General features: G+C 35.1%; 2 protein-coding genes and 2 pseudogenes across 5 annotated transcripts; 2 read left to right on the forward strand and 2 right to left on the reverse strand.

Annotated features, from left to right (window-relative positions):
- Positions 1 to 28,300: 28,300 nt before the first annotated feature.
- Positions 28,301 to 31,150, reverse strand: LOC120170795 (seipin-2-like). 4 transcript variants are annotated; one of them, XM_039178663.1, is made up of 3 exons: positions 30,026 to 31,150; positions 28,810 to 29,301; positions 28,302 to 28,632 (listed from the first exon to the last, which is right to left on the reverse strand). In XM_039178663.1, exons 1-2 carry the CDS (start codon positions 31,073 to 31,075, stop codon positions 28,813 to 28,815), a joined length of 1,539 nt encoding a protein of 512 aa, XP_039034594.1. In that variant the 5' UTR covers positions 31,076 to 31,150; the 3' UTR covers positions 28,302 to 28,632; positions 28,810 to 28,812. The 4 variants fall into 4 exon arrangements, with proteins under 4 accessions (XP_039034591.1, XP_039034594.1, XP_039034593.1 ...); XM_039178662.1 differs by having other exon boundaries at positions 28,302 to 28,656; XM_039178661.1 differs by having other exon boundaries at positions 28,302 to 28,743.
- A 1,235-nt stretch (positions 31,151 to 32,385) lies between these two features.
- LOC120170823 lies at positions 32,386 to 49,337 on the forward strand (annotated as a pseudogene).
- A 1,204-nt stretch (positions 49,338 to 50,541) lies between these two features.
- LOC120170824 lies at positions 50,542 to 52,356 on the reverse strand (annotated as a pseudogene).
- A 5,423-nt stretch (positions 52,357 to 57,779) lies between these two features.
- Positions 57,780 to 58,657, forward strand: LOC120170843. The gene has a single exon (XM_039178695.1). The coding sequence runs from the start codon at positions 57,846 to 57,848 to the stop codon at positions 58,272 to 58,274; it is 429 nt and encodes a 142-aa protein (XP_039034626.1). The 5' UTR covers positions 57,780 to 57,845; the 3' UTR covers positions 58,275 to 58,657.
- The last annotated feature ends 2,291 nt before the right edge of the window (positions 58,658 to 60,948 follow it).

Raw genomic sequence — 60,948 nt, forward strand, 5'->3', positions numbered from 1 at the left:
TTGTCAATTTGAATTGAATCACGAAATGACTCCCTCGTCTTGAGATTGAGTTGAACTAAACAATTCTGAGCACGATATCCTTCGTCGTGAAGTTGAAATCAAACTCAAAGCTTTGACAAGTAGCTCCTGGATCGTCTTCTAGCCTAAGATACTTCATCGTGAAGCTGAAACTTGACTTGAAGACTTCGGTGTTGCTGTATTACAGATGACTCCTTCGTCGTGAAGTTAGGTCAATCTTTAGGGTACAATATCCTTTATTGTGAAGTTGAAATCATAGATGGCTCCTTCGTTGTGAAGTTGAGCTTTGAATTAGATATCATTCGTCGTGAAGTTAAAATTCAATCTTATGTAAGTTGAATTGTTTCGAGTCCAATATCCTTCGCCGTGAAGTTGAAATTGACTCTGAATGAGACTGGGAAGCCCATTCGCTGTGAAGTTGAGCTTTGAATTGGATACCCTTCGTTATGAAGTTGAAATCCAATGTTGTTTGTGAGCACGATATCCATTGTCGTGAAGTTGAAATCATGGATGGCCCCTTCGTTTTGAAGTTGAGCCTTGAATTATATATCCTTCGTCGTGAAGTTGAAATCCAATCTAAAGATGAATGTTGATGGTGGGCACGATATCCTTTGTCATGAAGTTGAAATCGTGGATGACACCTTCGTCGTCAAGTTGAGCCTTGAATTGGATATCCTTCATCGTGAAGTTGAAATCAAATCTTGAGTAAATTTGTTGTGGGCATGATACCATTCATTGTGAAGTTGAAATCGTGGATGGCCCCTTCGTTCGTGAAGTTGAAATCCATGTGTTGTTTGGTTTCGAGTTGGATATCCTTTATCGTGAAGTTGAAATCCAATCTCGAATAAATGGTGTCGCTTCGAGTTCAATATCATTTGCTGTGAAGTTGAAATTGACTCTAGATAGAACCTGCAAAGTTATGCATATATGTGATGCTATGGATGCAATGCTCTTAGGTGTGCCTAAAATGCATATGCAACATATGTTATTTTGGGCTCTGGACAGAAATTTTGATCTCTGGTTGCCTGTCCTGTTGACTCTTGATTTTGGAATCTTGAAGTTCCGATTCCTGATCTTGAATTCTTCAAATGTTTAAAATCTGGTGTGCAGAGTTTACTTTTTCCTTGATTTAGGAAACACTCCTAAACCATCTCAAGTATGTGCATGGGCCTTGATCGACTTCCGGGTACTTGTACTTTTCAACGAATCTTTGTACAATAATATGCAATTATCTTTTACAGAAGTAAATAAATCATTAAGTTTGAGTTCAATCCAAGATGCTAAAAAAGAATTGATGTAGAGAAAAAATTCTTTATTCATAAGGAAAAAAGAACAAACGATTACATGACAATCATTCTGGAAAATGAATACATAAATGAAGAATGAATGAATTTCTTAGATCTCAATAATGCAGACGCTTCTGAGCTGAAAAGCCGTTAGGTGACTTCGAACGTAGCCTTTGTCAAGGAATCTTCAAAAATGCGACAACGTTTAAGAGAGTGCAACCTTTTTTCGACTCGTTAAGTCTGTAGAAGATTCAGATGTCGAGATGTTTCCACTGTCTAGATTTCTTGAATCAATATCCAAATCGCCCTTTTGGGTTTTCAACTTGGACCCATCCTTAGTTGCAAGACGCCCTTTGCGGGTTTTTATCTTGAACCCATCTTATTTTTCTTTTTCTTTTCTCTTTTCTCTTTTCTCTTTTGTTCTTTTTCTTTTTTTTTTTCAATTTAGGGCGCCCTTTCGGGTTTTCACCCTAAATGTTTTTATCTTTTTTCTTTTCTTTTCTTTTTTCTTTTCCTTCTTTGACTTAAAACACCCTCTCGGGTTTTCATCCTAAGCGAAGTATTTCTTAACTACATCCGAATTGACGGGATGTGGTAGTTCCGGTCCTTTCATTTCAGCCAAGACAAGGGCTCCTCCTGAAAAGGCATTTTTCACGACATAAGGTCCTTTCCAATTTATCATCAATTTTCCTCTGAAATCTTTCTGGATTGGCCAAATTCTCTTCAACACCATATCTCTTTCATGGAATATTCTCGGGTGCACCTTCTTGTCATGCGCTCGAATCATTCGTTTCTGATAGATTTGATAATGATAAATGTTTTGAGTCTTTTTTATCTATCAGGTTCAGTTGATCATATCGGGATTGCACTCATTCTGCAGTATCCAATTTGACTTCTGTCAAGATCATACAGAGGTTCGGTAAGCGAACAAAGTAAAGGGCAATTTCTCATGCCAATCTTTGTAAGTCTCAGTCGTTTTTCCACTATCTTCTTGATGTTTTTATTTGCTGCTTCTACTGCTTCGTTCATCTTTGGTCTGTAAGCAATAGAGTTGTGATGCTTTATGTTGAATTGCTCACAAGCATCATTTATTATCTTGTTGTTCAAGTTTGTAGCATTATCGATAATGATCATTTCAGGTAGGCCATACCGATATATGATCTCTTTCTTCAAAACTTGCAAATAGTGGACTGAGTGACACTGGCATATGATGCAGCTTCAACCTATTTCGTGAAATAATCATTGCCACGAGGATGAACCGATGACCATTTGACATCTTTGGATGTATTTTCCTAATAACATTCATGCCTAACATAGAGAAAGGCCATGGTGATACTATCACATAAAGTGGATGAGGTGGAACATTTATTCTATCTCCATAAATTTGACATTTTTGACATCTTCTAGCGTAGTTGATGCAATCACTTTCCAGTGTTGACAAAAAATATACGCATCTCAATATTTGTCTTGACATCATATGTCCATTCGCAAGTGTTCCACATACTCCGTCATGGACCTCTTCCACTATCATTTTTGCCTCTTCTGCATTGACACACCTTAACAGGACTTGATCATGGCTTTTCTTGTACAAGACCTCCCCGTCAAGGATGTATCCAGCTGCCATCCTTCTAATGGTTCTTTTATCAGTTTCGGTGGCTTCCTCTAGATAACTCTGATTCTTGATGTATTGTAGAATGTCATGGTACCAAGTCTTACTATCTTTCGCTTCCTCGATTTGGTAGCAATGAGTCGGGTACTCATACGACTGTATGTCAATTGGCATCATCTTAGACTCCTCGCTAGCCTTGAATGGGCTGCCAAGATAGCTAAAGCATCAGCCATTTGATTTTCTTCTCTTGGCACATAATGGAATGTGACTTCATCGAACTCTTCGAGCAGATCCAATATTAGTTTCCGGTACTCTACTAGCTTTACATCCTTGGTTTCCCATTCTCCATGAAGCTGATAGATTACTAAGGTTGAACCTCCATATACCCGCAAGGTCTTTATATTTTTCCCCAGTGAAGCTCAAATTCGCAAGACATATGATTCATACTCTGTCATATTATTGGTGCAATCGAAGTTCAGTCTGCTAGTAAATGGGTAATGATTCCCTTCCGGGGAGATCAGTATTACCCTGATGCCATGTCATAATACATTTGATGCACCATCGAAATGCATTCTCCAGGAATCGTCGGTAGAAGTACTTGCCTCTTCTAAGATGATAGCTATCAAGTCTTCATCTAGGAAGTCAAAGCTCAGCAGCTCATAGTTCTCATCCGTTCTGCTTGCCAGAAAATCTGATATGACACTTCCTTTTATTGCTTTCTAGCTTACATACTCGATGTCAAATTCTAACAATAGCATATGCCATCGGGCTAACCTTCCAAATAGAGCAGGCACACCCATCATGTACTTTGGTGGATCTAACTTGGATATCAGCCAGGTGGTGTGATACACCATGTATTGTCTGAGTCTTTTTGTAGCCCAGATTAGAGCACAACAAACTTTTTCGATGGGAGGACATCTAACCTCACAATTGGTGAACTTCTTGCTCAAGTAGTATATGACTCTTTCATTCCTTCTGGTCTCGTCATGTTAACCCAGGACACAGCCCATCGAATTCTCGAATATAGATAGATACAAGAATAGAGGCTTGCCCGGGATAGGGGACATCAAGATAGGAGTGTGAGACAAATACTCCTTTACTTTTTCGAATGCAAGTTGACAGTTCTTATCATATGCTCCGTGGTTGTTCTTTCGGAGAATATAGAAGATTGGGTTACATTTTCCTGTTAACTGATATATAAACCATGCTATGTAGTTCAATCTTCCCAGAAAACCTCGGACTTCTTTTTGCGTTCGTGGGGGAGGCAGAGTCTAGATAGCGTTAACCTTATCGGGATCGAACTCGTTGCCTTTCCTGCTGACCATGAAGCCTAACAGCTTCCCGGATGTTACTCCGAATGTGCACTTGCTAGGGTTCAGTCTCAACTGGAACTTTCTCAATCTCTGGAAGAGCTTTCTCAGATTCTCGATATGTTCATTCTTGGTTTGTGCCTTGACAATCATATCGTTGACATAAACCTCGATTTCTTTATGCATCATGTCGTAGAATAGGGCCACCATGGCTCTCTGATATGTTGTCCCAACATTATTCAATCCGAAGGGCATCACTTTATAGCATAAAGTTACCTACATTGTGACGAACGTGGTTTTTTCCATGTCTTCAGGATGCATCTTGATCTGATTTTATTCTGAGAATTCATTCATGAATGAGAAGAAAGCATTCCCGATTGTATTGTTCACTAATGTGTCAATTTATGGTAGAGGAAAGTTGTCTCTAGGACTTGCATTGTTAAGGTCCCGGTAATCAATACACATGTGAACTTTCCCGTCCTTCTTCGAAACTGGCACTATGTTGGCCACCTACTCCGGATACTTAGCCACTTAAAGAAAACCAGCATAGAATTGCTTCTTGACCTCTTCTTTGATCTTAAGGATCATTTTGGGTCGCATTATCCTTAGCTTTTGTTGTACGGGCTTGCATTCTGGTTTAATAGGTAGTTTTTGGACTACCATATCTATGTCTAGTCCCAGCATGTCTTGATACAACCAGTCGAACACATCTCTGTACTTTTAAAGTAAGACTATCAGGTTTCGTCTTGTTTCAGCCGATTTTAACCTATTTTCTATCTGCTTCAGTACCCAGATTCAAGATTTCAATCATCTCTTCATGTGGAAAAATTTGTTTTTTTCTCTTTCTACCATTCTCAACAATTCAGTGAGTAAGTTGCACTCTTCTTCATTGTTGCATTCGTCAAATTCCCTGAGACAAATGGCCGATTTAAAATCCACATCCGGATCAAGATCATTAGTCCCTGCATTATCGTTATCCATGGACCTGAAGGAAAAGAAATGTGTATGTGTGAGAGGAAAATATCCCACACGGAACAATCAAAAATTAAATATGAGATAGAATGAAATGAAGTACTGAAATGAAGAAAGGAAAAAAATGAATTCAAAAGAAATGAAACAATAAAATTTGTTTGTCATTAAGAAAATTCACATCGTTTATTGAATTAAAATCAGAATGTTTATTCACCCTTACAAAAGATCACATATTGCCCCAGGTATAGGAAAATAGGGATAGTTTGAATATTACTCTGAAAGACTCTTGTAAATCACATGTATCTCTTACACTGACCAATTGCTAGGCACAAACCTAGGTGGCAGAGGGCAGATTCCGGATCTATCCGCATCGTCAGTATCTCCTGTGGTTACGAAATTGATACTTAAATCTTCCAGAGCCGCTTTTAAATTTGATGAGGTGGTCTCAAACACATAACCACCTGACTTGAATGTGTGGAAAAGAGGTGGGAATACCATGGGTTCCCATTGAAATTCATTTCTGGTCAATCTGGCTATTTTTCTTTCATGGTTCTTCTGAATTTCTTTCCTCTTCTCATGGTGACTGGGCTGAAAACCAAGCCCAAACTGATCTAGTTTTGAAATAGGAAGGACTGGATTAATCATTCATTGCAGTTGTTTTCCAAACCCTCTTTCTGTCTTGGCACCTCATCCCAGTGTTTGCTTGATCTCTATCTTAGTGTATTTGGAGAGTCGGGGTTTAGAAATCTTCTTTATTTTTACCACGAATGTGATTCACAAATTTCAAGGAGCGGAATGAACATTATACCTCTTCCTCGTCTACCTCAATGTATGGAGCATCCGTGCTCACACTTGCCATGATATATTCTTCAGTATTTATGATCACCAAGGCTCCATCAATAACAAATTTAACTTTTTGATGCAGTGTGGATGTTACTGCACATGCTTGATGAATCCATGGCCTTCTCAAAAGACAGTTTATAAGAAGGCGTGATATCCATCACAAAAAAACTCAACGTTATAGGTGGCTGGTCCGATTGTTAACGGTACCTCGATCTTTCCAATTACCTCTCTCTTGGTCCCATCAAATGCTCGGACCACGTTCTAGAAAGTTCTCATGTGAGAGGTATCCATTGACAACCTCTTTAATGTGACTAAAGATATTACATTCAGGGCTGAGCCATTATTGATTAAAACACTTGGTAAAGCGTGCCCCTTACAGTAGGTAGTAATGTGTAATGCCTTTGTTTGAACTCTCCCTCCAGATGGAATCTCATCATCTGAGAATGAGATGAGATTATCAGCTTGAATATTATTTACCAGCCGGTCCATTTTGCTGACTGGTATATTTTATGGCATGAACGTCTGATTTAGGACTTTCAACAATGCTTCTCGGTGTGTCTCCGAGTTCAATAGTAGTGCCAACATTGAGGTGCACGTCGGTAAGCTGTGGAGTTGTTCTACAATGCTATACTCGCTATGTTTCAAGACTTTGAGGAACTCTTTTGCTTCCTCCTCCTTTATGGGTTCGTTGATAGCTAGCACATCTTCCTTGAAAGGTTCAAGTGGTCTTTGCCCCACTTTGCTTTTATTTTCTTTCAAAATACTCACCTGATATTTTTACTTCCATGGCACTTGTCGATGATCCTTGTATTGAAAAGACCGGGGTATTGTGATCACCACATTGGCTTGTGTTGTTGCTATCATTTTTGCTTTAGGGGTAATTATCAAAGGACTACCCTAACCGTATTTGTTCTCTGATGACTCTCCGGTAGTGCAAACATCTACTTCCAAAAAATCTTAAACTTCTTCATAAAACTCTAGCTCCTTCCTGTCCATCATGAGCTGGACTAACGTTTTGAATTCTAGGCATTCTTGCACATCATGCCCTTCTTCGTTGTGGTAATAACAGTGGTTACCATCTTCTCTCCTTGTTGTCTTTGACTGTGGTGCGATAAGCCATGCTTTCACCATTTGGCTCCATATCCAAGCTAAAGGAGACTTTACTTCCGAAACACTCGATTTGACTCTCTTTCCCTTCTCGATAGTAACTGCGTTAATCCTAGTCTCCTGATGATTAAACAAGGGATTTTATGCGACGTTTGGTGTTCCAGAGTTGAAATTGATCTAATTCTTGTTCCGCATTCGTTGTACCAACCTCTTGAATACGAGACAATCTTCAATCGAATGCCCCTACACACTGCCATGGTATTCACAGTGAGCGTTCTCGTCATACCATCTTGGGTAAGGGGGCTTAATTGGCTCCATAGGGTAAGGTGACACTACATGAGTGTCAAAAAGTTGTTGGTATAATTCTTTGTATGACATAGGAATAGGGTCGAATTGCTCCCTTTCCCATTCTTTCATTGGTTCTCTCTGAGTTTGTTTAGAAGTATCGAATGGTAAAACTGTAGTGGTTTTTGAACTTGAGATCGTAACACCTTTGTTTGCATTATAGGTGTTGACATTGTTGATCTCTCTCTCTTTGCTCTTCATGGGAGGCTTCTTACTGGAGTCCCCTCCCTCAATTTTTCCTTGTTTTATGGCTAACTCGATCATCTCACTAGCCATAACTAGATCTGAGAAATTTCCTGATGTGATTGCCACCTGGTGCCCAAAGTAAGGTGCCTTCAGGGTCTGTAGCAAAACCCGATCTGGTCTCATATCGTTAATATGCTTGTACTATTCCAAGAAAGACTTGGCTAAGTCTTTCCACGTCTTGATATGAGTTCGACTCAGCTGATTGTACCACTAGATAGTTGAACCGGACATGCTCTCCTGGAAACAGTGGATCAGAAGTTGATCATTTCCCACATACCCTGTCATTTTCCGACAGAACATCCTAATGTGAGCTGAGGGGCAACTATTCCCGTCAATTTTTTGAACTCACGAACTTTAAACTTTGGTGGAAGCACCAAATCCGGAACCAGACTCAGGTCCATTGTATTCACTCCATGATAGTCGTGGTCCCCTTTGACCATCTTCATCTGGTCTTCCAACATCCTGATCTTCTCTTCCATCTTCTTTTCCTTATCCTACTCATCAAAATATGAGATAGGGTAGTCTTCCGGATGATTGTGAGGATTGGTTATAGAAGTTTGTATATTTGCAACAGATAAGACTTTCCCTTTGGTAGCAGATGAGTCCCCTTGCAGTCCAAGTAAGATCCCGGGTGAGACAACCACTTGTGGGGTTGGTAGTATAGTTACCCTCTCAGATGAACCTCCCCTGCTGCACTGGCCTGCTGTAAACCCGACAACTTGGCCACGATTTGATCGACCAAGGACTCCTGGCTTTTCGTGATGGAATCTAGGGTACTCTAACTGTTTTGAGCTATCTGTCCTCCAGCTCTTTCTGTAATTTCTCCATATTCTCTTCAATATTTTCGATTATGACATTCATTTGTCTCTTCCTTGTTCGAGTGTTGTGCGGATGATGTGTGTCTAATACTTGCGGCGGTAAACTCAGTGTTTGCTCTTTATTCTCCTATGAATGTAAAAACATGGAAAATATAAAAATAAACCTGAAATATAAAATGCAAATTATGCAATGCATGATGTATGTAACTTAGAGGCATTAATCCAAAAAAGTGTATGTTATTATAAATAATCTTTATTTAAATAAAAATGCTTTATCTTTTAAGAGACATAAAAACAATCTAAAGGTACATCTAGACTAAATTCTCTAGACCCCGAACATCTTCTAACATGTTGACAAGTCTTCTTCCTTCATCTGTCACTGGTTGAATGCCTTGTCGAACCACTCCGGCTTCCCATGCTAAGTCATGCAAATGACGGGATGCCTTCTATACTTGATCCAGGAAATCACGGATGATTGCATCCTTGGCCTTCACCCTTTGCTGAGCTTGCTCCCAACGAAAATGACACTGTAAACCTCCATCAAAGGGCACTATCTGAAGCTCGCTCGCTTACTTCTTGAATCCATCCATAATAGCTTCTAACTCAACTATGGTTTTGCTATCTTGCTCCTGTTGTTTCTGAAGAGATTTCTCCAGATCAGCTACCTGGATTCTTAAGTGTTTGTTCTGATGCTGACTGTCTATTAAGCACAACTGAGCTATCTTCAGTTGTTCATTCAGAGTTCTCTCATCAGGCCCCTCAAACTTCCTTTCCATGCTATGAGATTCATCTTTCCATTACTCAGAAGTCATTTTCAAATTGGAGTTATCCTGGAGTTTCTCTTGGTACCCCTTTCTCAAGTCTTTGAGCTCAAAACAAACTCTCTTCTGTTCTTTCTCCAGTTTGTATACTCAATTTTTTTTAGTGTCAGCATATAACTTCCACTGGTATCGTTCACCTTCAAGTTCATTTACCATCTGCTTAAGCTTATTCTTCATAGCTTTAAACTCTGTCTTTGCTATCTCATGTTCGGAAGGGACATACCTGAGATGTTCCTCTATAGTCTGGGTATCCTCGTGATCTGGCACTGGGATATTGTCATTTTTCTTCACTCTTTGCCACTCCAAATAGTCCGGAGTAAGTATGTCTTTAGCAGCCACAACATCCATTCGGAAGACCTTCTTCTAGAACTCGACTACTTCCTTGATCATCTTCTTGTAGTTGTCACCATGGTATACAAATTCTGATCCCGTTAGCCCGTATGTTGTTGGGATAAACTGATGTGCTCCATACTGTCGAAGTGTCAACAGAGAATACCCAACTCCACCCCATAGTCCAAGTAGGGTCATAGTGTTGGAATCCCCACTACGGAAGAGAATGTAACTGTGGGTCAACCAAGGGGCTTTCCAGATAATATCCCGGTCCTGAAGATGCGTGAAAACCTTCTTCCATTTTTCCTTCAAGGCGCCTTCATGCCATTTCAAAGTGATGAATTCACCTAAAGGTGAATAAGTGGTACTGAATCGGTGATAGGAAACCCCATTAGTTTTCCAGAAATGGCTATAAATCCAGACTTGAAGAAGCTGAGCACACCCAATGAACCTTCCTCCGCCAGTTTTTCTGCAATTGTTGAGAGAGCGGAATGTCTCAGCTAAGATTGCAGGTGTTGGATTTACTCACATCGGGAGTTGTTCAATTAGCTCTACCACAATTGCATCAATGTATCCCAAAGTCATTGGGAATACAATCAAACCATACAGACCTAGTGCGAAAAGATCTATCATCTTCCATTCATTAGGATGGTTCTTCATCAGTTGTTTGATATGAAGCCAGTCAATTCCTTCCCCACTACCTTTTTGTCGAGCCCGGTCAGTTACCCATTTTTTGTCAACCCTGGTCAGTGCATTCTTGAAAGGCTGACTTTTGATGTGTTTAATATAGGCTCGCTCCAGTCTGATACTTTCACAGTGCAACAGTGTAGTGTACTCTTCGATGGTGGGTACAATGTCCTCCTGGTTAAAAGTAAAGCAACTGTATCTCGGGTTTCAGAATTGAACCAAGGCTCTGATTAAGGGCTCATCAGTCTTGACATGAAGTAAAAGTGCAATATCACCGTACCGCTAGCTGAACTTCTATTTTCGGCCACTCTTCCAACTGTCCCAGATGTCCCAAATCTCTTGTACGTCATTCTGCTTTAGGCTGATAGAGGCGTAGCTAACCAGTTCTGACACATAGCTTCCTTGAAGACTATCTCCATTCTCTTTCTGAGTCTTCTCGGACCATAATCGTACCTCGACGTTTTTTTATCTCTTGCATTACAATACCTTTGTTCATTAATTCATATTATTTGTGTGTAACAAATACTATTTTAGGGATCAATAGCCTCTTTTATGATGCAAATGCTAAAAAAGAAAAACACGAAAGCAAAAGGTTAGTAAAAATAATAAAAGAAACATAAATGATGAAATAAAAAAAAAAGAAAAAAGAAAAACAAACAACATGGTTAGGGTAAAAATATCCTAGGTTTTGAAATACGATTTCAGGGTAGGCTCTAATTCTCCAAAGTCTCCCGATTTAGGTTCTAAAAAAAGGTACCCGAGTTCTCCTTACTGGTGTCCCTTGGGCTTGCCAGACCCTTAGTCCTAAGCCATTAGAAGCTTGTGTGGACTAAGTTAAACTCTAGAGGACACATTCCCTTATGTCTGTGCGGTGAATAAATTCACACGAAGAAATAAGGTATATGAATCCCGAAGGCTACTTGCTAGGCTTGTGCGGAGAATAAATTCTCACGAAGGTGTCACTTTTACCCCCACTTAAAAATAAGGTTCAAAGCTCGGGTATAGAGCCTTAGATGAAAAAGCTTCAAGGGCTGAAATCACTGAAAAGATATCGTCAGTACAACTATTTATTTGAAAAGAACTTAATCAAAAGTAAGTAATAAGGATCGAAAAATTATCTTAAAAATTTAAACTTACCCTTTTCATTAAAAAGACAACTGGAAATAACCTTAGCTTGACTCACTTATCGGTCCCCAGCGGAGTCGCCAAACTATCGGAACCGTATTTTGGGTGGGCCCGGAATTGGGCTTCGACTTGGATTAAACGAATTGGAGTCATCACCGATCATTTATTTTAAAGCAAATGGGTTGATCGGATACCTTATTTCTTACCTGGTATGCGTCTTACCAAAGATTTGTCAGATTTGGGAGTCAGTTATAATTAAGAAAGGGTTAGTACCCTTGAACTTCCCTTTTGGTACTACGTAATTTCCAGTTGTCTTTAATTAAGAAAATTGCAACTCTAAATTAAAAGGTAAAAATACAATCCCAAATTACTTACCTTAGATCGATTTGAAAACATCATTAAAAAGTCAAGAAACATGTTAAATAAAAAGAGGTAATAAAAACAAATAAAATAATAAACGAACGAAATAAAGAAGATAACATAAAAAGAGTAAAGAAAGATAAAGAAAAATAACAATAATAAAATAAAGATAAGAAATAAACAAAATAAAAGGAAACATAACTAAAAAAATAAAGATAAAAATGACATAAATAAAATGTAGGAAAATAATAGTAAAAATGATATATATATATAATAAATAAATAAATAAAAGCAAGGAGAAAAAAGAAAATATAAATAAATAAAATAGATATAAAGGAAATAAAATTACTAATAAAATAAATAAAAGGAAGAAAAAATATATATATATAAAATTAATACTAAGGAAAATAGTATACAAAAATGTAAATAAAAAATTAAAAAAATAAATGAATAAATGAAAGTGTGGGGGGATCGAATTGGAAGAAAATTAAAACAAAATGTCAAATTTAGAAGCAAACGAGTGATCAAAATCGAATTTAGGGTTTTATTTGGACATTAAAAAACATAGAGAGACTAAAAATGCAGTTTACCCTTTTTAAAATCAAAACACGCGGATACTCCTTGTGCGTCGGGTTAGCACTCGGATCCTGAACGGGTTGATGGGTCTACTATAAATGTCAAAAAAAATTAATCCTCATTTTTAACACTTCAAACCGAGAGCCCCCCAAAACACATTTTCTCTCAAGTGTTCATCATTTAGGATGAACACGGCTGTGGGTTCTTGATGAACTCAGAATCCGGTCGCCGGTCATCGACGATGATTTTTTTTTAAATTTCGAAAGCCTTTTTACTGTTTAAAAAAAAAGAATAAGCATCGAAGGGTAGATCTGGGTTCAAAAACTTCGAAACCTCCCTTTGTCATCGACGACTTGGGTTTTCTCCTAAACCAAAAGCAAAATGGCAACATACAAATCAAAGGAAAACCCGAAAGAAAGGTAAAATATTTTACCTATTATTTCACTTCGAATCAGAACAAAAGTATTTTGAACCCTTGCAATTTGCTTATATTTTCGTGATGTGTAGTCTCGCATAAATCGTGTGTTTTGTGTTTGATTTTACATGTAATTTATAGTACATGAGAGATCCTATTTTTAGGATTCCTAATTGTACTAAAATTGCTCCTCTAATATTTGTTGGTGGTTGTCTCGCGAGATCCTTGAGTCGGACGGTTAGGTGTTGGGGTGTGTAGTCGTGAAGACCAGAGGCACGGGTGAGGAAGAGTCCTCGAAGGAAACGACGCTGGAGGCTTGCTTGCTAGGTTCGGGAAACCCTAGCCCTGGGTTGGTTCAGGTGTTGGTTCAGGTTGAAGACTTGGACCCGGTTCGGGGCTCCAAGCGGTTTGAGTTCTTGCTGGGTTGCGCCTGTTGGGCTTGTAGTGTTTGTAAACAGCGCCTGGGCCACGATTTTATTTGTTCTTGGGCCTGACAAAATGTAAACAAATATATACATGTAAATATGTGTGCAACACATGTAATAAAATATATTATATAATATAATTTATAATGTAAATATATTATATAATATTAAAGGACAAAATTTGGTATCTTCAGTTTGTATACAAAATTTTAAATAATTTAGTTTTAATAAAAATATATTATTTATTAAGACTACATGTCGTGACGAGAAGGAGAAGTATATTTATATCATGTTGATATATAAAAAAAAATACTAATATCCATAGATTACTAATAAATTATGAGGTTAAACTCTATGTAATGCACATACATTTTATCCTTTGTTATGTAACTTAATGGGTAAGAAATGTTTGAAATGATATATTGTGATTGATTGTATACGATTGGATTGGTTTAATTTTTTAAATATAAAGAGTTAAATATGTCATGATTGCATTGATGAACCCAGCAAGGAGTTTGGGACCGGCGATTGTGTCGACTCACTACAAGGGGGGATATGGATATATCTCACTGCACCGACGCTCGAGGCGGTGTCGGGTTCCCGGGTTTATAAGATGGTGAGGTACACTGACAATGGCGTGCTTCCTTCCTCAAGAGTTCACGTAATTCAGGTTAAATTGAACTGTGCATTATGACTGATAGAATTGGAGTCATTGACCATTGTTAGTATTGCAAATGAAAGATGGCGATTTTACAAGGCATGTACTTATATCATTAACAGAATAATGGGGTTTGACTCATTATTGCTGGTGTTTTGAAATATTAATATAATTCAATTTCATTTTGATCAATGAATTATAAAAAAAAAAATCTAACTTTTAAGTTTGAATGAAATTTAAAAATTTAGAAGATTTTCAAACAAGTTTGGACAGAATAAAAGAAAAATAATAATATAATAATATTTTTGCTCTAAAAGATCATCAAATAACGACAATTTCATATTAAAAAAAACTTAGGGTGTCGTTTAAAAATTAGACTTTAACATATTATATCAATATTTCTTAATGGTAACTGATGATCTGATAATAATGAAAGTAAATTAAAATTTTAATAAATATATTGTCAAGTTTTAAAAATTCAATGATCGAAATACAAATACTATAAAAAAAAATCAATGGCCATTTGTACAGCTTACCCTAGAAAACCTGTTATTCATGGTGGATGGGTGCAAAATCTGTCAAAACTGTTCAAGTTTTGACTAGTATGTGTCACATCACATGTTCAAAAAAATAATTCACCGAATTACTTGACAAAATTAACGATAAAAATTATACTTTGTTTGAAGTACTGGATAATAATTTAAATGGATTTGTCGATCTAAATGAAAAGACGTGTAGTTGTATGAAATGGCAAACATCTGGTTATCCGTGTGGGCATGTTATAAAAGTTGCTCTTCATCTAAACCAAGATGATTCAAGCGCATACGATATGGATTGCTACACTACAGAAGTATATCGACAGACTTATGCCGAGATTATCTACCCTATTCCACATCCTTCTAAGTAAGACATACCAGATGACTTACAAACAGTTTTGCCACCAGCCATGGACAGAAGGCTACCTGGCCGACCAAAAAGTCACGATCGTATACCGTCTAAGGGTGAAGAGAAGAAGAGATCGACATATAGTTGGTGCAAGGAAAGTGGCCATACAAGGTTGACATGTGGATCACCAGTGCCATCACAATCATCTTTTTCTCTACCAAAATATGGATCCTCATCAAAATTCAAAGCTCATATGGTGTCAAGAAAAAGGCAATCAAAATCGCAATCAAAATCAAAATCCCAATCACAACCGGCTTTACCTTTTGGGACTATTAACTTAGGTGATTTTTAAATGCAAACGTTGTATTATGTGTAAACTTTTAACATTTTCAGTTAGGCATGTGTTAGTAACTTGAGTTTAAACATTGCTATGATCTGTTCAGTTGTTATCACTTATTACACATTCATTTGAATATCGCAACGCGAATTTGACTATTATGTGTATTTTATGTGTAAACTTTTAACATTTTCAGTTAGGCATGTATTAGTAACTTGAGTTTGAACATTGCTATGATATGTTCAGTTGTTATCACTTATTACACATTCATTTGAATATCGCAACGCGAATTTGACTATCGTAACGCAAATTTGATTATCGCAACTCAAAAATCGCAATGCGAATTTAACTATCGCAACACGAATATGACTATCGCAACGCAAAAATCTCAACGCGAATTTGTCTATCGCAACGCGAATTTGACTATCGCAACTCGAATTTGACTATCGCAACGCGAATTTGATTATCGCAACGGGTATTTGACTATCGCAACGAGAAAATCGCAAAGCGTATTAGACTATCGCAACGTGAATTGACTTTCGCGTTGCGATTTTATCTTTCGCATTGCGATTTTGAGTTTAGCATTGCGAAAGTGTACCTCCAACAGGTCTTTTGCCTTCAATATGATGCAGATTGAAATCAACAAATCAACTTTTATATTTCAATCAATTAAACAAGCACAAATAAGAATTATTTACACATCGATATTAAACAAATCAACTTTTACAAATCAATTTTTATAAATCAATTAAACAAGCAAAAAATGATAATAATTCTTATTTTCCTCATCAATTAAACAAATCAGAGTTTTAAGAATCAATTAAACAATCAAAAAAAGTGTACCCCAGACAGTTGTTTATGCACCCATACATCAATTTCACGCAGCTCACTTCAGGATTAACCTGCAGAAACCAAACATTTGCTCAAATAACACTTTCTACACATCTAAAACCAACAAACAACAAATTATTATTGAATTCTAGCTACTTAACAACACTTGCATTTGACTTACAAATTGTTCATGGACACTTTCATAATGCGGATGCAGGTAGGCAACGTCTCGAATATATCGCTCTAGCCATAAAAGCCGAAACCACAAGCCTACTGCACCTCTATCTATATCGGTGGGAGGTAGAAACTGTGTACTTCCTGTCGTCAAACGCTCCAAGCACATGCATACGAGAGGACCGCAATCCCCTCTGGCTTCCGGCGTTTGTTGTGGCGCGGTCTCGTCTCTGATAACTGTAACATTGAACTTCTTTGGCTTCTTGTTTCCAGAATAAGTCCAATAATTAATCGCATCCAAGAATTTAGCCAAATGAGAGCTTCATCCCTTAATAATATCTCTCAAATCAGACAATGATATGTAATTTATCATGCTGTCATATACTATTGTCTTCAGGGATGGGAGTTGAAGCTCGACGAGAAGCCAATGAGTACGTTCCAAAACAGGGATAAACACCTGCAATCATAAGTAATAATTCAAATTGCGCACTTATTTATGAACACCTTTAAAATATTTAAAAAAAATAAATACTAACCTTATCGACCTCTCACCATGCAGGATAAAGTTTCGCTTGTCCATTAGCCAACACATATGATTCCTGTCGTTGATTCTTCAAGTGAACTACATGAAAAGACGTCGGCATAATTGTATATCGCGTATTTTTTTATTTTTATTTTTCTTCAATTTCCTTACTATTAGAAGACGTGACACCCATGCATCAATATGCTGTTTTACAAAAAAACACATATATTAGTGAATTACATAAATTTTAAAAAAATTAATCAAAATGAAATATAAGAAGAAATATAAGACTTACCCACCATCGAAATAGCCATTGTCTTCATCCCCTAATAACACACCCCACCAAGACCGTTCAATCAACATATGCATATCATCGTTGAGTTTGTATATGTCAGCGTAACACCCTTGGCTCCGCTCATGTAGATAAAAATCAACTGCGGTCTTAGCCCAAAGGGTATTATCCAGAATTGTTTCCGGTAGTTGTTTCCTATCCACTTCATCTGCCGGAATGGTACTGGCCGGTAACTTATACGAAATCCAACAGTCATCCATCATGTCCGACACGTGAGGGGGTTTCTCAATAATTCGATATATTATGCCGTGTGAATCGGGCTCTAGAATGTTGGGAGGGACCTCTTCAACGATAACAGTGGCCTCTTGAACAGTGGGAAGGGACTCTTGAGGGATGATAGGGGCCTCTTGAACGATAGGGGAGGCCTCTTGAACGATGACAGGTGAGTCAGACTTTTTCTTACGGATTCTTCGCACTATTGGGGTGAACGAAGACTTAATGACACGTGCACGCCGTCTGATGCGTGAACTCCGTCTTGCAAGAAAAACCCGACGTAGAGTATCCACCTTAGTGGGCCGCTAAAAATAAATTAATACATAAATCAGTAAATAAACAGACATGATATTAAACAGTGAAAACAAAGACAAATATATTTCAAACTTGCACGGTATTCACCCAAGTCATTATTCTATCATTGTTCACAAAATACATCAGATAACATTCCAGAAGTAATCACTTATATAAACATTTAAAATGACAACATATAGGTTTAGTGCAGGTTCAATGACAACATAAAGAGTAGTAGTTTATTCTTGAAACTTAAATTTTCAACACTGTGAAGTTAGTATTTGTCTTTGTCTTTTGGTTGAAGTAATGCAATTCATTCAAGTTTCAATTTGCAGAAGAAGAATAGAATCTGAAACTTAAAATCGCAACAAGAATGACTATCGCAACGCGAAAATGACTATCGCAACGCGAATTTGACTATTGCAACGAGAGAATCGCAATGCGATTTTCATTTCGCATTGTGATTCTTTCGTTGCGATAGTCAAATTCGCGTTGCGATAGTCATTTTCGCGTTGCGATAGTCATTTTCGCGTTGCGAAAGTAAACTATTCTTCTTCTGCAAATTGAAACTTGAATGGATTGCATTACTTCAACCAAAAGACAACCAAAAACAAATACTAACTTCACAGGGTTAAAGAATAAACAGTTTAGCAGTATTGGCAGCAACCGAATAAATTTACTAAGCAATCTAAGTGAAATGGTTAATCTAAGTGAAATGGTTAATCTAAGTGAAATTACGAGTAAATTTATCATCAAGTTAAATATGAAAAAATATTAAACTTACCTCGTTGCGTAGAGTATGAACCTCATTCTACAACGATGCTACCATCTCACGTAGAGCGGCTACCTCACCACGTAAAAGTAGACACCTCAACACGCCATGCACCATTGTCATCGCGTAAAGTACCGACCTCCTCAATCAAGGCATTGACCTCATCACGTAACTCCCCTAACTCATCCCGTGGAGGTGGAGATGGAGAACAGGGAGATAAACATCGTGGCATCTTTACCGGTCGCCTATCATGAGGTGATGGTGGAGAAGAGGCTCGATGATGTGACAGAATAAGTGATGGCTCTTGCTGTGGAGGTGTATAGTCGGGTCGATCAGGTGATGGCTCTGGGTGAGTGATACATGCATCACAAGGCTCACATCAAAGGAATAAGTAATAACTCTTCCAAATGATCCACTCGTCCAAGCATTGGAAAAGAAGACAAGAACAATAGCAGACTTGAGACGACTTTTTGAATGGGATTCTGATCTTATTTGGTCAACATGTCTTCTGAACATACAACCTTCTATCTCTTATCTTTTCAACGGTTCTTGAATCGCATCAATCCGATATCGGGAACTCAAGATATGACCATTTTACTGAAGATGGTGCATGCAGGAAATCCTATACGGGATTAATACGTTATTTTGTAAATATTACGAATTTTCAATATTTATATTGATTATTTGTAATATAATTTAATATAGGATGATTAATTATCTTTTAGGATCAGATTTATTATTTTATTAGGAATTAAGGTTGGGTTAAAACAATATTTTTAGTTATTATTATTTTATTAGGAATTAGAGTTAAAACATGTTTAGTTTATTATTATTTTATTCTTTAATTATTTAGGACCTTTAGAATTCAGCCCCTATATAAAGGAGGCTTCATTCAACTTTGTAATTCAAGATTTCTTTGATTAATAATACAACAAGAGTTCGTTTTTGCAAGTGCTGATTGCCTTGTGCCTTCGAAGCTTCTTCTCCTTGAGTTCTTTCAAGTTCTTGTGGGAGATTAATCTTCACACTCCAATTTGCCTTTTCATCGCGACTATGAGGGTTGGTTAGAGCCATATTATCGTGTTTGCCTTTTCATTGCGACTAGGAGGGCTCGATAGGACATTATCCATCGATTTTCCACATATCCATCCACGTCATCAATCATCTTTATCGTTCACCTTCATAAGGGAGATCTTTTGATTTCTTGGTTATCTTATTTTATTTGCAATTCATTTATATTTTCTTTATCTTGTTTTAATCTTATTTTTATCTTGTTTCCAGCACCAAAAAAAAAACCCTATCTATTGCCGCCACCTTCCCGATTCATCCCTTATTGTTCTTCATCGAGTCTAGATCTTTTCTAGGTTTGCTTATTCAACAAGAGAAACGTTCATCAATCCGCCACCGCTTCCCTATCAATTGGTATCAGAGTTGGGCCGATTCTTGGAAAGAAACAAGCAATCTTGCTTGTTCTTGCACACAAAACCGTCAAGGTACCCCAACGGAGCTAGTTCATAAAAGATTCAGCGTTTCAGGTTCTTTTTATTTAATTTTAATTTAGATTTAAATCCTTCTTGTTAGTTTGCTATTTTTTTTCAAAAAAACAAAAAGGGCAAAAAAACAAAAAAAAGGGCCAAAATTTCAAAAAAATTGCAAACTACGGTATTTAGGGCTGATTTTATCCATATATCATATTCATTCTAAGATTATTCCCCAGTCCAAATTTCACCCCAATCGGAGTTCATTGGAGCCTTCAAATACATCATTCAAGTTTCATCGGCAGATTCGGTTTAGAATCTTGTCGAATTTCTTGAAAAATTTACAGGAGTAATTTCGTGGTTAAAATTTCCAGATTGAAAATTCATATATTGAAGATCATTCAAACAAAAAATCAGAATTTTTTGGAGATCAACAACACCTTCAAACAAAGCAATCAAGAAAAATAGATTGTTTGAGGACTCACCGTTCAACAGAGTCTACTGGATACTACTGAAGGTATTTGGTTCTGAAATTTTACAGGTGGTTTATTGACGCATCAAAAGACATTCAAGAATTTTCCAGAATTTTTTGACACCGGTAACCCCCTCAAAAACGTTGCTCAAATTGATCCAGCGTTTTCCAGGTTTCTGGGTTGGTTCTTTTTTTTCTTTGACTCTTAGTGCTTTAGGTTCTTTTGTTTTTCCTTGTTATTGTTCTTTTGCATTATCTAACACATTATCTTCATTGTGTTAGTAGGACTAAAGAGTTTGCATACTTCTTCCTTCTTTGCATTCTCGTTCTCTTGGAGTCTAACCCTTGTTTGGCCTCTTAGAACTTTTAGGTTTTTCTTATTGCCTTTGCTAGTAATCAAACTCCGATACGAACTGTGGAAGACTACTTGGTAAAGTGAGTTTTAAAGAGTACAAGATCGGCTTACTTGCCTCTCGTTGTGTTACTTTTTTTGGAGTGACTTGTGAGGTTTCTTGCTTTGTTGAATTTTCTTTCTTTTATTTTTATTTTACTTTAAAATTTTCTTTTGAGTGTTATGATTTCAAGATGGGCGACAATAACAACAAGACACTTACGGCTATCTTAGCCTCACTTTCCCGACTCACGACTCAAGTTGAAAGATTTGATGAAACTGTGAGAAAAACGACAAGAACCACAACTGGATCTACCAAACCAAAATCCAAGACCAAACAATGTTGAACTTTTGGTACCCAGGCGAGAACAACCTCGTTTACAAGCACCCAAACTCTTTGCAAAACCAAAGTTCACGATCCCGTCTTTCAAAGGAGACAACGATCCAGATAGGTACATCGGGGAAGGAAAAGTTGATCTCATGTTCGCATAACATGATTGCCCCCAAGGTAAACAAGTTCACCTCATCACCATGCAATTCGAAGGATATGCTCGAACTTTGTGGATGCAAACAAGGAAAAAGATCTAGAACTTCCAAATTCCAACAATCACTTCTTGGACCGACCTCAAACAAACCATGAGGAAGCGATTCCTACCGACACATTATACACGAGAAGTTAAACTACGACTACACCAACTTCGACAAAGTAGAAGTTCAGTTGAAGACTACTACAAGGAGATGCAGTCCTTACTCAATAGGGCTAACATAACCGAAAAAAAAGAGGTAACCGTGTCAAGATTCGTCGTCGGCTTAAACTCAAACATCACTGATCTTCTTGATCTCCATGAGTACGAAAACCTCGAAGATACTCTAAAGAAAGCAATGACAATCAAAACACAAATACAAAGGAGATTCCGATTCAGAGAATATTACCAAGGTATTTCATTCTCTTACCAAGGTAATCCTTCAAATCCTTCCTCATCTTCTACTCCACCTTCTCTGAAAAAGCCAAGAGATGACAAACCTGACAAGGAGAAAGAACGACCAGCAAATAATTACACACTTCCAACCCCTAAAGATCAAATGATAATTTGTAAGGAGGTAGAGAAAGTAAAAAAAGAAAAAGCTGAGAAAGAGGCAAAAGAAAAAGAGGTCACTAGTTTCAAAAACCAAAAGAATAATGAACCATGGGAGGTGAGTGAACCTAATTGTGAGAATAAAAGAGTGACTCAAAATCTATGTGTGAGCACAAAAGAATTGAGAGAGAACCTTCTTTACAAACAACCTTCCATCCTTGTTCACTTTAGGGAATCAATTATTACGATTTCTAACATTAACAAGGATTTTCCTAGTGTGTTTTCATCTTTGTTACAGGATTTTCGAGAAGTGTTAGGTGATCCACCTAACGAATTACCACCGAAAAGAGGAAAACAACACCAAACCAATCTAATTCAAGGTTGCATCATACCTCGTCTAACATACAATCTCGAAGAAACCAAAGAGTTAGATTTTTTACAAAAAGGCTACATCCAGGAAAGCCTTAGTCGTGACGCCATCTTAATGACGAAACATGACTTGAACAACTCCACATGTTTAATAGTTCATGCACAGAGAATCCATGTAAATGATGAGAAAGTAAAAGCAACACGAGACTAGACCACACCATCTTCCATCGCCAAGAGTTGTCGAATAGTGCTAGGTGACCCTCCTGACGGGTTACCACCTGAAAGCCCTAATCACTATGCCATATCAATTAAGAGTCACGATTTACGGGAGTCCAAAGACCGAGGTAAGCAAAACACAATAGACGATGCACTACCACGAAGGTATACTCTTACCTATCAAACGCATAGTACTATTCCGAGAATTGAACATATCAAAGATGTATATCACAATAACTCGGATATTTCTGATAATTCTACCCATACTTTTAAAAGTGCTTCTAATGAGCTTTATCTTGTATATGAGTTTCCTTGCCAACTAAACAGGTTTTACAGTCCACAATCTCCTCCCGAGAATTCTTAATTCATGAACCACACTTAGGAGACTTAAGGGATTACTTTAACAAACAAGTTGACATGGTTTTTAAACACTCATTCTCGCCACACAAGAATAAAACCATGGAGAAATTATCTGAAGCAATCATACATAAAGCCAACAGAGGTCGACGCCATGTTGAATTTCAACCAAAACATCATATTACAAGACTTGTATGCAAAAGAGGATTTCAAGACTACAAGAAATCAGTTCCTATAAAGAAGAAACCTCGACTAAAACGCATAAAGACATATCACATTGATCCTGGTAAATGTTTCACAAGTTTTTCGATCAACACATCTAATTCTATTTCTTTTGGATTTTCAGATTCGAGGACGAATCCTTTTGAGGAGTGGGGGAATAATACATGCACCAGAGTCCAGAATACATGCTTCTTTGGACTAATGTTTCTACTCGAACCTATTAGAAGAACAAAGTCTCGAAGATTCAAAGCATATCTATTTGGTAAGAATAATGTGAATGAATCATTAAACGATTCTAATGTTTCTCCCTTTAATGTTTCAGATTCGAGGTCGAATCTTTTTGAAGAAAGGTAGGATGATACATGCATCACAAGGCTCACATCAAAGGAAGAAGTAATAACTCTTCCAAATGATCCACTCGTCCAAGCATTGGAAAAGAAGACAAGAACAATAGCAGACTTGAGACGACTTTTTGAATGGTATCCTGATCTTATTTGGTCAATATGTCTTCTGGACATACAACCGTATGTCTCTTATCTTTTCAACGGTTCTTGAATCGCATCAATCCGATATCGGGAACTCAAGATATGACCATTTTACTGAAGATGGTGCATGCAGGAAATCCTACACGGGATTAATACGTTATTTTGTAAATATTACGAATTTTCAATATTTATATTGATTATTTGTAATATAATTTAATATAGGATGATTAATTATCTTTCAGGATCAGATTTATTATTTTATTAGGAATTAAGGTTGGGTTAAAACAATATTTTTAGTTATTATTATTTTATTAGGAATTAGAGTTAAAACATGTTTAGTTTATTATTATTTTATTCTTTAGTTATTTTGGACCTTTAGAATTCAGCCCCTATATAAAGGAGGCTTCATTCAACTTTTTAATTCAAGATTTCTTTGATTAATAATACAACGAGAGTTCGTTTTTGCAAGTGCTGATTGCCTTTTGCCTTCGAAGCTTCTTCTCCTTGAGTTCTTTCAAGTTCTTGTGAGGGAGATTAATCTTCACACTCTAATTTGCCTTTTCATCGCCACTAGGAGGGTTGGTTAGAGCCATATTATCGTGTTTTCCTTTTCATTGCGACTAGGAGGGCTCGATAGGACATTATCCATCGATTTTCCACATATCCATCCACGTCATCAATCATCTTTATCGTTCACCTTCATAAGGGAGATCTTTTGATTTCTTGGTTATCTTATTTTATTTGCAATTCATTTATCTTTTCTTTATCTTGTTTTAATCTTATTTTTATCTTGTTTCCAGCACCAAAAAGAAACCCTATCTATTGCCGCCACCTTCCCGATTCATCCCTTATTGTTCTTCATCGAGTCTAGATCTTTTCTAGGTTTGATTCTTCAACAAGAGCAACGTTCATCAATCCGCCACCGCTTCCCTATCAGTGAGGTGATGGCTCTCGAAGTGGAGGCTGCTCATCATCCGTGCCATCAAAAAAAAGCTTACTAGCTTGCCACCAATCACTGGCAAGCTCAGCTTCCGTGGGTGTCAGCCTTTGTAATGGAGTGTTGGACTCCTAACAATATAAAACCTCAAACAAAGTTAAACGTGTACTAGTAATAACTTGTTTATAAACATATGGTAGTATTTGTGTTAACTTACATTATTTATTGTCGTATACGGTAGTAAATCTTCCCATTGCTGCAAGGTCCGTTTCCTCTTCCAGGAAATAGCCCTAGGAATATCATTAGAAGTTTTTAATGCATATGTCTGCATGGCGGGAAATGCATCAAATATCCAAATCTACAAACAATATAATAACAAACATTAGTAATTGTTAAATAATAATTATATTTTGGAAACATTATAAAAAAATTCTTACCTTAAAAGCCCAAATAAAGCCTGACAAAGTGTATTTAGAACCATCGCCACGCAAACTTTTTCGATCATCAAAGGCAGACGACAACTTATTCCATGTAGCTTTCCATAGATACGAACCCCACAGAAATATGTTTCATGCATTTAGGTCCTCTACCAATTTAATTAGATCATTAGGAATAGGTTGTCTAGCCTCTCTGCCTAAAAAGTCAGCATGCAAAAGTATTAGAAGGCATACTCGGACAACATCGACGTCATCCATCCGAGTAAAACCATCTTTCTTATTCAATAATCTCGTCAAGTCTTCCACGTGTAAATTCGACTTCTCCATTGACAGCTCAGGAAAAACCCGGGATAACCATGATAGGCGGGTAATATGTCTAGTGTACCGACCTACATCATCGTGTCCGAAGCGTAGACCGGTGATTAAGCAAAGCTCCTCCCACCCAAAACACGTATACGCCGGTGGAAAATCAAACCATATCTCTTCATCACGACGTTGTATAGTCTCTGGTAGATCGCTAGTCATGGTTTGAAGAAACAGATGGGTCAACATAGCATCTCCACCCGGATGTTGTACTTTCAGCCATGGCCTGAAGCAAGTATCCTCAAATATTTTTCTTTGTGCAGGTGAAAGCTTCGACGCAATTGTTTTGGCCAGGCTTAATTTATTTCTTAAGGTCAATTGAGCCGAATAAAAGTTCTACAAAAACAATAAACATACCAAGTTAGATATACCAAAAACTACATTGTGAAGATATACCAAGAACAATAAACATAAAGAGTAGTAGTTTATTCTTCAAACTTAAATTTGCAACACTGTGAATTTAGTATTTGTCTTTGTTTTTTTGTTGAAGTAATGCAATTCATTCAAGTTTCAATTTGCAGGAGAGGAATAGTTTCTGAAACTTAAAATCGCAACACGAAAATGAAAATCGCAACACGAAAATGACTATCGCAACGCGAATTTGACTATCGCAACGCGAAATGAAAATCGCAACGCGAAACTAAAATCGCATTGCGATTCTGTCATTGCGATTTTCATTTCGCGTTGCGATTCTCGGTTTCAAATACTAAAATTGAAACTTGAATGGATTGCATTACTTCAACCAAAAGACAAAACAAAGACAAATATTAAATTCACAGGGTTTAAAGACTAAACAGTTTAGCAGTATTGGCAGCAATCGAATGAATTTAATAAGCAATCTAAATGAAATGGTTAATCAATTATTGAAATTACCAGTAAACTTATCATCAATTTCAATATGAAAAACCTAATAATAATGCAAAAATTTCAAAATAAAAATAATTAAAAAACTAACCCTCTGTGGTTGATTTGATTGATTTTCCATTTCTGATTGTGAATGATTGTGAGGGTGGCTCTGAGAGATGGAGATAGACGGATTTCGCCGGAGATGGGGATGGATGTCGCCTTAGAGAGTGAGAGATGGAGATGGGACTGAGTTGTGATTTAGGGTTTTAGGTTATGAGTTACGATTACGGGATATACTGTGGACGGTTCAGTGTTCCGATATATTAATATTCGTGTTTGGAATTTGAAAAAAAATATGCGTTGCGATAATAATGGCGCTTTGAAAATCGCATTGCGATAGTCAGCATCGTGTTGCGATAGTCAGAATCTTGTTGCGATAGTCATACTCGCATTGCGATTTACATATTCGCATTGCGATAGTCGGAAAATCGCAACGCGAATTTGTAAAATCACAATGCGATAGTCAGAATCGCGTTGCGAATCTGGAAACTGATTTGCGATACCGGAGATCGCGTTGCGAATTATCGATCTCATTGCGATTTAGTTGATCATTTTGGCAAATCCAAAAAAAGTTGGTTAAAATCGTATATTATAAGGCATTTTTGGTCACTGAGGTTATTTTCTCTTTTATATATTTTACTAAACTCATCACACGGGTATGAAGAGTCCGAATAAAAAATATTTTTTTTGAATTTTAAAAACATTATATATATATATACAAAAAAACGGATGTAGCGGGTTGTTTAATTTTGCTCCAATCATAAGCGTTGTATCATCTTCTGTTTTTTTATGCCTATTACATATGCTCTTATAGAGTTTCCTCTCGTTGCAAGATAAATTTTTATATTTAAAGTTTTGATATTTTATAATATTTGTTTAAATATTTTGAAAATGACAATGAATAATGTAGTTGTTATATTTTTTGTTTAAATGACAACACTGAATAATAATATGGTTGAGATTTATGTTGAAACCATGACTATACCAATATTTCGACCTCATCAGTACCAACACCACGAACATAAGAAGTATGACTCTCTAAATCACATGCAAATACTGCTGATGATAGTCTTGTTGGACTGTTCGGTGAAAGCCCTGTTGAATTTAGCGAGAATGATAAAGATATTGTTCTATTGTTGGAAGATGACAACATACCATTAGTTGATGATTCCGATGTTTTTGAGGCTACTTCAATTCTTATAAATGTAAACTACTATTAAATAAGTTTACTTAACTAATAATTACTTAATTCATAAAAACAACTTCCTACATAAATTAAAATCATACAAATTAATATTTGTATATATGTCATTCTCTATTTTTTTAGATCTTCAATTCGTTCACTACGTTGGATTAAGATACATTCGTATTTTTCTTTCATCGTCTTTTTCTTTTCAATTTCTATACTAAATTTTTTAATTTTTTCTTCTCTCTCATCGAGTCATTTACTACGCTGCTTCGGTAAATCTTCATACTTTTTCTTTTTCTTCTCTTCCATTTTCATTTTCTTCTTATGCTCTTCAACTATGTACTTTATTGGCTCTTTTTTTACTCTTCATCTGAAAAAGAGCTTGAACCTGAATAGTCGATCTTCGAGTCGGTGTTGTCAAACTCATAAACACCGTTCGCCAAATCATACCCAAAATTTTTTTCACAACCACATTATTTGATAATCTCAATTTTTTCTCACTTCTCATACATCAAAACCTTCACCCTAAACTCCTATTTATACTAAAATCATCTCCCAAAATAGTCGTTGGAACTTGTCACACCCAAGTGACGAGTTCCCTTAAATTTAAAAAAAATTTGAAATTTTCGACCGTTTTAATTTCAAATTTTTACCCTTTAGAACTCGTTATACCAACGTGACGAGTTCCATAACCATTAATATATATATATATATATATATATTTTAAATTTTCAAAAAAAAATATTTTTTATTCAGACTTATCATGCCCGCGTGACGAGTCCCATGAAATATATTAAATATATTCGACCCTGGGACCCATGTACCATAACCCATTAAAAAATTATATCAAACGAAACTCGTCACGCCGACGTGAAGAATTCTAGCTACACTGTAGCTTTTGACGTATATCCCAAAATAAAAAACAAGTTGCCTTATTAAACTAATTAATCAGCCCGCCTGCATTATCTCACTAATTTTACCAAAAGCAAACGTTTCGAAAAGTAGAAAAAATAATTTAATTATATAATAAAGGGACTAAGTCCATAAAAAAACGCATAGTACAAGGACCTTCTATACAATATGGGCCCTGCACTCCCGTAATGGTCCCTTCGTTTTACCCCTCAACTACCAAGTTCCGAAAGCAGTTGATTTATATTCTCAGCACCTTGGTTGCTTGAATTAATTTCGAAATTCAGCAAAAAAGGCTTTGATTGTAGGCACTTCAAACTTATCTTCTTATCCTAACTAACACACTTGTTCTTGATAAATTAATCAAATGTTATCCCAGGAAAAATTAGTTGAAGATCACATGTTTCATGCTCCATGTTCCATATGCATTTCATAGTCCACGCCGCCTCGGAAAGATTGTTCGGAGTATTCTTGCTCAATAAGCACATGATTCCTTCATGGCATGAAAAATCTACAGCTGATTAATCGAGTAACCTGTTCATATGCGTCGATATCGAAAAATCTAGGGAATAGCATAGTTTGCTTCCCTTCATCTATGCAACCCCTAATCAGACGAAATACAAGTGATTTGTTAAGAAAAAGATTGGTAAATCTTTAATTGCATGATTACCTTTCAACTTTGCAGTTCTTGTTGACTATTCCGTGTTGGCGTGCTCCTAGCAGAACCATCTCTCGTCCGTTTTCGTGGAAGGAGTAAAGGACTACAGCAAACTAATGTAAACAGTACCTCCGTCATAAACAATGTCATACTGACCCATACGAAAATAGTTCTCCTCCAAGACCATATGATTCTTTTGATAAATGGAAGTTCAGAGTCGAGAATGAGGAAAGCATCGTATAGTTCAGGAATACCGGCACCCGGTCTGAACTCCGCTCGTTGCTCAAGTACTACCTTTAAGCAAGCAGTAGGCACGGTTCCTTCGTTTAAACCTCTAATCTTCAGATTCAAATTCTGTGCTTCCCGAGTGTAGCCGGTTACTAGAGGAGCAACCTTAAAGAATGTCAGCAGAAGGCGGATAGGTACACTGATGTATTTCAACATGCATGGATGGCTTGAGGTGGCAAGAGTTTCACCATTAATAGACAGGAAATCTACTCTCACCTACAGAAAGTAAAACGGTGCAGTTCATCAATACCAATTTCTTCACTACTAAAAGCTATGGGTTCAATTACTGATACAGCTAAATGAAATACACTACTCAAGAAGAAGAAGCCACTCCCATCTTTCCTTGTTAACCAATTTCTATAGCCTGTTTCTAGACTCAGGTTTCAGCCGAATTAACATCAACCCCGGTCACTGTATAACCTTATTTAGTTCATATGGGATTGAAATGTTCACAATAAGGTCATGCGGCTTCTGTGCGATTGATTTATCACCGGAAAATCACCCAACTTATTCTAGAACTTTCTTAGGATATTAGGCTGACACTAACCTATCAAACATGCTAGTATAAGAAGCAGAATACTACAATATTCACTGAATCATGAGGTTAGCAATATCATCATTTCCTTCAACATACTGATTACAAATTTTTGCCCTGCTCAAGAGGTAAGAAACCTGTGGAAATAAATTCGCTCGATGATTACGATTAAAAGAAACTCCGAAATCCACAACAAGACAATTTACTAACTTCACATCTCATGTTCATTTAACATGTTATATAATGAATAGAATAAAAGGAACAGAATGTAAGCATATAAAACTTACCAAACTTGAACTACAAGCAGAACCATGAATTCGGTTTCTAGATATAAAATGTAAACCATGAATGAAGTAAAAGGTGGAAATAACAGCAACCTCTGCATTCCATAAATCAAACAAATACCTGGAACATCCCAAGATTTTTATTGTACTCTGACTCTGGCAATGTCAAAGAAACAGTAACCTTCAATTTGTGATCCAGCGGTATAGCTCGAGGACGCACATTCTTTCCGACATCTATCTTCTCCATACATTTCGCACCGCAACCGGCAGCGGCACAAGATACAATCGGAACAAATGCAACCGGACTAGTCTGAGTATAATCAAAGTTCAACATTTCCTTCATCTCCAATGGTTCCTCCACCAAATACCTCATCAGAACCCCAGTAGTAGCAAGTGAAGTAAACATTAACCCAAATAAAACGCAGCCAACATATGAAGCCCAGAACAATCCCCAGCAGAAACGAAACACGAGGTTCCATATTGATTTATGATAGTTTATGCAATCATTCATCATAGGACTAAAATAATCACAAATCGAATCCCGTAAATGTAACAACTTTGCAATTATATAAGCTCTACCATGGCTGAAAGCTTGAAAAGGATCAATAATAAACATGTAGCCGTAACTTAAAACTGATATAGGCAATGTAACGGAGCTAATCAACAAATTTAACTGGAACCCGAATGCCTTGATCACAAAACCAGCTATAAACAGCAGCAACCTGGAATTAGAATTTAGTGACTCACTGGGTTCAGCGATCGAGTCGGCGGAGTTATTACGAGCTTGGTCCACTGGTTCATCATTTTCAGCAACGGTGACCGTTGACTCCACGACGTTGTTCTCTTCAGAGACGCCGATCGAGCTAACTCCATCCCGAGGCGACTCGGTTACCGAAAAAGTGCTTTCGTTTGGCTTCAAATCACGGAAAAGATTGTATCGTGGGTCTCTAGAATTGGTTCTGGAGTGATCTTCGAGATTGGAAGCTTCTGGAAGGCATTCAACGGGTTCCTTGCCGGTAGTTCCCCGGCGAGAGAAGGTTCGCCGGAGGAGAGTTGAAGGTAAGTGAGACGTGGAAGGCTCTGATTGCTCGCAGGTAAAGCAATCGTAAAATTGGAAGTCATCGAATGCGTCGAAGAACTGATCCTCTTCGTCGGAACTTTGGGATTCCATCGGGAAAAAATTGGCGACGAAATGACGGTTTGATTCTTTTCCTCTTTTAGCAAATTACCAATTCTTCTAATAAAAAATTCACATCACGCCTAGAAGAAGCAAATAACTGGAATTTCGTGTATTATATGTTTACTCAAAAAAAAAAATCTTTTCCCCGGTAAAAGTACACAAGTGATCCTCAACTATAGGATATTACTTTATTAAGTACCTTGAATATGAAAAGTTATAAAAAAGTCCTATGACTATAGAATGTTACTTTATTAAATCTTTTGACTATTAAAAGTTATAATATGGTCACTCAGATATTCATTATGTTCCAAACTTGTCCCTTTTCAATTAAAATATTAACTATTGTCTAAGTTGGGCGTTAACATGATGATTGAGATACGATAATCGTTTGAGATTGTAAGATCAAATGTTATCGTTCAGCTCAGAACACCGTTATTTTTTTTAATAGTCGAGTGACCATTTTGTAACTTTTAATAGTCGATGAACTTAACAAAGTAACACTCTATAGTTGAAGGATTATTTTATAACTTTTAATAATCGAGGGACTTAATAAAGTATTAGCCTATAGTCGGGGGACTGTTTGTGTCTTAACCCTTTCTTTATTAACGGTTTAGCATACTTTACTTGTGAATAGTTGATTAGTTTGTTAGGTGGGCCGCTAAGCTTTTATTAAAAAATGGGGCCATACAATTAAAACGGGCTAGGTAACCATCCTTAATCTAATCTGCATCGATGACGTCATTTTCACAGTGCCAACGATTTTCAGCACATGATGATTTATTCATCGTACACACATTGAATTGTTTATTTCTCTAAAGAGGTGGGTAGTGAATTAGCCAAGTGGATTAAAATATTTATCCAAACAATGTGTAGAAAATGTCTCGATCATCCTCGTGCTCGTCTTTCTGTTTATCCATTAAACAGGTCATGGGATCTTATCCGACAAATTTCCATTCTGGTTTTCAACGAAATGCCTAACCTAAAACAAGGTAGGATATTCCTTTGTTTATATAATGACATCCCCACACTCTTTTACCTCCACTTGTTGATTAAGACTTTCAAATGTATGTTCGCTTCATGATTTTTCAAATTGATTGGAACAAGACAACGGTCCCCGTTGTTTACCCTTTCCGCAAAAGTAATCTTTTAGTTGGTCACACAATGGTAAAAATACTCTACAGGTCCTTTCCCTTTAATGGAAATTATAATCTAATTCCTCATTAGAAAATCGTGTAAAATTATCATTCTAAAACTCTTAATTTTGATCAAGACTTTAATCAAAATTCAAAATCTTACTCATCTAAGAAAACAAAGTAGTAAAATCTCTATTGATTTCCTAGTTCTGTTTCTGTTATAATCGATGGAAACCAAAGCGGCGGTGAGGTTTATGTTACGGAAGCAATCGTCTTTGGCGCCGGAGGGAGACAGTTTCGAATCGGATGGAAGAGAGGAAGGAGACGATATAGAAGACGGAGTTAGGCTGATGTACTTGGCCAACGAAGGTGACTTGGACGGCATCCGGCAGCTCTTAGACTCCGGGATCAACGTTAATTTCTGCGACATCGATGATCGGACGGCTCTACATGTCGCCTCCTGCCAAGGACAGACCGATGTCGTTTCTTTGCTCATTCAATATGGCGCCACCGTCGATTCTAAAGATCGCTGGGGAAGCACTGTAAACAAAAGCAAAAAACCAGAGCCATCTTCTCCTGCTTCGCCTCCTTTTCTTTTTCTTTTTATTCTAATACATGTTTATTTTGGTGTAATAGCCATTGGAGGATGCTATATATTATAAGAATCACCAAGTGATTAAGCATTTGGAGAAGCATGGAGCTAATCCTTTGGTGAGTTTTGCATCATTCATCTGAAAAAAATTTCCCCATTCTGCTGATTTTTTATTGACATTGATTGTTGAATTTTGCTATTAGATGGCTCCAATGCATGTAAAACACGCTCGTGAAATACCGGAGTACGAAATAGACCCAAAAGAACTTGATTTTACTAACAGCGTCTACATTACTAAGGTAATCTCTTCTTCTTTTTTTACTTTTTTTTCTTTGGATAAGGTAATCTCTTTTTTTAGAATGTGTAATTGTTCATAATTTTAACAATTTAAATCATAATGATCTTTAGAAATAGTTTTTAAGAAATTGAGGAAGTTTTTCCGACTAACAAATATGTACCACATGACATTGATAAGGAGGAAACTATTACATTATAGTTGTTTCTCTAGCATAATGCCTATCGAAGTTTGATAGAATGTTCGGTATTTTTGAAATAGTTGCTCAATTATTGCATTGTGAGTTTTTTGTTCTTTCTAGTTGTGGTGGTTAGTTTGAGCATTCGATGGGGAATTTCTAGATGGCTCTCAGAAGATCCTCTTTTTTTGGGTTTCTTAGAGCAAAGTTTTGTTATCTATGCAATGCAGGTTTGAAATTTGGTATGGGACACATAGGGGTGAATAGACAAGTTATGTGCAAAGTGCCTACTAAACACTTATGGTGCGTTTGGTTCATGGAATGTAAGATTACCAGTGAGAATAAAAGATTACCAGGGAATAGGATTACTGGGAATGTTGTATTTTGTGTTTGGTTGGTTTAGCAGGAATGTAAGATTATCGTGTTTGGTTAAAGGAATAAAAGATTATTGGAATGTATATTTGACCAATTTGTCCTTATTATATATTTGTATAATATTACAAATTGTAAAATATTTATATATTTTCTTTAAAAAATTAAATTCATAATATTTATGTAATTTTTTTTACAAAATTAAAAATATAAAAAAGGTTTAATAAAATGGTAAAAAAAAAATTTAATCCCTGAACTTCATATAAAATTTTAATTATAGACTTTTTTTTTGTAAATCTAAAATAATTTAAGGATAAATTTATAATTTAACCTTCGTAGAATTTTTATTATTCAATGACAGAAGAATGATATTTTTGAAGAAAAAAAAAATTTAAGGGCATTTTAGTCCAAAACGCCGGTAATATTACAATACCTAAGGGAAGGGAGGTAATGACATTCCCGGTAATATACCCCATAAAATCTACTAAATAAAACATTATCGGGAATGAGATTCCCAAACATGGGAATCCCACAATCCTTGAACCAAACACCCCTTAGGTATTTTCGTCCCTTGGTGTTGCAGTTGCATTCGTAGGAAATATTGAACTCATAATCTGACGAGCATGTGCTTTTACATCTTTAATTTTTTTCTTAGCCCGCTCCTGTCTGTGATTAAATTGCAGGGAACCTTTTGTATAGCCTCATGGCGTGGAACACAAGTAGCTGTGAAAAAGCTTGGGGATGAAGTTATCGCTGACGAGACTAAAGTGTAAGTTGCTCATAAAGTGAACCTTTTTCTTCACTCTTATTGTTTGGGGGTTCTGTGGGTTGTGACATTAGGTGAGAGAACCAATGGACCGTGTTGGGTTCTTTATGTTATTTGTTTTTCTTTTCTTCTTTCAGGGGTGCATTTAGAGACGAACTTGCATTATTTCAGAAAATTCGACATCCAAATGTAGTCCAATTTCTTGGTGCAATAACTCAAAGTAGTCCAATGATGATTGTGACGGAGTATCTACCCAAGGTATTACTCTAGCATCTAATTTACCGTCATAGTATATATATGGTCTATACATGCCTTTACTTATGTCCGGTTTTATAGCTTGCTGAGTTGATTTCAACTTGTGTTCTTTTGTTGTGTATGAGCACCAGATAATTCATTGATACGAAATTTCTTACCAGATCTTAGTTTCCTCTTATTTTTCAGTGATTCTAGATAACTGGATTTTGTAATATAGCTCCAACCTTATCTGCTTCTTTAAGAGTTAGGTTTTCAAACTTCAATTCATTGTTTATTTTGCAGGGAGATTTACGAGCTTATTTGAAAGGAAAATGAGCATTGCAACCAATAATAGCTCTGCGGCTTGCACTAGATATTGCAAGGTTTGTTACGGGATTATTGTAGTTTGGACTTTATAAACTATTGCTTTAATAAGCCCTATTGAACGATGGTTGTTTTCTTTTTCATAAATGGGCAGTTTGATTTCAACTTTGATTTGAGAGTAACAAATTTAAATGAGTAGGTACTCTATTACATGGTCTCTATCTTTTCAGGAATATCTTTAGGCAAATCTAAAATCCGAAATTATGATAGCTTACTGTAGAGAGAAAACTAGTGGTGACACATAAAACTTGAGTCTTCACTTGTTTACTTTAGATGAATGAAGTTGGTAATTTAAGTTTTAATTGTTAGGTAGCTTCCAATGGTAGAACTTGAAAGGTCTTTAACATATTTTCCACTATCTTGCAGGGGAATGAATTATTTGCATGAGAACAAACCACCAATAATTCATCGTGATCTCGAGCCTTCGTAAGCTTTCTTGTAGACATTGGTTTTATTCTCCTAACAAATTTATGTACAAACCATTGAAAGTTAATATTGCACCGAAAGGTGCATTAAATGGTGCTTTCGGTAGATCACCGAAAATGTGGGGAAAAAAGAGGGAAGCAACAATTGTGGAAAAAGGTGGATGGTAAAATACCTAATTTAGTCACTTTATTTTTAGGATATTTACAAGACTAGTCCTTAAGCTTCAACTATAAATACCCTAGCTCATTTAGCTTCAAAATCATCCCAAATAATTCTAGCTTTCTCCCAATACTAGAGAATATAGAGAGTTTCTTGAGAGTTGTTTTCTCCTTTTTTATCAAGAGAAAATTATCATTGTTTTCTCCTTGGTAGATCGAGAGAAGTTGTAAATCATATTTTCTCATAGTGAAATTCTTCTACCGTTACCCGTGGTTTTTACCCTATATTATTTAGGGGTTTTCCACGTACATTTTGTGTATTTTTTATCTTCATTTTTATTTTCTCAAATTATCAATTGCGATTTTTCTCTATCTGATAGCCGTCTTCTGCAACAATTGGTATCCGAGCCAGATTTGAGTGTGTAATATTTGCTTATTGTCTTTGTGGTTGTCATCAAAAGGCAGATCCTCCAACTTAAGAAAGTAAGAAGGTATTACTCATTCTTTGAAGGTTCCAGATAACTATTCACGATAGTGAAATAGTGGGAGCTATCCGTAATAGAATCTATGGCAACGAAATTTGATATTGAAAAATTCAATGGGAGAAATTTCTCATTGTTGAAATTGAAGATGAATGTTATCCTGAGAAAAGACGGTTGTCTAGTAGATATTAGTGAAAGGCCAGTAGATTTCACAGATGACAACAAATGGATCGAGATGGACGGGAATGCTATGACAAACTTTCATTTAGCATTAGCAGATAAAGTATTGTCAAGCATCGAGGAGAAGAAGACAACTAAGGAGATATGGGATCATCTCAACAAATTGTATGAGGCCACATCGTTGCACAATAAAATTTTCCTTAAGAGGAAATTGTACATGCTTCGTATGCCAGAATCTACTTCAGTGACGGAACACTTAAACACACTGAACACTTTATTTTCTCAACTTACATCCTTAAGATGTACAATAGGAGAACAAGAACGGGCTGAACTTCTACTTCAAAGTCTACTTGATTCGTATGATCAACTCATCATCAACTTGACAAACAGTAATGTCACCAGTTTAGTCTTCGATGACGTTCCAGCTGCTGTTGTACAAGAAGAAGATCGGCGCAAGAACAAGGAAGATAGACAAGTAAATCTACAACAAGCAGAAGCATTGACAACAATGAGAGGGAGATCAACAGAACATGGCCAAAATAGCAGTCACAAACATGGTAGATCGAAGTCAAGAAGCAAAAAGAATTTAAAGTGCTACAACTGTGGAAAGAAAGGTCACTTAAAGAAGGATTGTTGGAGTCTAAATAAAAACTCCAATCCACAAGGCAATACCGTAAACACTTCAGATGATGGAGATGCTCTATATTGAATAAGCGTCAACCACCGTGAAAGGCAGAAAAAAATGTGCAGATATATGGCTCATTGATTTGGGAGTGACATATCACATGACCTCAAGAAGAGAATGGTTCCATCATTAAGAACATGTTTCAGGAGGATCTGTGTATAGTTGCAATGATCATGCCTTAGAGATCGTTGGCGTGGGAACTATCAAATTGAAGATGTATGATGGAACAATTAAAGTTGTTCGAGATGTGCGACACGTGAAAGGCCTGAGAAAAATTTATTATCCTATGGATTGTTGGATAATAATGCAAGCAAGATTGAAACACGGAAAAGAATCATGAAGGTGTTCCGTGGAGCGCTTGTGGTGCTGAAAGGCAAAAAGATAGCTGCAAACTTGTACATGGTGAAGGGAGAGACTTTGTTAGAAGCAGAAGACTCTGTTGCCTCATGTAGTTCAGATTCTACAATGTTATGGCGTCAAAAACTTGGACACATGTCAGAACAAGGAATGAAAGTCCTTGTGGAGCAAATGCTACTTCCAGGCTTAACAAATGTATCACTTACTTTGTGTGAGCATTGCATAACAAGTAAGCAGCACCGGTTGAAATTCAACACACCAAATTCTAGAGGAAAAAGTGTTCTAGAATTGGTTCATTCTGACGTATGGCAAACACCAGTTACATCCCTAGGTGGAGCAAAATACTTTGTCTCATTTATTGATGACTACTCGATGAGATGTTGGGTGTACCCTATTAAGAAGAAGTCAGATGCGTTTTCAACTTTTAAAAACTTCAAAGTGCGGGTGGAACTTGATTCTGGAAATAAGATCAAGTGTTTCTGTAACATCCCAAATCAGGGTCAGTGACTAAATTGCAAATTTTGAAAACTAGGTGCTCGATTTCGAAATAAGTTAAAAGTTCATGGATTTAATTGAAGAAAGTTGATGTTGGATTTAATGATTAAGTTTGGAAATATTAAGGGTACTATGGTAATTTTTCAGGGAAGATTTTTTATTTCCCTTTATAAAGGGTAATAAGCACGTAGGAAGAAGAGAATTCTCTAGAGCATTCTTCAGCCTTCTTCTTCCTCCTCTCAACCGTGAAGCCTTGTATAAGGTAAGTGGGTTTTTAGTTGGTTAATTCTTTCGTTTTAAAGCTTGTTTTGATTCTTGGGATATTAAGAAAGATTAAAGAAAGCTTTAGGTGGCTTAAACCTCAAAGATTAACAAGTTATGAGAAATTAAGAAAAATGAGTTTTTAAGTGAATTTTTGAAATGGAAGGAGATAATAGATTGTGAAGTTGAATTTGACTTGTCAAGGGTTAAATTAAGAGATATGAAGTGATAGAATGGGTTTTAGAACATGTTGGAAATTTGGTATGATTCTTGAATCTCATAAAGAAGATAGAATTTTGAGGTTAAAGATGATTTACATGGATATAAGTTGGTTCAAGTTATAGTAGTTGAGTTTAATGTCAAAATAGGGGCTTAAAATAGAAGAATTGAGGGAAGAGTTGATGATTTACGTGCTAAAATGTCAGTTCTGGCAATGTGCATCGATGCACATTCATTGTGCACCGATGCATCGATGATAAATACCAGAAATTGTTAAGGTGCATCGATGCATGAATTTAAATAGAAAACATCGAATAGGATTTATGCATCGATGCATAAGGAGTGCATCGATGCATCCCCATTAAATACAAACATCGAATAGGATTTATGCATCGATGCATGGTGTAGTGCATCGATGCATACCTTCATTAAAAGATGAAATTGGCTTTTCTTTGAGACTAAGGAGTGATAGTTTCATATATATCAATCAGTATACTGATAAGTATTAATGTATTATTATGTAGATATAGAATGAAAGATTGTTCCGGAACAAACTAAGGATTAGGATTGATTCAAACAACGAGGCCCAGGTGAGTGCATATTTAATAGTATATGATGTGCGATGGGAATAAGACTTACGATGAGTCTATTTCCTGAAGTGTTACACATGAATGCATGATTAAAGGCATGAATTGAATATGCATGTATGTATGCTTGATTATATGGATTGATCTGTTCTTTTATGTGTTAGGTGAGAAAGTATAAGTGATTACATAAGAAAGGTTATGAATTATATGAGATATAAACTATGTGATCATAGTAAAATAGAATTATTATTATATGATAAGTGAAATAAGCTGGATAATATTGATCTATAGGATGAAGTGAGAATAGTACACTAACTAGGAGATTTGAACATAAATGATAAGATGAACATATAAGATAAGCTAGATGGGAAAGATTCATATGTTTAAATAAAACTATAACACAGGGTTGTATGATAGAAATTTATGAAGATATATGAGAAGATTATAAGTTATATGAAATTGAATTAAGTAAACAAATTATATTATATATAATATATATATATCTATATATATATATATATATAAAGAAATAATAGAAGTGAGATATGTTTATAAGTCGCCCTAGATGAATATGAATATGAATTATAAGAGTGCTATATGATTTATATTAAGATAAATCTTGAGGATATATATATATATATAGACATGAAATGAAATGAGTTATATGAATACATAATTATGTGATGAAATGGTGGATTACCTGAACATTTGAATATATATGTCTAAGAGAAAGCATAAGATTAAGATATAAGCAATGTGACTATAAGTATATATGTGTGCTCTAAGTGATATGACTTATAGGTATTTCTATTATAATGTTACATAATATATGTATGTTAATGAATTATGTGATGGTATAAGAAATGATATGAAATATATATGTGAAACAAGTATATGTTATGAGATAAGACCTATGACTATAAGCTACGTGAAAGTGTTCTAGGTGTTTCGATATATTATATGAAGTATATGATCTTATGTGAACAAGATATGATAAGTATGTTTACATGAATAAAGGTGATTGGGTGAGAAATGATAGAAATTATATGAACATGACATATGTGACATGAATTATATGGAAAAGATCTACGTGTAAGTGAACTGACTATGGGATAATATGAAAAGAAGCTACGTGATACGTATATGTGAAGTGAATTACAAGTTTATGTGAATATCTGAAATGAAATAAATGATAACACCCATGTTATGTGTCATGAGAGCTAGGGTATAGTTGGCATGCCAAGAGTCGAGGGTCTACGCGGTCCTTCGGGATATATATATATTCTTTGGAACATGTGTGAAGTCTGGTGAGACACATATATATCCCTAGCATATGTATATGATTCTTAAGGAATTCTATGTGGTCTTTATAGACATCATTATATGGCACTACGGTGCAATTCTACGCGGTCCTTCGGGATATATATATTCTGTGGAACATGTGTGAAGTCTTGAAAGACACATACTTGATCCCTAGCATATGTATATGATTCTTAAGGAATTCTATGTGGTCCTTATGGACATTATTATATGGCACTACGGTGCAATTCTACGCGGCACTTCGGTGCAATTATACGAGCTGTGTGACAACATTAGTGCACAACCTCTATAGACTCACATATCGATAGTTCTCACATACGTACATGGCTAATCCGGAGATATGAACAAATATAAGTTAGTGGTATGATAAATGCTATAGAAATGATATGATGTTGTGTGTGTATAGTGTTTGATTGAAAAGTATGTGATTATATGATAAACTGTTAATGATGAATTATGTGTATGTATGTATTTACTGCAATTAATCTGATATGATTTTATACGATATGAAAAATGCATGGAATTGCTATAACATGATAGAACAGAACATGCATGTATCGATATATGTTTTAAAGTGCATTATAAGTTGTTATGCCTCACTAAGTCTTCGACTTAGCATGTGATTGTTTCACACGTAGGTTTCGAGAAGAGTAAAGAGTGATGCGGAGCAAGACAGGTCAGTTTTCCTTACCAAAGATCAGATCAGAATATTTGACAAAGTATGTTTTGGTTATGTATAAAGTGTTGGCATGTAATAAGTCATTAAGTTCGAGCACTCTGATAAAGTCTGTATTTTTTTTTAAATAAAGTTTAAATTTCCCGGGATTTTTCTTAAGAGTCAAGGTTTGAAAAATCAATGTGACACTTCGGACTCGTATCCGGGTCGGATACGGGTTGGGGGTGTTACATTTAATGGTATCAGAGCTATGGTTTAGCCGATTCTCGGTATAAACCGAAGTCCAAAATGTCATAAAAGGTGTACATGCCAACATAGATTGAAAAATTTCTGATCTGATGGTGTAAGGAATATGTTGTCTTGCTAATAGAATAAGAATAGTTTAATACAGTAGAAATCCGATCGTGATAATTTCGAAGTAAGTGAAAGGTGATATTCCTGATTGTGATAGCTATTCACCTGCCCTGGCCAGGCAGGATGAAGAGCGGACACCTCAGGAAATGCCTAGTAAGATCAAAAGTTGATTTCAGAAAGCTGAAATCATATCTGAATAATGATAGAAAGTTTTTATCGTTTGGAATCGGGAAAAAACGATATAGAGTAGTTTTGCTATTATGTTGATAAGATAGAATATAGTGAACAGGTGTCACCATAAGAATGTTAAAAAGATCTAAGGACGTGATGAGTACGTATAGAAGAACTCAAGGATAAGTGCATCAGTGACAAGTGTATAAGATGTATAAAGTCAGAGCTTATGAGTTTGAAACGAAGTGATAGTATTGCACATAAACAAGAGTATGCTTATGATAAGGGTTTTCAGTTAAGATGGAAAGAGTTAGCATTGGCTAACTAAAGTATGTGATAAAAATGTACTGGAATTATAAGATTATAAGATATTGTCAGGATATGATAACCAGATCTGCAATGGATCTGGATATAGTTGCATATTTGGATCATAGTAATGTGTATAGTAAAGGAAAAGGAAGTAAGAATTTGTGTATTTAAGTAAAGCTGAGGATTGATAAGAAGAGTTTGAGAATGTGTATATCGATGATCAGATTATAAGACACATGAAGTCAGAATGTTGAGTTTGAGCAAAAGAAATTTCAGGATGTATGAGAATAGATGTGAAATTGATAAGTGGAGTAAGCGAATGTTGAGATAATTTAGATTGGAAAGGATGTATATGATTGGTATAATAGGCTTGTGCCCTAGATTGAACAAAGTTATTATCTAGCTGTCAAGTAAAGGTGCTAAAGTTAAGATTGGAGGAAAGATAAAGTGGAGTTAATTGATTAGGATGTGAATTTGAATATAGTTGTATATTCTGAGCAGATAGCTATGATGTAGAAACTGAGATAAGTATTTGCATGGAACCTTCAGGAAGAAAAATACAAGTATAAGAAATGATAATGAATGAAGTTATGTATAAGAAATGGGTTATCAGAGTAATGAGGATGCAATGAAGATTGGTAGATAAAGATGAGTATAAGTGATAAGACAAGAGTATGTGAGCATGAAAGAAAATATATGATTTGTGTATAAGGAGATTTTGATTTTGAATGAATAAAGGAATAATGGAATAAGGAATGAAAGAAAAAAGTTTAAAGAATCAGATGTGATAAAGGTTATGTTTCTTGGTCAAGTAGATTTAGTCAGAGGAATAATGAATAATTTATATGTATTAAGGAAGTTTAAGAAGTAATTAAGAGATGATGGAATAAAAGTTGGTTAATACTGCAAGGTAATTAAAGATTGATAAAAATTTGATTGATTAGGATTTTGAGTGATAAGAACTGATGCTATTGGTTATATGATAAGTAACATGATAAGGAGGTATAAAGGAAAAAGGTAGTTGAAGAACTAAGGGAAAGAAAGATTAAGTAAAGGAAACAACATGAGAACATTAACAAACATGTTCTTATCAATGTGTGTAGTGAAAATTCGAGGACGAATTTTCTTTAAAGGAGGGGAGATTTGTAACATCCCAAATCAGGGTCAGTGACTAAATTGCAAATTTTGAAAACTAGGTGCTCGATATCGAAATAAGTTAAAAGTTCATGGATTTAATTAAAGAAGTTGATGTTGGATTTAATGATTAAGTTTTGGAAATATAAGGGTACTATGGTAATTTTCAGGGAAGATTTTTTATTTCCCTTTATAAAGGGTAATAAGCACGTAGGAAGAAGAGAATTCTCTAGAGCATTCTTCAGCCTTCTTCTTCCTCCTCTCAACCGTGAAGCCTTGTATAAGGTAAGTGGGTTTTTAGTTGGTTAATTCTTTCGTTTTAAAGCTTGTTTTGATTCTTGGGATATTAAGAAAGATTAAGGAAAGCTTTAGGTGGCTTAAACATCAAAGATTAACAAGTTATGAGAAATTAAGAAACATGAGTTTTTAAGTGAATTTTTGAAATGGAAGGAGGTAATAGATTGTGAAGTTGAATTTGACTTGTCAAGGGTTAAATTAAGAGATATGAAGTGATAGAATGGGTTTTAGAACATGTTGGAAATTTGGTATGATTCTTGAATCTCATAAAGAAGATAGGATTTTGAGGTTAAAGATGATTTACATGGATATAAGTTGGTTCAAGTTATAGTAGTTGAGTTTAATGTCAAATAGGGGCTTAAAATAGAAGAATTGAGGGAAGAGTTGATGATTTACGTGCTAAAATGTCAGTTCTGGGCAATGTGCATCGATGCACATTCATTGTGCATCGATGCATCGATGATAAATACCAGAAATTGTTAAGGTGCATCGATGCACATGTAGTGCATCGATGCATGAATTTAAATAGAAAACATCGAATAGGATTTATGCATTGATGCATAAGGAGTGCATCGATGCATCCCCATTAAATACAAACATCGAATAGGATTTATGCATCGATGCATGGTGTAGTGCATCGATGCATACCTTCATTAAAAGATGAAATGGCTTTTCTTTGAGACTAAGGAGTGATAGTTTCGAATATATCAATCAGTATACTGATAAGTATTAATGTATTATTATGTAGATATAGAATGAAAGCTTGTTCCGGAACAAACTAAGGATTAGGATTGATTCAAACAACGAGGCCCAGGTGAGTGCATATTTAATAGTATATGATGTGCGATGGGAATAAGACTTGCGATGAGTCTATTTCCTGAAGTGTTACACATGAATGCATGATTAAAGGCATGAATTAATATGCTGTATGTATGCTTGATTATATGGATTGATCTGTTCTTATGTGTTAGGTGAGAAAGTATAAGTGATTACATAAGAAAGGTTATGATTATATGAGATATAAACTATGTGATCATAGTAAAATAGAATTATTATTATATGATAAGTGAAATAAGCTGGATAATATTGATCTATAGGATAAAGTGAGAATAGTACACTAACTAGGAGATCTGAACATAAATGATAAGATGAACATATAAGATAAGCTAGATGGGAAAGATTCATATGTTTAAATAAAACTATAACACAGGGGTTGTATGATAGAAATTTATAAAGCTATATGAGAAGATTATAAGAGTTATATGAAATTGAATTAAGTAAACAAATTAGATTATATATATATATATATATAAAGAATAATAGAAGTGAGATATGTTTATAAGTATGCCCTAGATGAATATGAATATGAATTATAAGAGTGCTATATGATTTATATTAAGATAAATCTTGAGGATATATATATATAGATAGACTGAAATGAAATGAGTTATATGAATACATAATTATGTGATGAAATGTGGATTACCCTGAACATGTGATATATATATGTCTAAGAGAAAGCATAAGATTAAGATATAAGCAATGTGACTATAAGTATATGTGTGCTCTAAGTGATATGACTTATAGGTATTTCTATTATAATGTTACATAATATGTTATGTATGTTAAATGAATTATGTGATGGTATAAGAAATGATATGAAATATATATGTAAAACAAGTATATGTTATGAGATAAGACCTATGACTATAAGCTACGTGAAAGTGTTCTAGGTGTTTCGATATATTATATGAAGTATATTGATCTTATGTGAACAGATATGATAAGTATGTTTACATGAATAAAGGTGATTGGGTGAGAAATGATAGAATTATGAAAACTGACATATGTGACATGTGAATTATATGGAAATGATCTACGTGTAAATGAAATGCGTGACTATGGGATAATATGAAAAAAGCTACGTGATACGTGATATTGAAAGTGAATTACAAGTTTTGTGAAATCTGAAATGAAATAAATGATAACGCCCATGTTATGTGTCATGAGAGCTAGGGGTATAGTTGGCATGCCAAGAGTCGAGGGTCTACGCGGTCCTTCGGGATATATATATATTCTTTGGAACATGTGTGAAGTCTGGTGAGACACATATATGATCCCTAGCATATGTATATGATTCTTAAGGAATTCTATGTGGTCCTTATGGACATCATTATATGGCACTACGGTGCAATTCTACGCGGTCCTTCGGGATATATATATATTCTGTGGAACATGTGTGAAGTCTTGAAAGACGCATACTTGATCCCTAGCATATGTATATGATTCTTAAGGAATTCTATGTGTCCTTATGGACATTATTATATGGCACTACGGTGCAATTCTACGCGGCACTTCGGTGCAATTATACGCTGTGTGACAGCATTAGTGCACAACCTCTATAGACTCACATATCGATAGTTCTCACATACGTACATGGGCTAATCCGGAGATATGAACAAATATAAGTTAGTGGTATGATAAATGCTATAGAAATCATATGATGTTGTGTGTGTATAGTGTTTGATTGAAAAAGTATGTGATTATATGATAAACTGTTAATGATGAATTATGTGCATGTATGTATTTACTGCAATTAATCTGATATGATTTTATACGATATGAAAAATGCATGGAATTGCTATAACATGATAGAACAGAACATGCATGTATCGATATATGTTTTAAAGTGCATTATAAGTTGTTATGCCTCACTAAGTCTTCGACTTAGCGTATGATTGTTTCACACGTAGGTTTCGAGAAGAGTAAAGAGTGATGCGGAGCAAGACATGTCAGTTTTCCTTACCAAAAGATCAGATCAGAAATATTTGACAAAGTATGTATTTGGTTATGTATAAAGTGTTGGCATGTAATAAGTCATTAAGTTCGAGCACTCTGATAAAGTCTGTATTTTGTTTTAAATAAAGTTTTAAATTTCCCGGGATTTTTCTTAAGAGTCAAGGTTTGAAAAGTCAATGTGACACTTCAGACTCGTATCCGGGTCGGATACGGGTTGGGGGTGTTACAGTTTCAGAACAGATAATGGAGGAGAATAAGATCAAGTAAAGAATTTGATGACTTTTGCAGGAAAGAAGACATTAAAAGACAGTTCACAGTGGCAAACACTCCTCAACAAAATGGAGTGGCAGAGCGGATGAACAAAACGTTGTTAGAAAGAACAAGAGCAATGTTGAGGGTGCAGGCCTAGAAAATCATTCTGGGCAAAAGCAGTCAATACCGTGTGTTATTTGGTGAATCGAGCTCCATCACTGCAATAGAGCTGAAGACCCAATGGAGATGTGGACTGGTAAACTAGTTGATTATTCAAACCTCCATGTATTTTGAAGTATTGTATACGTGATGTACAACTCCCAAGAAATTTTAAAGCTGGATCCAAATCCAGGAAATGCAATTCTTAGGTATGCTGATGGAGTAAAGGGGTATCGCTTGTGAGATCCCACTGCCCGCAAAGTGATCATCAGCAGGGATGCTACCTTTGTAGAAGATAAACTACAAAGAAAAGAATACGATGATAGAACTGAAAAGTCAGAGACTACTCAGATACATGTGGAAAATGAGGTTGAACAAGGATATTCTTCTGAAGCAGAACCAACACATGATGAACAAGAACCAGAGAGTTCTGAAGCTCCAACAACTCATCAATCAGATCGTGTGAGAGACGTCCCAATTGGCACTCATATTATATTATAGAAGGAAATGTTGCATACTACCTTTTAACAAAGGACGGTGAGCCATCAACATACCAGGAGGCAATAAATAACTCAGATGCTTCACTGTGGATAATAGCGATGCAAGAAGAAATTGAAGCCCTTCATAAAAATAATATATGGGATCTTGTGCCACTACCACAAGGAGGAAGTCAATTGATAACAAATGGTCTTCAAAATCAAGCGAAATGGTGACGATCAAGTTAAGAGGTATCGTGCAAGACTGGTGGTCAAAGGATATGCTCAAAAAGAATGTATTGATTTCAATGAAATCTTTTCTCCTGTGGTTCAACTAATAACAGTTCGAGTAGTTTTGACAATGTGTGCTACATTGAACTTACATCTAGAGCAGCTAGATGTTAAAACAACTTTTCTTCATGGAAATCTTGAAGAATAGATTTATATGCTCCAGCCTGAAGGTTTTGAAGAAGACGAAAAGAAGAACTTGGTTTGCAGGTTGAACAAATCTCTGTACGGTCTAAAGCAGTTGCCAATGTGTTGGTATAAGAGATTTGATTCCTTCATTATGTGCATTGGATACAACAGACTTAATGCAGACCCTTGTGCTTATTTCAAGAGGTTTGGTGATAACGATTTTGTTATATTGTTGTTGTATGTGGATGACATGTTGGTTGCAGGACCCAACAAAGATCATATTGAAGAATTGAATGCACAACTAGCTAGGGAATTTGAAATGAAGGACTTGGGATCAGTAAACAAGATTCTGAGGATGCAATTCACCGAGACAGAAGTAATAAGAAGATTTGGCTTTCACAAATAATTACTTGAAGAGATCTTGTCAATTCACATGCAAGATTGTAAGCCAATTTCTACCCCTCTTCCTATTAACTTCAAATTATCCTCCAATATGAGTCCTAGCAGTGAAGAAGAGATGATGAAGATGTCTCGAGTATCGTATGCATCAGCAGTGGGAAGTTTGATGTTCGCTATGATATGTACAAGACCTAAATTGCACAAGCAGTGGGAGTGGTTAGTCGGTACATGGCAAATCCAGGCAAAGAGAATTGGAATACAATAAAAAGGATCCTGAGATACATCAAAGGGACCTCAAATGTTGCATTATGTTACGGAGGATCAAACTTACTAATAATGGGTATGTAGATTCTGACTATGCAGGGATTTGGATAAAAACAATCTACTACATGATATGTGTTCAAAGTTGTTGGTGGAGCTGTAAGTTGAGTTTCAAAATTGCAGTCAGTTGTGGCTACATCCACAACAAAGGCAGAATATGTAGCAGCTACACAAACCAGTAAAGAAACAATTTGGTTGAAGATGTTATTGGAGGAGCTTGGGCACAATCAAGAGTATGTCTCTCTGTTTTGTGACAGTCAAAGTGTCTTGCATCTAGCAAGGAATCCAGCATTTCATTCAAGGACAAAGCACATACGAGTTCAGTACCATTTCATTCGTGAAAATGTGAAAGAAGAGACGGTAGATATGCAGAAGATCCATACCAAAGACAACATAGAAGATTTCATGACGAATGCGATCAACGCTGATAAATTTACTTTGTGTCGATCCTCTTGTGACCTGTCAGAAACGTAAGCAACATGATGGTACAAGGTAGAAAGAATGGTGTGAAGATACGAATGTTCCAATTAAATCTTCAAGTGAGAGATTATTGAAAGTTAATATTGCACCGAAAGGTGCATTAAATGTGCTTTCGGTGAATCACCGAAAATGTGGGGAAAAAAAAGAGGGCAGCATCAATTGTGGAAAAAGGTAGATGATAAAATACATAATTTAGTCACTTTATTTTTAGGGTATTTACAACTAGTCCTTAGCTTCAACTATAAATAGTCTAGCTCATTTAACTTCAAAATCATACCAAATCATTATAACTATCTCCCAATACTAGAATTTAGAAATTTCTTGAGAGTTGTTTTCTCTTTTTTTACCAAGAGATAATTATCATTGTTTTCTCCTTGGTAGATGGAGAGAAGTTGTAATTTCTATTTTTTCATAGTGAAATTCTTCTACCGTTGCCCGTGGTTTTTGTCCTATATTATTTAGGAGTTTTCCACGTAAATTTTGTGTCTTTTTTATCTTCATTTTTATTTTCTCAAATTATCAGTTGTGATTTTGCTCTATCCGATAGCCATCTTCCGCAACACATACGAGGAAGAAATAGCTTTAGTTTTGTATAAAATACAAGTTGTCTTCCTTAATTTTCTTAGTCCGTTACGTGCGTGTAATTGTATTGACAGAAACATTTTGCGGGATGACTCTGGAAATCTCAAAGTCGCGGATTTTGGCGTTAGCAAGCTTCTCACGGTTAAAGAAGTCAAACCTCTAACATGTCTGGAAACATCATGTAAGTTCTCTTTTTATTTGGTTCTAGTTATCCCCCTTCTTACCATGTAACCAGTCATCTTAGAAATTATCTGGATTTTTTGGGTTTTATTTTGTATATTTAATAACTTCTCTCCTCTTTAATCTGTCACAGGTCGATATGTCGCTCCGGAGTTTTCAAAACTATGACTATGATACTAAAGTGGATGTGTTTTCATTTGCTCTGATCCTACAGGAGGTAAATTTCGGGCATCAGCTCATATTTTCAATGAATGGTGAAGTCGAGTCAATACCTGGCTCGATCCCTATTTCTTATTTGTTCTTTGACATCTAATCATCGGAACATGCTTGATAACTGTTTAAATGTGGTATGCACTTTAGATGATTGAAGGCTGCCCCCATTTTGTACAAAGCAAGACATGAAGTTCCCAAGGCATATGAATCAAGGGGGCGTCCACCTTTCAGAGCTCCATCCAAGTATTATGCCCATGGACTCAAAGAGTGACTAGACTTTTAGCATATTAGTCATTTTATTTCTCTTTGTCCGAATGATTAGCGGTATGCTCCTCCTTACAGGTTAATCGAGGATTGTTGGAATGAGAAGCCCGCTAAGCGACCAACGTTTAGACAGATAATAAATAGATTGGAATCCATTCGCAACAGTTTCAGTCATAAAAAGAGTTGGAAGGTATTACTCTCTTTCTTGAGACCTCCATTCTTCCATTCCCTTGCACTTGTTTTCTCTGTATTGTCATATTGCCAGCAGAAGCACTGAATTGTCAAGAAGAATGAACCAATTATTCAGAAATTAGTTAATTATGATCCCACAATGAAGTTCAGAATTAATGATTGAAATTCGAGTGTAGATCAAGTTCCGATGTCGCACAAAGTTTCCGAATTTAAATCTGTAGTTTGGGATGATGTGTTTTTAGGCTACTGTCTTTACTAAAAGGCATTTTCTTTGTTAGCATTTCAGTCCATTGTGGTGGTCTGGTGCAAACTTTAATCATTAGCTGATATTTGTTCTCTAAGGGTGCATTATGTTTCAGATTAGGCCATTAAGTGGTTCCACAATCTGGAGGAAATGCTGAAGAAAGATCATTCTAGTCCGAGCGGATCTTCTCGTTCCACCGGCAGCATATGAGTGACTGAAGCTATTCTTCCACGGCTTATATATAACTGTGCATACCATTGTCTCTTGTTTTTACCTGATATTTGTTTGTGGTAATTCCAAATTGTTCTCTCTCTCCTTCTGAATTGTGTATGTGGGCTGAGAGGTACATTGGCATTGTATCATTTTTCATGTAAATACTAAATACCATAATCCAAATTTAACAATTCTCCCTTTCTATCTGAAACTGCAACTGCAAATCCAAAAGCCATTGACATTTTAGCATTTAACACTATTAACTGATGATACAACCAATACTTTACATCATTACTCGACAACACCAAGAGAAACAATAGAGTTTTAGACTCGATCATTTAAAACACTGTAACATATTGCCACTTACCTTAGAACAGTGACTCTCGTGGTTCAGAACAACAAAGAATGATATGAAAATACACGGATGGTTTAATTAATTATCGATAATACCAGCCATCGGAAACCCCATCGACCTTCACCTTCATAGCTGCGCAAGACGGCGTATCGATGGGGTACGCATCTGTGTGAGACCAAGCACTATACGATCGCCTCCCGATGATCACATTGGAGGCCTCGCGCGATGAAAAGCATCCCAAACATGTACTCATCCCTATTCTCGCACGGAGTTTGGAAAGGCAAGCATGTAATCTGCCCGTTGTTCCTCCCCACTCCACAACACCCTGCTTTTTTACCCTAAACCCTGAAACAGTAATCCATATATCAAGTCTTTAGAAGGCAATTAATCTTTAACACGTCATATTCAAGGTGTTCATATAATAGGTGCACGTATTTATACTCGAATCGCGTATTTCGCTAACATTTCAAGCATCATAATATGTTTACCATAAGCTGCGGGGCTGCTGGTGATGTCTTGGAAAATCCCATAGCATTAATGTAGATGAATTTAGCATCAGAATTGGCGTTGTTGAATTCATTAACGAGAACCCTAAGCTTGTTATTGAAAATCCGATTGGCAGCAGTGATTCTCTCCACACATGTTCGACCATCTCCACTGTTTTGAGCCAATTCGTTCGGACTGCATTCGATCTGACCCAATCCGATCAACACGAACTTCCTCGCTCCATAGTCGTACAAAGCCTGAAAGCCATTCATCCAATGGCACCTACGTCATTAAGCTACGACCCGGATTTTAAATTGATCCTTGAACTTTAAAACGTTTATGGCATTACGAACCTGAAGCTGGTCGGTGTACTCTTTAATAAGAGTATCGGCATATTCCTGGGGGCTATATTGTCTGCTGGTGGAGTAATACAGAGGCATGAAATAGTTGTTGAGGTAATCGTTGCTGCCCAATCCGATCAAGTAATACACTTGCTTAAGTAATCTGCTGCTGTGTCTTCATCTCCAAGTAAGTCCACCACTTGTGAAACCGTTTGCTGGTAATTTACTTGGCCACTAAAGCTGATACGAGCTCCCTGTAGTGGAAGTTGCAGATACAGTAGTGTTAGTTTGAGTAATGATTATCATCATGGAATGGCGAAACAAATCTACAATAGGTTTCGGTCGTTACCAGTTGCTGTCCGGTTTCTTCTCGGATTCCGGAAGCCGCTGATGCGTATTTAACTCCTCCCAAGATCTGTCTTCCGCTTGCAGTTGAGTATGGAGGGATGTAATCATCAAAGCCCAAAAGTTCAGCTGCAAATTATATAGAAAATAAATGTGTTAAAATGAGGTATAATACTCCTTTTACATTAATTTGTCAAAATGGCACCCAAAAACATTATAGACTAAAATGCCACTTTTTTATTAAAGATTAGTCATACAGTGCGTATTAAGAAGATTATTTTTAACACTTTTCACTTAAAAATTCATATATAAACAATATATGATATTTTAGAATATCATAATAAATTCATATATAATTGTGCGTATTGAGTTGATTGTTGTTCCCATTGTCCACCAATGAATCCCCAATATGAAGTAACAAGGAACTGGGTTCCGCCTTAACCTCGAACACACAACTCGAACTCGAACCCCAACACCATCCCATACCATTTCTCCATATTATGTTGATCAGAAAAGAGAAAGAAATGGAAATGGAAATGTAAACAAATGGCATTGGGTGAGGAATAAATGGTAACAGTGAGAATTTATAGAGGAAAAGGAGAAGGAAAGAGCATTCAATCATCAAAAACACATGGCAAAGTGAATTATTTCTTTTGGCTGTGACAGTGTTGAAGTAGTAGTTGCATGCATTAATTTCACGCTGGAGGCGGTTTTGGGAATCTATAGCTTCATCTACAAATTCGATCCATTCCATTCCGTTGTCATCTATATATTTATAAATCAACTATTTCAGTTAATACGTTAACAATTCGAATGAGAAACAAACGACGCAATCGTTGGCGATGAATGATAATACTATGAACAGTGATAAAATACATATAACAATGACAGCTCGTTGGCAATTGACATTACCACAACTCAATTACCTCTATTTTTATGATTGCGAATGCCTATCAATATCCAATCATATGGTCTAAAATAGAGATATATCAATAAGATAATCAAATAGACGTATGTGGATCTAGAGAGACGGTGTCAAATCAAATCATGAGAACAAAAAAAGAAAGACTACTAAGAATAGATAAGCCATCATTTTCATACGAAAAGTAAGAGACTAAAACAGACAGAGGAGGGCAAAATGCAGATATATCAGGATCAGATTCAAGATCCGTGCGTCATTGAAAATGAAGCAGTGTGAGTGAGTAATGGTGGTAGATGGCCGGATTTAATGATGGATGAACCGAGTCATACAAAGTAACATGCATGTGCACCTCAGCTTTACGACTTCCAAATGCATTATTGGCATCAAAATCTTCGCCACGGTATTAATCCTGAATCTGAATGTTTTTATCAGTTTTTACTTCGATTATTAATTAAATAAAGAGTGATTTTAATCATTTACGTTATTGGTACATTCAATTTTAGTTATTCGATCGTTACTCACGTTAATTCATTGACGAAGTAAAAATAAAACAGAATCCCCTTTGCTGAAAAGTCAATTGGCCAAGGACAAATTGTTAGTGCATTTGAGATAAATGGAGCACGTATTTGATGGACTTGAGTATAGAGGGAACGTGAATTAAAAATGGGTATTGCTCACAAAGAACATCAAGAAAATGAATATATATCACTAAACAATACAATTTACTAAGAAAATGGCAATTAATAAGTAGAAAGTTCAATGCCAACGTTAAAACTTATTCCAATTTGTTGCATTTTGACAAGTAAAGATAACAACCAAAAGAACTTAGTTAAATGTCGATCCAAGTCATTATTAATGTAGCAATGAGTAAAAAAGGACCATAGAAAAATTTCAGGTTTAGCACTTAAACTATCGGTTTTGATTATCTTATTGTCTAAACTTTTAATTTTTTTTCAAAATCATATCTAAATTTAGTTTTGTTTCATTTTATACTCCGTTCAAAATTTATTGTTAAATTTGAAAGAAAGAAAAATGAAAGTTTAGGTACTAAAACCTGATGGTTTGGATGGTTTATAAGTATTAACATATTAAATTGTAGCTTAACCAAATCCATTATATCAATATAATATATATAACCAATAGTAGTAATCTCTTTAATGCACTAATAATTCGAATTAATTCAAAGTCTTAAAAATATTAAATTGATCCAATAATCAAGAAGTCTAATGCCGTGACACCAACTCTCACAAACCAAGAATTTTAATCATAATTTTCATAGATGAATTCTTCGTTCAATATCATAAATACTTTGAAAAATATATATAATATACAATGAATGAGGGAGGAAGAGTTAGGGGTCATTTTCTTTGAAAAGAAATGTACGTCTGCCCAACTTTAAGCCTCTTATATTATGGTAGTAGATTAGACTTTGCTATTGGGCCAATAATAGTTAGGGATGCCAAATCGATATGTTTTGATCCGACTTGATTCGATAGAGTTTGATTTCTTTTAACATTTGGGTCGAGTCGGGTCCGGTTAGGGTGGAGGGTGAAAAAACTCCAACTCGACTTAGGATAATAATGTGATTTTTTTTAAAATATTATTATTTTTAATTAAATCCTTATTTTATACTGCGTCGGGTCAAGTCAAATCTAAAAATTCGAGTCGGGTGAAGAATATATATTTTTTGAGTCAGGTGGAGGATATATAATTTTCGGGTCGGGTCGGAGTTAGGTGGAGAATATATATTTTCAGGTCGAGTGAAAGATATATAATTTTCGAGTTGGGTCGAATTCGAGTAAAAGATATATGTTTTTCGAGTTAGGACGAGTTAACTAAAAACCTAAACGACCTGTTACTACAAATATTATTTGAGAAAAAATATCAAGTTCATATACAATTTGAGAAAGAAAAAGGTAAAAGGTAAAAAAAATTAATGGATCCTCGTACTATTTTTTTATGTGGCCTTTCAACTAAAAAAGGAACGTAATTTGACTCTTTGACTAATATTTTTTGTCATTGACTAATATTAGTGTAAGTCATTCATCATTATGATGCTCTAAGTCAACCATAAGTTTCTACAAAAATCATCTTCATGATTCTTTTCCTTTCCCTTCAACAATTGTTCATGCAACAGGAAACTAATTATTTTCATCTCCACTAATAGCAAGAAGTAGTATTCCTTTATAACATATTTGTGAAAGTGTTCACGTCAGCAAAAGTTAACAGGGTTGTTGGTCAATGACGGAAAATATTGGTCAAAGTGCTACATTAAATTCTTTTTTTAGTAGAATGATCATATTAAGATAAAAAATAATACGATTGTCACATTATTATTTTTTAAATACAAAGACTACGCGTAACTATTGCAGGGATATATATATATATATATGTATGTATGTATATGTATCAAAATGTAGTAGTAATTAGTCAATTTAAAATTAAGTATTAAATGGTATATTAATCTTAACTTGATTGAAAAGATTACTATTATTATATTTAAGATAATATGAATTCAAATAGTTAAAGTCGAACCCTTAACACCTCTCGTTTTGCTTGCTAACAAACATAAAAAATGCTAGGGAGTCTTTTATCTTATCCCTTGTAGGATTAGGGGTGAGCGTTCGATTGAGTCGAGTAAAAAAATTTCAAGTTATTTTAGTTGACGAGTCGTATTTTACAACTCGAACTTAATTTGAATTTTTTTCGAGTTGAGTTTAAAAATTCAAGTCAAGTTATTCGAGTTTCTATAATAATTTTATTACAAATTATTTATAGTATTATAGCAACGAATTGTCTAAGTTTTTAACTTTATTTAACATATAATATATATATATATTATTTCATATTATATATTGTTTAATATACCAAATATAATCTAAAATTAAAATATATCTATAATATTATATTTTAAAGAAATTGTTTTGAGGATAAAATATTGATGAGAGTATAAATGAGTCATGAATTGATGAGAAGAAAGAATTTGCAAATAATTGTAGTCAAAAGACCCAAATGAGTAAAATATAAAGTTAAGGTACTAAATAAAATGAGAGTACATCTTAGTAGAAAAAAATAACATTAAAGGTACATATGTATGCTATTGTAATATATGATCATGTTGATCAAATTTGGTAAAAAAAAGGACTAAAAATAATCACAAATTGAAAGAATAATAAGATTATGAAAAATTGAAGGACTAAAATTTAAAAAAATTGTTATCAAAAAGAGAAATTGAAAGTACACATACATTCTACTATAATTAGGAGTATGTAGATCAAATTTGATAAAAAAACTTAAAATAAATGACGAATCGAAGAAAAAAAATAGATTATAAAAAATTGAAGAACTAAATTGAAAAATAAAAAATTTGTTATCAAAAAGAAGAATTGAAAGTACACATATATTCAACTATGGTTTAAGAACATATAGTTCAAATTCGAAATTTTGAAAAAATTTCAGAGACTAATTGAAAACTCAACTTGAAAAACTCAAATCGAATCAAATTTGAAAATCGAATTATAATTCAAGTTAGAAGAACTCAAAATTAAAAAAAAATTGAGTCAAATTTTGTTATAATGTAATTTCTTCCTTTTCCATGTTAATGCTAATTAATTACTTGCACGAAAACGAAGGCTGGCTACGTGGCATCTCAACGGGGTCAGGGAATAATCAGAGTCCTCTTTGGTTCCACGTGCTTTTGTTTGCACACGAGTTAACGTTGCTCACTACGTGTCTTAGTTTAATTGGCTTGTCCCATTGGCAAATCATCCTGAGGGATAGATTAGGTGGACCTCACTCGCGTGGGCCCACCTCTCTCTCTCTCTCTTCTTATGCGGCGCATAAGCCGTGGGTTATGCCGAGCTGACGGACTTTTAACTTTTAGCTTACGCCTTTTTCACCCAATCGTGTATATTATGAAATGTAAATTATACTACTTTCCACCATTGTGTTGGCTCGGTTCAGCCAAGCCGCTTCCAATTCAACTCGGCTTCTTTTGCCCAAAATATTGTTGGTTTAATTATTCATAGATCCTTATCAATATAAAAATTAAACATATTGATCCATTACCCCTCAATTTTTTGTTTTGTTTTAAAATACTCCTTACTTCCCTTTCGATTCAAAAGTAAACAAATCACCCTCGACATAAACTTCTAGATTTTAAATCAATGTGTTATCAAATAAGATTTCAACAACATTTTCGTATAATCATAGACATTCATGTACTTGTATGATATAAGTAGCACATAACTATTGGGCGACACTAGTTTTGAGGGCAAACCGTGATAAAAATTAAAAAGATATAAAATACAAAATGAAAAATAATATAAGTTCAAGGACTAAATCAGTACTTAAACCACTCATTTTCAATTAAATATAATACATAACTTGACAAGAATAAATGTTTAGCCGTTTGGCACTCATTGCTTAAACAAAAGCACAAACCAAAGACAAGTCAATGAAAGTGGACAATATCATATTAATAATACTGCATTTTAGGCTGGAAAATACTAAATACTCATCCAATATAAAGAAATAAAAGGTCTAATCATGTTTTCAGTCGTTGTACTATCCAACTATTTAAAATGTAGTCCCTCTAATTTAAATCTAAGTATTTTTCACCCTTCTAAAAACTAATATTTATTTTTAAATATTTTTAGTCTTTGTTTAAATGAAGAATTATAATTTTCAACCTTTTGAAAGATAAAAAAGTTGATTTGCTTTTTTTTTGTTTATCAATTGATATTCGATCAATTGATCGATTATTTCAGACTAGATTTTACATAAACTCATTTTAAAAATGGCATTGTCATATTAATTTATTTCATTCACAAAATTCCAACTATCTAAAATATTATAATTTTATCTAAGAACAAACATAAATTTCTAATTTCACTTTATTAGTACATAACACGTGAAAAGTTTAGATTCGCTCCTATAAATTCCCTTGTTTTTTTCTGTCATTTTCCCTCGCTGTTTTGTCTCCAAAAAAAAACATTCAATCTCTTCATTCATTGACAGAACTTTTACTACAAAATCTAATCAATCAGATCTCGCCATGGCTGCAGAAGAATTCCAAGAGCCCGAGGTTGTATTTTCCGACAACACCAGCGACTTTTTCGCCACGCATCGTCACCAAGAAGACGATGACGGCGGCGCCTACTTCGATCATCCAGCAGGATTCTCCGTAAACTCCAGCGTTTCGACACGCAAGGAAAAGTCGAAGAAGAAGGTAGCTGCCAGTTCGCTTCCCGTCAACATCCCACGTCATCATCGCGGCAGTGTTTTCGGCGGCGATTTTGAGGAGGAAGACGAAGAAGATATGGAGGAAGGTGACATGGTGCCGCCACACGTGATATTGGGGAGGAGAATTGCCGGGAAAGCGGCGTTTTCCGTTTGCACCGGCAATGGAAGGACGCTTAAAGGGAGGGATTTGAGTCGTGTTCGGAATTCCATTCTTAGAATGACTGGATTTTTGGAAGCATGAAGAAACCATAATCAAATACTAGTCCATTTCCATTTCAAAAATTGAGAAATCAAGTGAAAAGAAAAGAAACACCCGGTTTCATTTGTTAATATATTATCTGGGTTTCTTTTGTGTAATTCCGTGCAATGATTAAACTCTGCAAAATTCCAGCAGCGGCACCGCCATTATAAAGAGATCAAAAAGGAAAACACAGTTGGAGATTTTGTCATGAAATGGGACAGAATCCCACAGGAACAGCTGGTTTGCACTTTGCAGAGATGATAACTGGCTTCATCGGTCTATTGTTAGAGAAAGAACCGAAAAGAAAACTCATGCTAACTACTTCTCATACAATGTATATGTATTGGCTTATAGGATTGCTCAAACACATAAAAGATGTAAAATTTAATAATCATTCATGTCAACTTTCACAATAAATATGAACATTATTTGAAGTTAGTCATTAAATTTATTTTTTCCTTTTACGATAGATGTAGTCAAATTTATCACCGCATCATAATCGGTATATTTTGCCCTATTATTTAATTTGATTCATCTATATAAGAATAGTTGAATATGAGATTCGGATTTGATAAACTTTGATTCGATTAAATTTAGGTCATATTATTTCTTTAAAATGAGACCGGGAGGTGAACTGTTTTAACCGACTCTATCTGATTTAGTATAATTATTCTTTATATATTAATCATAATTGTTATAATATTTCTTTCTATGTTTTTCTTAATTAAGTGTTTATTTCATCTAATAAAAATAAAAATTATATATATATATATATTAGATAAATATGAAGTAATATTATTAAACATCATTATTAAGTTACATACCGCAATTGCATATTACACTCCACTGTTAATTTATTTTAATTTTGTTGAAAATCTGGGTGACAACTGTACCAAGGGAACTACTCTTCGAACCCACGTGCTCATGAAAAAAAATTCAAAACACTTTTATAAGAAATATTATTAAATTAATCAGACCATATATTTTTCACTAAAATGATATTAATTGGATAAGGATGAAATTGACAACGAAGGCACGTATGAGATCAGCTCACGTGGGTCGCATCATAGCCATAGATACTTTAAACACTACAAATTCCCCCTTTTAATAAAAGAACAATATTAATATTTAATTGTTTTAAGTATTTTGGCTGAAAGTGTGTGGTCGTTAGGATGCAAAATGGGTTATTTGCAAACAAGTCAACTTCTTTGCTGTAATTATTAGATTAATTGCATTTGTTTTAATAATTACAAACTCATTTTGACTTTGGCTAACGTAACGTATATAAGCTGGACACAAATCGATTTAGGTTAAATTATGGTTTTAGTATTTTTATTATGCTTAAATTTGAATTTAATATAATTTATTTTTACCCTGTATGATACTATTAGCATTAGCTAGTCGAAATATCAACCAAATACTGAAGAAAAGTTTTTTTTTTTTTAATATTTCTTATAATTTATCATGTTAGACATGAATTTTGTTTTGCGTTAGAAGAGTTCTTTTTTTAAACAAAAAACTCACATCATGATAATTAATAATACTAACTTAGAATAAGTAATAAAATTATGAAAGCACAAGAATCAGATCATTTTATGAGGATATGAATTGAATTATAATGTAATCGTGAATACGGGTATGAAAATTTCAAATTATTATATATTTTATTTTATGTATTTTATATAAAAGAATCTGTTTTTATCTCTTGAAATTTAATAAGTTCAAGTTTATCATCTAAAATTTTAAATTTACTCATAACATACAATTCTGCGTTCGTCCCTCAATATAATTATTTAATTATAATTATAATTATAATTTAAATTTTATTTTTGAAGCTAATGTGATTTTAGTAAAGATCGAAACTCAAAATTATTCTGATGGAAGTCGGAATATACTTCATTTATATGTTTATACAATTGAATCTATTTTTTTTTATTTAAAAGAAAAGAAAAGGACAAATATATCATTTTGTTATGAATTCTCATTTGACCTATCTTCAAGAAGAAGAAGAAAAAGTAAAAAGAAAAAGATGATCAAAAGCACATATTCAAACCATTTTCAATTTCCAGAAACGAAAAGAATTTGATGGATTCCACAAGAATGAGCCTTACATGCAATATATATATTGATTTGTAAATAGTAAGCTAAGTTAAGATAAAGATAAAGCTGAACATAAAACTAGAGAGAGAGAGAGAGAGAGATCGTGCCGCGAAGCATTTCTTGTTTGTTGGGCTACTCAATATCATTGGAATGCACTCTGGGAACCATCTTTTTAATATACTTTTAGGTAACCTACGAATTTAATACTTAAATTATCAAATTTGATCCGTTTTATTTAAATTTTCATTTTTCTAAAACCATGCTTAACGTTTAGTTTTCATTTCATTTTAGTATCCGTCTTACCTAAACTATCGGTTTTAGTCACCTAAACTTTCTATTTTTTTCTTTCAAAAGTTTACGTTAACTTTTGAATGGAGTATTAAAATGAAAGAAAAACTAAAATTTTTAGAACAAACTAAACTTATGTAAGGTTTTGAAAAAAATTAGAAGTTAAGATACTAAAAGTATCAAAACTGATAGTTTAGGTACGAAACGTGTAATTTACCCTTTTATCTAAGTTTTAACGTGAAGGTTTCGGTTTACGACTTCTTATACATCAAGTCTCCCATTTGTT

This window comes from Hibiscus syriacus, unplaced genomic scaffold (genome assembly GCF_006381635.1).
Source record: "Hibiscus syriacus cultivar Baekdansim isolate YM2019G1 unplaced genomic scaffold, ASM638163v2 tig00111794_pilon, whole genome shotgun sequence".
In the NCBI taxonomy this organism is placed as follows: domain Eukaryota; kingdom Viridiplantae; phylum Streptophyta; class Magnoliopsida; order Malvales; family Malvaceae; genus Hibiscus; species Hibiscus syriacus.

Excerpts from the sequence above, each read along its gene's own strand:
- LOC120170843 (XM_039178695.1), top strand. The coding sequence starts at position 57,846 with ATGGCTGCAGAAGAATTCCAAGAGCCCGAGGTTGTATTTTCCGACAAC.
- LOC120170795 (XM_039178660.1), bottom strand. The coding sequence starts at position 31,075 with ATGGAATCCCAAAGTTCCGACGAAGAGGATCAGTTCTTCGACGCATTC. Across the intron at positions 29,302-30,025 it reads AAAATCTTGGGATGTTCCAG|GTGAGAGTAGATTTCCTGTC; the intron begins GTATTTGTTTGA and ends TACTTTCTGTAG.